The 72,089-nt window shown below is 42.3% G+C and overlaps 1 long non-coding RNA gene across 2 annotated transcripts; it reads right to left on the bottom strand.

The window, feature by feature from the left end:
* Window positions 1–24,289: 24,289 nt before the first annotated feature.
* On the bottom strand, window positions 24,290–51,608 carry LOC105372680 (uncharacterized). Of its 2 annotated transcripts, XR_936893.3 has the most exons (4): window positions 50,972–51,608; window positions 48,995–49,124; window positions 44,465–44,679; window positions 24,290–24,413 (listed from the first exon to the last, which is right to left on the bottom strand). It is a non-coding gene; the product is annotated as an uncharacterized LOC105372680 (long non-coding RNA). The 2 variants fall into 2 exon arrangements; XR_001754685.2 differs by lacking the exon at window positions 50,972–51,608 and having other exon boundaries at window positions 48,995–49,852.
* Window positions 51,609–72,089: the final 20,481 nt, after the last annotated feature.

The raw sequence follows: 72,089 nt of genomic DNA on the forward strand, positions 1-72,089 counted from the left end.
GGACTAGAGTAGGTGGGGCTAGTGGGGCGGGGACCAGTTAGGAAGCTGTTGCAGTTGCCTAGGCAGAAAAAGATGGTGGCTTGGGCTGTGGTAGTGGAAATAAACTTGGGAAAAAGAACACTATGCCATTATCTAGAAGCGTATGAAGCTAGAAGAGAGGAATGCCTAGGATCAAGAGTTGAGTAACCTAAACATTATAAGGATGCAATAAATGAGATGATTCTGCAAAGAAGACAGAGAAAAAGATCCTGGTACCCAGATTTTGGCATCCAAAAACCATTTTCCAACACAAAGATCCATTTCTCAGAGATTTTCCTTAGAGGTATGTATAAGGCATTGAAAACAGAGCCACACACATAGCATACCCTCCAAAAATTTGATTCCCGGAAGTATTATGGTGAGGGTCATGTAACGTTGCTTATATGAAAGGGAGAAATGACAGATTCTGTATGAGTTTCCTAGGGCTACTGCAAACAGAGTACCACAAACTGGGTGGCTTAGAACAGAAGTTTATTCTCTCATAGTCCTGGAGATTAGAAGTCTGAAGCCAAGGTGTGAGCAGGGCCATGTTCTCCCCAAAGGTGTTAGGGAAGAATCCTTCCTTTTTCTTTGAGTTTCTGGTGGTTGCTGACAATCCTGGGCCTTCCTGGGCTGGTGGCCACATGACCCCAATCTCTGCCCCTGTCATCACATTGCCTCTCCCCTGATGTCTCTTCTGTCCCTTCACGTGCTATTCTCCTCTCTGTGTATGTGTCCCAACCGTCCTCATCTTATAAGGACGCTAGTCTTTCACTAAGGACCACTCCAATCCAGGACAACTTCATTGTAACTTGATTATGTCTGCATGATTTTATTTCCAAATAAGATCACATGCACAGGGGCCAGGGATTAGAACTTGGATATATTGTTTTGGGGAACACAATTCAGTCCACAACAGATTCCATGGCTCGGGCAGGGAAAGATGAACCTGGAACATCTTTTGGTGGTAGAGAGTTAACAACATATTCAAAAAGCAATGCAAGTATGTCAGAAGGACGAAGGAGCCATTTGAAGGAGCCATTTGGCCAATGATCAATTCCAGAACAACTTGAGCCAAAAGATAAATAATTATAGTAATGGATTATAACCCTTTATAATTGGGTTGTAATGATAGTAATGGATTAAAACCCAGAATAAATATCCATAAATCCATACTGATATAAAGAATTGAAGAAACAAATAAATGACTGAAAAATGCAGCCTTTTCTTATAGAAGAATTCTAGTTAACAATTGTAGAAGGAATGATGGAAATAGAAAATCACTTGGCATCTCCTCTTAGATCCTCTGGCATATACCAAATACCAAATTAATGATTGGCAAATACCAAAGTAATGATTGTTATAGGCATGAATCCTCGGAAGATGCTAAAATTAGTGGGAAAATTAGTATGATGAGAAAGGATACTAGAAAAATCTCAGCCAGGCACAGTAGTGTACACTTGTAATCCCAGCACTTTGGGAGGCCAAGACAGGTGGATCACTTGAGCTCAAAAGTTCAAGACCAGCCTGGGCAACATGACGAAACCCCATCTCTACAAGAAATACAAAAAATTAGCCAGGCATGGTGTCACATGCCTGTAGTCCCAGCTACTCAGGAGGCTGAGGTGGGAGGGTCGCTTGAACCCGGGAGACAGAGGTTGCAGTGAGCCAAGATAGCGCCACTGCACTCCAGCCTGGGCGACAGAGAGAAACCCTGTCTCAAAGAAAATAAAAGTCTGAAAATATCTCCCCACAAGATACCTATTAACTACAAAGAGAAAAAATAGTAACTTTATAGTAGAGACACTTGTCAGACACCAGCTTCACCAAGTGACCAAAGCTAACATCACCAGTAATGAGCCATATTTGCTTCATGTAACTCTTGATGTCAAGCACTGGCAATGGGGCCCAACAGCACTTCTGTGGCATTCTTATTAATGCATAGCCTAAATCTAACCATAAAGAAAAAAAATCAAAGAAACCCAAATAGGGGGACCTTCTATAAAGTAACTGACCAGTACTCTTGACACTTTTGAAAATATTCAACATCATGAACAACAAAGACTGAGGAACCGTTCCAGATTGGAGTAGACTGAGGAGATGTGACAACAAAACACAAAGCAGGCTTCTGAATTGAATCCTAGAACACAATAAAGAGCATTGGTAGGCTGGGTGTGGTGGCTCACACCTGTAATCCCAGCACTTTGGGAGGCCGAGGCGGGTGGATCACCTGAGGTCAGGAGTTCGAGACCAGCCTGGCCAACATGGTGAAACCCCAACTCTACTAAAAATACAAAAATTAGCCAGGCATGGTGGTGTGTGTCCATAATCCCAGCTATTCAGGAGGCTGAGGCAGGAGAATTGCTTAAACTCGGGAGGCGGAGGTTGCAGTGAGCCAAGATTGCGCCATTGCATTCCAGCCTGGGCGACAAGAGTGAAACTTTGAAAAAAAAGAAAAAAGAAAAAAAAAAAGGCATTAGTGAGACAGAGCAAATGGGCAATTGTTGAAAATGATCTATAGATTAGATAATAGTATTGTATCAATGTTAATTTCCCGGTTTCCCTAATGACCTTCTGGTTATTTACTATGGAAAAGCTGGGTGAGGGCACCGCTTTTGCAACTCTTTTATAAATCTAAGATTATTTCAAAAATAAAAAATTAAGAATGAACAAAAAGAGTACAGCTTTGAAAGTTATTTTAGAAGGGAAATCAACAGGACCCGGTAATAGATGAGCATCAGTGAGGGACAGAGACGTCATGGAAGATTTCTCTCCAGATTTCTCCCTTACATAACAAAACGAAAGTAAAATTATTCCCTGAGAATAAAAGCACTGAGAGGGACCATTTTGGGGATGAATATCAGGGGTGAATTGGGGACAAGCTGAAATTGAAGTGTCTTTGAAAGATCTAAGAGGAAATATCAAGTAGGGAGTTGGACATGAGAGTGATGCTTAGGGACTAGGGATCTGTGGGTGAAAAATTGCAAATTGTGCATATTGAAGCCATTCACACATATACAACTGCCTAGAGAAAAGGGTATAGGGCCAAGAGTTTGGTTTCTCCACATATAATGACACAGTAAAGGAGATAAGAAGTGTTCAAGAGTCCCAAGCTATGCAGAGAAACCAAATAAGCTTAGGTTAAAAATATGCCCCCTTGATTTTGTAACACAGAGGTCACTGGTAACTACTGAGAATTGTTTGTTTGCAAAGCACTTTCATATAAACAATGTTTCATGACCTTCACCATAATACTTCTGGGAATTGAATTTTCAAAAGGTATCCTATGTGTGTGTTTCTGTTTTCAATGGCTCATACAGACCTCTAAGGAAAATCTGTTGGGTTATGTTACACTATACGATTGTCTTCATTTTCAGATGAGGTCACTGTCGTAGGCAGCATCTAAGGTGCCCCCATCACCCCAACAAAAGCATCCATGCCTTTGTATAAGCCCATTCCTTCACTTCTAACCAACAGAATATGGCAAAGGCTGTCACTTTCATGATTAGGATACAAAAGGTTATGACTTCAGTCTTGCTAGAAGATCCTATCTATTGCCTTCTTGGCTTACATGCTTTGATGAGGCAAGATGTGTGTCAGAGAGGCTCACATGGCAAGGAACTGAGGGCTGCCTCTGAACAACAGTATGCAACAAACTGAGTCCTATGAACAAGCATGTGAACTTGGAGACACACCCTTCCCCAGTTGAGTCTAGAGATGACTGCATCCTAGCCAACACCTTAACTGCAGCCTCTAAGAGACTCTGCAGCAAAGGACTTGGCTGTGCTATGCCTGGATTCATGACCCAAAGAAACTGTGAGATTATAAATAACACTGTTTCAAGCCTCTGAGTGTTGTGCTAATGTGCTGCACTGCCTATGGATGACAAATGCAAGTCGTTAAGGCTCAGAAAGGTTAAGGCTTCTGTGCTGTATATTCTCCCTTGAGCCCTCCAGATTCAATCTCCACTATCTCTATTTGCCCTGGAAGTGAATTCTATGAGCTACTCAACCAGCCTCCTTGTGCTCCAGCTTCTGGTTTGGCCAATGGGTGGCACCAGGAGAAAGTCAGAGCACAGAAAGAAACAGGGGTCAGCATATCTCAGCTCTCCCTGCTAGGATGCAGTTTGACACTGACTGCATTTCTCTACCCAAGGCCACAGCTCCTAGAAATTGATCCCTTTCTTATAGCTTCAGGTCTCTCTGGGTTCCAGGATTCTCTCTCATTCTCATTCTTTCTCTCTCTCTCTCTCCCCAACCCCCCGACCCCCACCCCCAGCGCCCTGGGGTGCTTCCCCAGTCCCAGCTTGTATTAAAAGTAATGACAAAACCCACAATTACTTTTGCACCAACTTAATATTCCTTAATTCTGCCCACACCTTTATAAACAATTCTTTCCTTTGACTCTTTTTATTCATCCACTTTGAGTGTTCCATCTCATTCCAGCCAGTGTGCTAACAGACACAATTCTGGGACATTAAGTTTCAGGACCTTGAAATTACTTATTTTAATGAATCAATTACTCCTCCTCTCAGGTAGTATAAGCACAGAGACTAGAGATGTGCCCTCACATGGTCACAGTGAACAGTTCAGGTCAAAATGGAGCCAGAGGTCAGCTCTGCTGCTTACAAACCCTATGGAAAGTGACTGAATCTCTGTGAGTCTCAATTTCTTCATCTGCAAAGTGGGGAAAATACCACACACAACATAAAATTGCAATGATAGGGCTGGGTACAGTAGCTCATGCCTGTAATCCCAACACTTTGGGAGGCCGAGGCGGGTGGGTCATTTGAGGTCAGGAGTTCGAGACCAGCCTGGCCAACAAGGAAAATCCCTTTCTCTATTAAAAATAAAAAAATTAGCCAGGTTGGTGGCACCTGCTTATAATTCCAGCTACTCGAGAATCTGAGACATGAGAATCACTTGAACCCAGAAGGCAGAAGTTGTAGTGAGTCAAGATCATTCCACTGCACTCCAGCCTGGACAACGCAGTGAGACTCCATATCAAAAAAAATTTTTTTTAATGCAATGATAATAAACTTATGAAAGCTTACTTATATAAGACACATGGTACATAGTAAGGGCCCACTAAATCATCACTAGTAGAACTCCATCAGCAAAATATCTCATTTTGCTAAACCAACTAGAATCATAATGCCATTTGTATTGTCAGCAGCCCTGGGTGTTACGGGTAATCACTAGTTCAATAGGCAGACACACAGAGGATGCCAGAAGCGTCCACAGAGATACCACCTAACCCATTTTTCGTGCAACAAAGCCCTGTGGAGCTGCTGTAGTGAGCATTCCTCACCAATACTGTGTTCAACTTTTTAGTTCAAAAGAATCACTTGGCTCCTTCAACTGCTGCAGTTGTCCAGGCCCTCAGTGGCATTCAGAGAATGGAACTGGTCATGGAGTCTTGTCACATCACGTTTTCTCCTCCTGAGGTCACACTTTGCCCAGACAAGTCTTTGAATGTGCAAAAGCATGAGGGAGGGCAAGAAGAAAATGGGAATCTGCACATGGTGACATTACCAGAAACGTGCTTTGACTTCAGGTTGTGGTTCTTAGAAAGGGCAACGTTGTATGCCACATTTATGACTGCTCCGACTATGTTTTAATGAGTCCCTGCATGCTGACAAGAGGGCCACTTAAACAGGAGTAATTGGGTCACCATGGTTTCCAGAGGACAGGGGACAGGCTGCAAGGTCTGAATCGCTGGCAGAAAAGCAGCTGATGGACCCAATTCAAAGTCACTGGGAGGTGATAATGGGCTCGAAACAGGACCAGTAGCCACAGCCTACCCAGACGGATGGCACAACTCAACCCAGAGTCCAGCTCGGCCTGGCAGTCGCCACCTCTACTGCAATGAGGCAGGCTGGAGCAAGACTTCCCCAGCAGCGGTCCTTTGTGCTCTAACTTCATGATTTTTTTTTTATCACTCACATCCTGCTCTTCTATGATTTACTTAATTTTCTTTATTTATGTTCACTCAATATCTTAATGTATTTTGATTGCAATTTTATATAAAAACCACCAATGGAAAACCAGCATCATTTGCCATGAATAGAAAGCAGCAATTAAAATAAATACAATGAAAACAAGCACTGTTGCTAGATCCTGGCTAGACATTACTGCCTGTGGAATGGTCTAAGCCTGAACTTACTGTCTTGATAAAAATGGTTAGCAAGTGTTTAAGCACTAAGCTCGATGCTTTCTCCTGTAATCAGAAAAACTAAAAGAGAATGGATAACAGAGTAACTTTCTGACTGTGTTATTCAGTCTCATTTTATGGTAAAATCACCTTGTAATGCATCTTTAGGCCTCTTGTCACATAAGCCAGGACTACCCATTTGGAATACAGCATGGTCTTCCCCACTGCTGAAGCCAGGATCTAAGAAGTAACAGCCATAAGACATGGTTTGTGGAGCTGATGCACATTAAAAGGAATAACTATTGCAATTGATCTTTTCCAAGTAACACCTCCCACCATCTCATTTGCTCCCCAGATGCCGTCCTTTGGGAAATGGCAGGATAGACTAGATGTCAAGCCCCACTGTGAAGAGCACATGGAATTTCTTATCTTGTTGGGTAGAACAAGCATGTCCTGGTGAAAGAATTCCATCCTTTCTGTTGCTGACTGGGGGTGCCAAGGAAACTCTTCATAACCAGAACAATGTTGGAGACACGTCTGCCCTCCAAGGATGCTAGAGGTTCATTAAGTCTCTACTGTGTGCCAGGTACAGTTCTATGTGCTGAAGACACAGAGAATAAAATGGGCAAATTCTCTACTCTCACAGTTTATACTGTGGTTGAAGGAGATAGATAGGCAGTAAGCAAAGACATGCCATAGCAAGTGGTCACGGATGCCATGAGAAAGAGGACAGAGAATGATGGTATGAAATGGCCACATACACAGGAAGCCCAGGAGGGTCTGTAAATAGAGTGGATGCTTGGGAAAGGCCTGCATAAAATGAAGGAGCAACCCAATTTGTCTATCCGGGGAGAAAAATATGCCAAACAGCAGAATCAATGATGGATGGCAAAGGCCATCTTTATCATCCATCTAACTTGCCCAAGGTCGCCCAGCTTGTAGGTGAAAAGACTGAGACTTGAACTTGGGTCCCAGACAATCCAAAGTCCATCGAGCCTGACAAGCACATTTGAGGAGCAGCAGGGAAGCCAATTTGGCCAGAGGAGAGTGAAAGGCCAGGTGGTAGGAGGTGTGATCAGCAGGCAGCCAGGAGACCAGGGGTGAGGATGTTGGCAATGACTCTGAAGTAGAGGATTAGCCCTGGACAGGCTTGAACAGAGGAGCCGACCTTGTCTACGCAGTAGAAACACCACCCTGGCTGATGGGCAGATAATGGAAGGTAGAGAGCCAGGACAGAGGCTGGAAGACCAGTTAGGATTCCACCACAAGAGAGTTCAGACAGGACAGGATGGTGTCTTGATGCAGGGAGGTAGCAGTGGAGGTGATCAGAAGTGGTCTCATTCTGAAGATATCATTGACAGGATTTATGGAGGGATTAGAAATGGAATTTAAAAGAGGCATGGAATCACAGGTGACTTCAGAGTTGCTGGTATAACCAATGCAAAAATGGAGTTTCATGTAGGGTGATGGAGTGACTTGAGTGAGGGGAACTAAAAATTGAGTAATGGGCATGTTAAATAGAGATGCCTAAAAGACACACAGTGGAGATATCCACTGAGCAGCTGGATATTAATAGCAACAATAATATATTCTTGAAAGCCCCCCCCCCGAATCTTGGGGTGCATTACTAGTCTGTCTTCAGGTCTCTCCCACCCATCACTCCCTCACCTTGAAGTTGGGTTAGGGACTCCTCTCTGTTTACACAGCCTGCAATATTTCCCCCATAATAGCCTTTAGCACATCTTATTATAGTTGTCTTTTTTGGTTCATCTTTCCCCAACATTATAAGTTCTATGACAACAATAAACTTTTGTATAGCCAGTACACAACGTAAGCCAAATCAGAATTTTAGTGGCTTCTCAACAATATCTCTGTCTTCACAACAACCTTGTGAGATAGATAAAGATCTTTCTGTGAAAGAGAAAACTGAGTCTCAGAGAGGTTAAGTAACTTGCCCAAGACCACCCAGCTTGTAGGTGAAAAGGCTGAGACTTGAACTTGGGTCCCAGATGATCCAAAGTCCATATCCTTCTATACCCCCATGACCTACTGTCTTTCCTGTCTACTACATGGAGACAGAGTTTACATGTTAATAGAGAATTTCCTTACAGTGACACCCACTACTATGGTCTGATTGTTTGTGTGCACCCAAAATTTATGTGTTGAAATCTGAATCCCCAAGATAATGGTATGAAGAGATGGAGCCTTTGGGAGATGATTAGGTCATGAAGGTGAAGCCATCATAAATGGGATTGGTGCCCTTAGAGGCCCTAGAGAGCTGCCTTGCTCTTCCTTCCACCATATGAAGACACAGAGAGCGGGTACCATCTATGAACCCCAAGACTGAACCCTCACCAGACACTGAATGTGCAGGCACCTTGCTCTTGGGTTTCCAAGCCTCCAGAACTGTGAGCAATAAATTTCTGTTGTCTATAAGCCACCCACCCAGTTTATGGTATACTTGTTATAGCAGCCTGAACAGACTAAGACATCCATGAAAGAGTATTTCTTTCTACCCCCTTTACTCTCCCAGACTCCTTTGGAATGTTTCTTTGGTCCAAACTGCACTGCATTACCCCAAAGCCATAAACATGCAGGAAATTTAAGGGACAAATACTCAGGACATAATACAATGAGCCAGCTTTCCCTCTGGAACCCAAGGTATTTTTCCCTCAACCCAGAATTTGAGAGATCGTGGATGGAGGAATCAGATAATCCAGGTTTGAGCAGTAAGAGGTTCCATCTCTTACTGTGTGACTTTGGACAAGTGGTTTACCCTCTCTGAGCCTCAGTTTCCCCTGCCTGAAATAAGAATATTAATAATGTTAACCTCACAAGTGATGAAAGTTTCATGAATATATATAAAGGAATTTACAGGGCCTGGCCCAGAGCAGACACTCCAAAACAGCAGCTACTTTTATTGTTAGGTTCTTTGATGGGTGGTGGCAAGATTTCCATGCCGTATTCAGAATGGCAAAAGAAAACTGCTCCCCAGAGCAGCTTGGAATCCCAACAGATATACCTCCCCTGCAGGATGACAGTCTACGCAAGGTCTGATTAACTTTGCCAAAGATATTTCTAATTTAAACTGAGTTCTGTTGGACAGCTCAGCTTGTCAGAGGAGAAGAGCGCAACTACCATTGACCTTTTCAAACAAAGTTAATTGCTAGGGTTTTAAGGTTACAGAGCTGAAATTTTGCCATATATTGATCCAGAGGTGCAAATTTCCCTCCTAATTTTTAATTTCCTCTTGAGGAGAAAGTAGGAATTTGCCTTGATACCTTCCATCTTCTCTGAGAGGAACATAAATATTCAGAAAGTTTCCGTGACCAAATCAACAGAGCCAATTATGCAGTGCAATTTCTCAAGGGAAGAATTCAACCAAACTACTTAGTTTTTCATTTATTTAATATTCATTAAGCACCGCCAGTGGGGCAGGCAATGTGGTAGGCTCAGCAGACACAATGGTGAGCTAAATTTTACAGTGGGAGAGATAAATATGAATCAAATGATTAGACAAACAAAGTAAACGTACTGTATTTATATTGAATAAGAGGCATGGTGGGTGGAGCAGGGCAGTGGGAGTGGTCTTCTCTGAGGTGCAGGCAGTAAGTGGTGCCTTGTCTGTAGGGGATTTAGAAGTCAGTCAGTCTTCTTATTGTCAGAAACTCAAACATTATTGCTAATGAAATTCTTCTTCCTCCTGGGGTAGAGCACTTTCACCAACCTTTCTCTTAGATTCACCATGGGATGAGAGAGAACAAGAGGGAAATCAAGATTGCAAAAGTAATCAGGTCACTCAGCAAGACTTCCAGGAATATGTTCAGCTGGAGCCCGAATGGGAAGGAGAGCAGTAGTTAACCAGGCAAACGAGGGAGGGCAGGGTGTCCCAAAGAGAGAGCATGTGTGAGCAATGGTTCTGTGCCCATGGAGAGCACAAGGTACCAGAGCAGGGACCAGACAGGTGACATGCATGAAAGGAGTGGGACAGGTGGGGACTAGGAAACAAGAAAGTACATCCCAGAAAAAAAAAAAAAAGGCAATAACTACTCAGCTGCAGCTGATCCCCTTTCAAGAAAAGCCGGAATTCCTTATTTTTATGCAAAATATGCCTGATTTTTTTCATATTATTGACATCCAATTTAAAAATTAGAACATTAAAAAAAAAACAGCAAAGCACATCACTTGGCTAAGTTGAGCTTGCAACTTGAGCTACTGAAGAGGTGGGTAACAAGGAAGAAGGGGTAAGACGAGAATTAACCATCTCCATGGTGAGAATTACATATGGCTCCTTCCTCAGCATCCTTGGAACATGCATCCAGTCCTCTTCTGAGCCTATTTTTATTGTTTGGTTGTTTGGATTAGGCTTGAATTCATCTCCCTCCCCAAAGACACTATAAACTATTCCAGAGCCGAGATGGCTACCATCACTTTCCCATTCACTCTATTGCTGGATATAGCATTGGGCACTCGCTGGGTGTTCAGCAAGCAGTTCTTTGGTAGAATTTATCAGCCAGATGTCCCATATCATTGCATATTATTTTCCAGCCTCTTTAGTGCACCCAGATGGTTCAAAGCTCACTCTGAGAATACTTTCCATTTACTGAGCACCTGCCATCAACAGGCACCATGCTGACCACTTCACGTGCATCATCTCAATCTATCCTCCCACTCCTCTATGAGGTCTGAACTATTCTACTGCCTATTTAACAATTAAAGAGGTAAAGTTTGGAGAGATTAAGTAACTTTCTGAAAGTCACACAGAAAGTCAGTAGTAAAGCTAGGAACTGACCTCAAGTCATACATACTCCAAAGAGCAAAATGTTAACCATTATACTCCACTAAGGTACAGCCAGAGGAATAACATCAGAAGTTTTTTGGTGTTAAAGATACCAGATCTTGAGAGATCATTAAAAGCTCTACTTAAAAATGCCTGCCATCTTTTTGGACAAACTGCTGTGGGTACAATTTGTTTCGCAGCTTTCAATGGACAGCTATTGTCCACACGCACAGACCTGCTTCCCCTTACCTTCATGGATGCTAGCAGGAGAGAAACTTGGTTCTGTTTCCTGTCATCTCACCGATAACTAAGACAAACACAGACAAACATACCACAAAGCCAGAAGGAAACAGAATCATCCAACTCCCTTATTCTAGCTTTTTCATTTGTAAAACGTATCATGTATTCTAAAGCCTAGGAAGATGTCCATGATACAGGGTTAGGGGAAGAAAGCAGGTTGCAGAAACACATGTAACACAATCCCACTTAAGAATAACAAAAATCATAATCAATAATGTAAGTTTTACTTACATATATGTAATTTAAATGATTCTGTGTGCATGGGGAAGGGTCTATGAGGAAATTCAACAAATTACTAACAGTTCGAGTGGCAGCCTGAGAAAATGTGTGCTTTTCAGTTCTACATTGTTGAAAACTTTACTAAAATCTTATGTTACTGTGTATTTGGAGATAATAAGTCTGAAAGGGAAGTCTACCCTGCTTTGAAGTTTCTTCAAAGTACCTCCCCTTTTGGGCGAGCCTGTCTGCCCCCAGCCGTTTGCCCTGTGCAGCTAAGCATCCCACCCTTGCTCCATCACAAGCAAGGAATGCTTCTTCTCTCACTGCAGACACCGGAGCTGAACTGCCATCAAGCCTTCAGTCTTCTAACATGGATAGAAGATGGACATGCTCACACGTTACATTTTGTCAATAATAATCACAACGGCAGCAACTACTGCCACCATTTACTGAGCACTTTCTCTGGGACACTCAGCTAAGACTTTTACATATTAAACCATTTAGTTCTCTCACACACACACAAAACTGTGAAGAAGCTTCTATTATCCTCTTCTATTTGGAGAAAGGAACTGAGGCTCACAGAGACTGAGCAATGTGTGTAACATCACACTACTAGATGGCATATCCAGGATTCAAGTCCAAGCCTATGCCTATCCATCCAGCTACCAACCCTAGATATTTATAAGAATATATCTGGAAGAATGGGTGCTGCTATATATCATCATTATCATCATCATCATCATCATCATCATCACCAGGCTCAACCTCATCCTCGGGTAAACATGCACTGGGTGCCAGGTATGTGCTAAATGCATTACATTAGACCATTCAGTCAATAATTTGCTCAACTCCATCCTTCTGTAAGACAGGCAACATTACATTACTTACTAATAAAGAAATTGGAATTAAGAGAGATCAAGTCAGAAAGCCACACATCTACAGCCATCTAATCCTTGACAAAGTCAATAAAAGTTAGCAATGGGGAAAGGACTCCCTATTTAATAAATGACGCTGGGATAGCTGGCTAGCCATATGCAGAACAATAAAACTGGACTCTTACCTTTCACCACACACAAAAATTAACTCAAGGTGAACTAAAGATTTAAATGTAAGACCTCAAACTATAATAATTCTAGAAGAAAACCTAGGAAATTCTGGACCTGGGCCTTGGGAAAGACTTTATGACTAAGTCCTCAAACACAACTGCAACAAAAACAATTTCACAAGTGAGACCTAATTAAACTAAAGAACTTCTGCACAGGAAAAGAAACTATCAACAGAGTAAACAGACAACCTACAGAATAGGAGAAAAATGTTCACAAACTATGCATTCAACAAAGGTCTAATATCCAGAATCTATAAGGAACTTAAACAATTGAACAAGCAAAAAACAAATAACCCCATTTAAAAATGGACAAAAGACATAAACAGACACTTCTCCAAAGAAGACATGCAAGTGGCCAAAAAACATTTTTAAATGCTCATCATCACTAATCATCAGCTAAATGCAAATCAAAACCACAGTGAGATACCATCTCACACCAGTCAGAATGGCTACTATTAAAAAATCAAAAAAACAACAGATATTGGCAAGGCTGCACAGAAAAGGGAATGCTTATACACGGTTGGTGGGAATGTAAATGAGTTCAGCCACTGTGGAAAGTAGTTTGGATATTTCCCAAGAACTTAAAACAGAAATACCATTTGACCCAGCAGTCCCATTACCAGGTGTACATCCAAAGGAAACAAATTGTTCTACCAAAAAGACACATGCACTCCCACATTCATCACAGCACTATACATGAGAGCAAAAACATAGAATCAACCTAGGTGCCCATCATTGGTGGATTGGATAAAGTAAATGCAGTATATATATATACACCATGGAATACTATACAACCATGAAAATGAACAAAATCATGTCCTTTACAGCAACATGAGTGAAGCTGAAGGCCATTATCTTGAGGAAATTTTAACACAGGAAGAAAACCAAATACCACGTGTTCTTACTTATAAGTGGGAGCTAAACATCAGGTCCTCAACAATAGACAATGGGGATGACTGGAGGGGGCAGGGAGTGGGGATAAGCACTGAAAAGCTAACTGTTGGGTACTATGCTCAGTACCTGGGTGATGGGATTATTTGTTTATCAAACCTCAGCATCACACAGTATATCCAGGTAACAAACATGCACATGTCCTCCCAAATCTAAAATAAAAGTTGAAAAAGGAAAAAAAAATAAAAATATTAAAAAGTTTAAAAGAATAGAAACAAAAAGAGAAGTCAAGTCAATGGCATATCAAAGATTATCCACAAACTACAAAATAATCAACACCCACACTAAATGTACAAACTTAGTGTTATCAGAACAAAGCTAATTTACCATTTGATTTTTCTTTAAGTTAGTCTCAAGATTACTCCAGCGTACCTTAACAATTTACTAGTTTCTGCTCTGTAGTTTAAACTGCCATAGTGATCCAGTTCTCTCTTCTATTATTATTATACTTCAGATTGAGTCAAGAGAAGGTTAGAACATTTGTACAGCAGAGAAATGTCCTTACCTTTCACAATGGTGAGGGAAGAAATTTAAAACTTCCCTTAACATCTGCCATCCTTATTACATGAATAAAATGTCAGTGGAAACACAAATCATTATGAGATCTATAAATACAAAAGCAGGTTCTACAATAGTGTCAAATGTATCAAATACGTCCAATGTCAAAATCTGAGCTGGCACATAGAGCTAATATGCTAAACAACCTACTGTTTCCCCGCTTCCTCAATTAATCTCAGGGAATCACTTCATCTGTAAATAAAGAATTTGTATATCTTATAAAGCCATGACGTTTTTAAGTTGAAAAAGATATAGTCTAATCCAGACCCAGAGATGTCAATGGCTTTCCCATCATTGAATGAACTCCACAGACAGCAGCAGCAACTAGATTCTAAAAGGGGTGCTAATGTCTGCACACAGCAGCTCACACCTGTAATCCCAGCACATTGGCTGAGGTGGAAGAACCATGATATAGTTTGGCTATGTCCCCACCCAAATCTCACCTTGAATTGAAGCTCCCATAATTCCCATGTGTTGTGGGAGGAACCCGGTGGGAGATAATCGAATCATGGGGGCGGTTTCCCCCATACTGTTCTCCTAGTACTGAATAAGTCTCACAAGATCTGATGATTTTATAAAGGGGTGTCCCCTTTCGCTTGGCTCTCATGCTGTCTTGTCTGCTGCCATGTAAGACATGCCTTTCACCTTCCACCATCATTGTGAGGCCTCCCCAGCCATGTAGAACTGTTGAGTCCATTAAAGCTCTTTTTCTTTATAAATTACTCAGTTTCAGGTATGTCTTTATCAGCAGCGTGAAAATGGACTAATACAGACCACTTGAGGTCAGGAGTTTGAGACCAGCCTGGGCAACATAGGAAGACCCCTGTCTCTAAAAAAAATAATAATTTTTAAAAAATTAGCCAGGTATGGTGGCATATGCCTGTAGTCCCAGCTACTCAGGAGGATGAAGTGGGAGGATCACTTGAAGCCAGGAGTTCAAGGCTGCAGTGAACTATGATCACACCACTGCACTCCAGCCTGGATGACACAGCAAGACTCTGTCTCTAAGAAAAAATAAATTTTTTAAAAGGTGCCAGGAAGGAGGCTTACAGGGGAAAATAGCAGTCATGCTTGGCTCTCTGAACAGCATCTTAGTCCAGTTCCAGCAAGTCTTCACATGCTATTCCATGACTGGGAGATGGAACAGAAGGGATTTAGCCAGGTTACTCCTCCTCCCTCTCATTCAGAAGATAAATTAGCTGTAGGACAGGACAGTGCTGGGTTGGGAGTGCTATAAGGTTTGACTATCACCTGAGGTCACATAATCAATGATCCTATAAAAATGACTTAAGTAAGAATCCAGGACATATTAGTACGCTACATAAAAGAGGCAGAAAACAGCTAAGTAAACCAAAAGGAGAGATGAATATGTGGCTATAACCTTATTCCTTATATAAGCATATGTGGTCTCGTTGGACATTCTGTGTTTCTATATATTAACAATCACAGTAATTACCGTACAACAAAACATATAATCAATAAGAATTCAAGTCTCTATCCATTCTCATGGGTCTTGATAAAACATAGGATATTACTCACATACATCAAAACACCTTTAAGAACTACTCTGTACCCAGTTCTTACACTCATTGTTCTCCAAACGGAAATTAGCTGTTCCCAGATTCTCACTACTTCTGAAATCTTTCCTGGAAACCCAGCCTATATGGCTTTCTTCTGACCTTCTCCCCTCTACACTTGGCCCCATTTTTTGCTTATTTGTTTATTTTCTCATTTGTTTCATTAGGAAAAGCCCTTGAGCCTCTCTGACAGCTCCACTTTTGTTTTCCTTTGCCCATTACTCAGATTCTGCTCAATAAAGGCAAGTTGAGGGCTGATACCCTATGCAAAATTCATTTTTAGAAGGCAAGGGAAAGAGAAAGACTGAAAAATATATAAATTAATCTTGTTCATCCCATTTAAATACAAACGTACATGGATTTGCAAGATTTATTTCTGTATGTAGACTGAAAAACTTGTTATTGTCTTTTGATCATAGCAGCTTGTGGTAAAAGCTCTCTGTTTATACCCAACATAATGCCAAGAGCCTGCACAGACATCACAGCATCTAAGAACTCGATCATTGAGGAGGACGTAATGGCAATCAGGTAGGAAAGCTCAGATCAGCCTCTTAGAGTTCAGACAGGAATTTTTAAAATCTGTAGCATTATTAGTAGACACTCTGAAAGCCCTTCCTGAATTCAATCGTGCTGAGGAAGGGATAAAGCTGGATACTTCCAAGGCCCCAAGAGTGCTCTTGTTTTTTAAAAACAATTGTTAGGTTGTTTGGTGTTTGATTTAATTAATGGCAAAAGGCTTTGCTCTCATTTTTCATTATTAAACCCAATTTTTATTCCTTTAATTGAAATGTGCATAAAATGTCCTTTACTCCAGCTCTGTTAATGAGACTAAACAGACACATACGACTTCATCTAAGCACACCCAACCATCTACTCTTCTGTGCTAATTTCTATGGATGGAATTTTAGGGATTGCCTCTATTTGCTTCACATTTTGGTCCTGAGAACATGAGATGGGGAGGCCTGTTTGGAGGAAGTGGAGAAAGAAAAAGACAACAAATTATTATTATTCAGTGCGTTCATTTGATACCTTGATAAATCAAACAGGAAATCAATAGTCACCATAAGCCTCTCAAATCTACTTTTCTTTTGTCAATTGGGGACGTTACTTCTGTTTCCCAATCCTAGTAACTACAAAGCCCAATATTTCATTATGCCCCATCTCCGCTATTACAAGATTTAATTTGGGGAAAATGCAAACTGCTTTTTAACCATCTCTCTCTCAATGTTAAAAAATGGCTTTTATATTCAAATCGATCTGATAGAAAATATTTTAAAAGCTTGTCATTGCCCATTGCAAATGCTTGCTAGGACACTCTGGTGTGTTTCACCATTATTAAAACAGCAACAAAAAATAAATAAATAAAGTAAAACAAAAAGAAAGCCCATCTGGGGCCTGGGTAATGCAATGATTGGGAAATCATATCTGTTTGGGTAGAAGATTAGAATCAAAGAATGCAACCATTTTCATCATCAGTATAACTCTTTGTAACTGATTTCAGAGACGGCCCCAAATGGACGGAACTGCTCTTTTATTACCCACATTGATAAATGTGCATCAATTTTTCATTTTGAAGCGTTATTTCCTTTTGCAATTTGCCAAGTGCCTTTTCATGCCCTGCGTGAAGACTGTCCCACGAACGAAGCTCCTTCGGGGTAGACAAGTTAATTATCTGACTGCCACTCTGATTGTTGGCTGCTGGAAATAAAAGTCTTTACCAGCCCTGATGGTGAAGCGCCAACACTGCTGGTTGACAATGATGTCAAATTCCTATAGAAGCAGTTCAGGGACAGGTAGGAGATCCACCGCTGAAAACCCAGACTTGGAATGGGGCAGGTCTGGATGCAAATTCCGTACTTCCTGGTATAACTTTAGGCAAGTTATTCAATTTCCATGAGCCTCAGCTTCTCCATCAGTAAAATGGAGATAAAATGTGTTCCGAACTTCTAAGATTGTTACAAAGATTAAATAGCATGATGTATACTGAGCTCTTGACACACAGTAAGCATTGAATAAATACTTCTGTTTTGATCATCCGCAACAAGTGCACAATTTCCTTCTATTCACCAGACAATAATGACAGTTATTTCATGGTGCTTCCCTAGACATTACTTCAGAAACATTTCCAACAGACATATTTCTTCCACTTTATGAATGTTTAGTGATGCATATTAGTGGCCTCGGAGGGGATGTTGAAAAGTGTTTCTCCTCAGTCTGGCTCCTCAAGACTCTTGGTGAACATGTATAACACATAGCTGCTGGTTGGGAACAATTTTCAAGAGGCAAATTAATATTCCTAGGGACTTCCTCCTTTTCCGTAAGCATACATATGTGACTGCTACTTCCACAAGTATATTCTTTTTAGTCATCTAATTACAAAGGTGCAAAACTGAAGGGCCTAGAACAATGCCATTCCCTAGTTAAAATAATTAGTTTGCTATAAAAAAAAAAAAGGGAAAGAAGAGGGCAGGAGAGTCCCTTTGGTTTAGTATTTAAATATTCAAGCTGTGGGGTGTGTTTTCTAATCGGAATTTCAGAAGAGGAAAATAAACAGTACAAGAGCCAAATATGTATTAATTATGGTTTATTTATTTAATGCCACCGATGTGTATCAAGCTATGCAAAAGGTAAATTGAAGGCGGAATTGAAGGGCAAAAATAAGGCGTCAGTTCAAGAGAGCTGACTGAATATTTTACATAGAAATCGGTGACTGATGATGATAAGAACCTGTAGTAAAATCCACAGTGGAGATGGAGTAGGGACAAGGTTGAGGGGATGAGAAGAGAGGACTGAAAGAGAGAACAATGTAAACACTGTTTAAGATACTGGCCATGCTATGACATGGCCAGGGAAAAGTCCCTCTCCCCCCTCCTGGCTTCTCAGAAACCTTCGTGGATCACATTAGATAAGATTCCAAATCAGACGCAGTAGTGTAGACCTCCTGACCACATAGTTTACCACTGATTTCTTTTTTTATATTAATTTTTATTCCCTATTACACATACTATTTTTGTATCATACTTTAAGTTCTGGGGTACATGTGCAGAATGTGCAGGTTTGTTACATAGGTATACATGTACTATGGCGGTTTGCTGCACCCATCAACCCATCACCTACATTGGGTATTTCTCCTAATGCTATCCCTCCCCCAGCCCTCCATCCCCCGGACAAGCCCCGGTGTGTGGTGTTCCCCTCCCTGTGTCCATGTGTTCTCATTGTTCAACTCCCACTTATAAGTGAGAACATGCAGTGTTTGGTTTTCTGTTCTTGTGACAGTTTACTGAGAATGTTTATCACTAATTTCTAGTCATGCAGAAAGCAGGCTCAGGATGCTTCTGGTAAGATAATCCCTCTTTGATGAGTTAACATAAAGAAAATCACCAGTCCTGACAGCAATGTGTAACTGTGGATACTTATGGATGCAATGACTGAAGTGTTGCTGCTTAAGAAATGCCTGCTGGATGATTCCAGAACTTAGGCTCATCCAGAACCCTGCTGGATGATCCAGAACCCACACTGGTTCTGGATGATTTCAGAACCCCTGGTTCATCCAGAACACCTGTTAGATGATTCCAGAACCCACACGACAGGCTTGTGTGAGTCATTTTACAACAGCGGGAACCGCAGACCATCCCCTTGATTTGATTTCCTAAAAAGACCTTATTATTTTTGATCACCTTTACTGAGGCTTAAGTTACATACAATTCACTCATTTTAAATGTGCACATCAATGAGTTTTGATCAATGTGTACAGTCACATAACCACTATAGAAGCCTGATATAGAAGATTGCCATTATCCCAAAAATGTTTGGCATGTCCTTTTGCAGTCAGTCTTTACCCTCACTCCAGGCCCTCGCAACCACTGATCAACTTTCTATCAATAAACTTTTACCTCTTCTAGAATTTCACATGAATGGAATGATACAGTATGAGGTCTCTTGAGTCTGGCTTATTTCCCTGCAATAATGCCTTTGAAGTTCATACATGTTTTAGTACGCATTCACCGTTCAGCCCTTTTTGTTGCTAATAGTACTCTGTTGTATGGATAAACCACAGTTGGCTTATCCAAGGACATTTGGGTTGCTTCCAGCTTGGTGCTATTATGAAAAAAAGCTGCTATGAACATTCAAGTACAAGTCTTTGTGTGAATCGATATTTTTATTTTTTTCTGAGAAAATACCTAGGAATGAGTTGCCTGATCATATAGTGACTGTTATTTCTGTTAACAAGAACTGTCACGATGTTTTCTGCAGAGGCTACAACATCTTGCATTCCCATCCTTGTTAACACTTGATGCTATTAATATCAGTCATTAATTTTAACCATTCTAGTGGATGTGGAATGGAATCTCATTGTGGTTTTAATTTGCATTTCTCTAATGAGCAATAATGTTAAGCATATTTTCAAGTACTTATTTGTCATTCATATCTATTTTTGGTAAAATGACTATTCAAATCTCTTGACAATATTTTTGGTGGGTTATCTTTTTATTGAGTTGTAAGGGCTCTTTATGTACTCAGGACAGAGGTTCTTGATCAGATACTTATTTTGCAAATATTGTCTTTCTTAATATTTTGACAGTGTCTTTTGGAGAGGAAAAGATTTTAATCTGGACAAAGTTCAATGTATCAATTATTTCTTTCATAATTGTTTTTGGGTCCTATCTAAAAATTTTTGTCTAACCCAAGGTCAAAAAAGATTTTCTCCTACTTTATGTGGAAATTTTATACTATTAGATCTTACAGTTAGGGCTATGATCTATTTCACTTTAATTTTTATGTATGAAATGAGGCAGGGATTGAGGTTCATTTTTGCATGTGAATATCCAGTTGTTTCAGCACCATTTCTGAGAAGATGACTGAATTGTTTCTGCACAAAGCTGGTCAATGCCTCTTTGTAGCTAGCCATAACGGCAATATCTGGAGTGAAAGGTGAGGATAAGACGATTTTGAAATAATGATGGAGCTGTCAATACACATATTATGAAATATCACTCTCCAGCCATTTAAAATGATGATAAAGTTCTATATTTATTGATGCTATAAAGATTAAGTGATGAATACAATACCCCAAAACAGAACACATGGGGTGATTTAATGTTTCTAAATAGAGTATGAGACAAAATAAGATACACAGAAACAGACTGACTGACTAAAAGACCTACTCTGAAAAGCTAATCATGATCATCTCTAGGTGTTGAATTAAGAGTGGTTTCTATTTTTTGTAAATGTTTAAAGGTTTTCAATATGTCTGGGAGATATATTTATGCTAAAAAAAAAAGCTATTTCTCTTTTTAAAACATTGTTGTGGGTGGAAAAAAACAGAAATAAGGGTGAGCTATTGTTGAAGTTTTATAGGGCGAATTCATTCCATTTACTACTATAAAGTCTTAATGAGTCTCAATGCCACATGAATAGCGTTGAAAAAAATGCCAATACAGTTCCAAACAAGGTACAATTAACTGTAAAATACATTCTGACATCTGCAACTCCTGTATCCAAGGATGCTGAAGTTGAATGTATGACAGGATGAAAGTTCTGGGAAACATAAATAATGGCAGAAATTAGCAGCCAAGTTATCTCAGGTCTATTTTAATTCATATTCAATTGTTTATGGCCATAAGGCAATATCAAGCTACTTTCTAAAGAATCTTGGTGTGTCTCCTAATAACCTATAATTGGATGGTCTACCTTGCAAATTATCTGCAGTGGCTCCAGAATTACTATCCCCATTCACCCCAGGAGCTCTTCAGCTGAGTGGGATCATGTAACCCAACACCTATCAAGAGCAGAGCTTAAAACCGATTCAAAGAAAAGAACAAGATAAAGGAATTGGGGATGGATTAGCATAGAGAAGAGATGCCTGAGGGACTTCTAAATTACTGCTTTCAAATTTTTGATAGTGAAATTATTAACCAGTTGGACAAAAAACAGAAGGGAATTAAAATTAAAATTAGAAAGATTTCACTTTGGCCAAAGGGTATATTTTTTTAAATAACATTCTTCTGTTCATTCACCAAACATTTTTGGAGCCTCCATTTTAGTCTGGGCTATTCCAAGGAGCTGAAGTTTTTCAGTGATGACCAGTCAGGGTCTCAGATTCTAAGGGGCTTAAAACTGGATGGAGCTGGATGTCAAAGTTATAAAATGCCAGGAAAAGGCCATTGAAACTGATTAAAAGTCTCCTTGCATTGTCGAGCTTGATAACATTACTTGCCCCAGAATTATTAGACATCTTTCTGCTGAAAACAGGCACTGAGCCATGCATTCTTTCAGGTCACTCCCAGCTTTGGGAAGCCATTCCTTTTGGAATCTTTAGTCCACTACTTTAGACTCATGTTAACTTCTGAATTTTAGTTTTAAGACTACTTTTTAAGATACTGTTTTTGAGCACATATTCTGTGCCAGTTATTTCAGTAAGCACTTTACACATATTATATATTCTACTTAATTCTCCCTATTACCAGGCAATATTAGTGTCCTCATTTAACAGATGAGATAAGTGAGGCTCCAGTGGCTTAAGTAAATTACAAAGTGAGACAGCAACAGATGTGAGATTTCAATCAGTCTGTTTGACTCCAAAGCTCTTAACCATCTTTCTCTACTGTGTGTCTTTTATCCTTGAAATCATCCCATAAATGAAGGGTTTTGTAGATGGCTGATTAAGACAGCAACTCCTTCCCTAAATATAGGCAGGAACCTAGCCTGGGTATAGGGTATTTCTAGCATAAATAGCAATATCCTGTCCTTTGGGGCCATAAGCCAAAGGACTCCAAGGTTCTGGCACAGGAGGCAGTCCAGTGTACGCAAACACCTGCAGTAACACTCACCAAGTTCAACACCAAATCATAACACAGAAGTTTGCTCTTTTGTAGTTCTGCCCCTGTTCTGACTCCTGGATTCAGAAACAAGCCTCACATCATGAAGTGGGAGTGTTCAGTAAGGATTTGAGCCATAAATGAGGAAAGCATTTAAGTATACAATGGATTGATGCTTCCCTCCCCCACCTTTCACCATCCCTTGTGAATACTGTTCCCTGCTTATCAAGGACATGATGAGTAATTCTGGCTAATTAATTAGCTCCAACTCTTCCTGGCTTTGGGACAGAAACAGTCATTTAACTTTCCTAATCTTCAATTTCCTCATAGATTTATCATGACGACTGCACACCATAATATGGCCATTATGATAAAAGTATACCTTTTAGCATTTATGAAGCACTTCTTGTGTGCTAGGCACTTTATTAAGTGCTTTACCTGCATATGTCACTCAATACTCAAAACAACCCTATGAGGTATGTGCTTCTATCATCCCCACTTTTCATATGAAGAAACCTACAGAGTGGTAGAGCCAAGAGTCAGAACCAGAGTATGTGACTTTTGAGCCCATGTTCTTTTTTTCCCTAAATCAGGGGTCAGACAATTATGGCCCATGGACTAAATACAGCCTGTCACCTGGTTTTGTAAACAAACTTTTATTGAAAACAGCTACATCCATTTATTTACATATGATCTGTGGCTACTTTCACATTATAATGGCAGAGTTGAATAGCTGCAACAGAGACCATGTGGTCCACAAAGCCAAAAATATTTACTATCTGGTCCTTTACAGAAAAAGTTGGCCAATTTTTGCTCTAAACACAATCTTCAATAACTGTCTTCAGCTCTAGTTGACAGGCAGGAAGTCATAAAGTTGATCCGTGATCTCGATGACCACATTGTATTGAGTCACTAAGGCAAGACTCTTGAGGCCTTTAGCAAACTGTTTATTATTAATTTCTAGTGTTGCAGCCCAATTAGTTATTCTTGCCCACTGCATATAAATGCCAATATACTGGGACAGCAGTATTGCAGCAGAGAAAGAGCTTATCACAAGGCAGCCAAGTGGAAGGACAGGAGACATTTCTCAAATCCACCTTCCAGAGAACTCAGAGACTAGAGTTTTTAAGAATAATTTGGCAGGCAAGGGGACTAAGGCGTGGGCACTGCTGATTGATTGGAAATGAAGTCATAGGGGTGTTGAAACTATCTTCATGCACTAAATAAGTTTCTGGGTAGGGGTCACAGGACCATTTGAGTCAGCTCCTTGGTATGAGTCACAGGTCTAGGTGGAGTCAGTCTGTTGCCAGAATGCAAAAGTCTGAAAAATATCTCAAAGACCAATCTTAGGTTTTACAATAGTGATGTTATCGATGGGAGCAATTGGGAAAATTAAAAATATTGTGACCTGCAGCTACAGGACTCCTAGCAGAAAGCAGTTATGAAAAGGCAAGTTATAAAATGCCTATGTTAGATTTTAACTGTGCCTCCATCCTAACAGAATGCAGGCACTTACCATAATTCTAACCTTGTGGCCAATTTGTTGGTTTTACAAAGGCAATTTCAGTCCCCAAGTGAGGAGGGGGTTAGTTTTGGGAAGAGACTGTTACCATCCTTGCTTTAAACTATAAACCAAATTCCTTCCACAGTTAGCTTGGCCTATACCAAGGAATGAGCAAGAACAGTTAGTGTGTGAGTGTGTGAGATTAGAAGTAAGATGGAGTCAGTTATGTGAGATTTCTCTCACTGTCATAATCTTTGCAAAGGCAATTTCACTAGGAAAGGGCAGAGTAAGCAACACTCCTAAATCTTGCTTGGCCAAGAGTCCTTTATTTGGTAGAGCATCTGGTAGGACTAATGCTCCCAGAATACACTTCTGGGAATGTGGTTCTAGACAGTCCTGGAGCAAATCAGTCTTTGCGAATGTTCAAAATCTGTAAAAGAAAGTAATACTGGGTAGAGATCCTCCCAAAGCCTAAACCTGTGGTTCAGGGGTCTACCGCCCACTAATCACTAGACTTTCCTTTTGAAAGACAAGAAAAGGCATGAGTCATAGGCAAGCGCCTTTTCAAGCATAACTGTGAGCTATGTGGGGACTTTGGGAATCCAGCCCCCAAATTTTAGCCAAATATCAGTGAAAAAGCCATTATTGATTCCATCAATAAGTAGTTGCTGAAAACCAAAAGTAACCTGGACAGTAACCATTTCCCCCAATATCCTGTATTCTATAGGGTATTTTAGAAAATAAATATGAACGAGCAATTTTCATAACATTCTGTTTAGATTTCTGTGATTTTGAAAAATAACACTCCCAGCTTCCATAGCTCTAATCATCATAGAAACTCCTTTGCCTCTCATCCTCTGGGCACCCCCTCCTTTTCCTGCAGGTATTTATGTGGCTGAGTACCAAAGCAATAGGAAGAGATGAAGGAAAGGGTGTGATATGTTGGTAAGTGGAGGTGGGATGAGACCACGGTTTTCAGGCTTGACTTTGTGAGAGTCATGCTTTTCAAAAACACATTTGCAAGTCTGATTTAAGAAAATAATTTCACAAAAACCCTGCCAGCATTCTCAGGAGGATACTTTCCTCATCTCCCACTGTCGGATATTAGAAGGTTTTGAGGCTTTTTGAATGAAGACTTTGGGATCACAAATCCCTACCTGAAAAGATTATCAGGGAATAATAACAGAGATCTATTAAACCCTATTACTCAACTTACCTAATTAACACCCCAACAAATTTACCTACATAATTTTCTTGTATTGATATACAAAGACGAGATGTAAATAACATTGCCAACCCACCATAATAAAAGCAGCTAATAAATTATTAAACATTCCCTAGGCTGATAATAAGCCAGGCACTTTACATATATCATCTCATCTTATCTTCATCCCAGCCTGTAGCTGATATTAACGCCTCTCTTTCACGGTCAGGGAATTAGAGCTCAGAGAGGTTAAGTAAACTGTCCAAGGTAACAGAGCAATGAAATCAGGATTTAAACTCTTGCCCGAATGCCCTAGCCTAGGCTTTAAGTCACTCACTGTGGATTCCACATCGAAGAGAAGCAGACAGAACTCTGGTAGCAGTTGTCATCTTAATCTCAACATGCTATTTGAGGTTTTGTGTTTTCTTTTTGCTTCCAAGTAAGATTTACCAAAACAGAGCTCCTCATAAAGCCACATTTGATCAGGATTAAGAAGCCGACAGTGAAGCTATTTAGACAAAACCTCACGTAGTCTTACAGCAGGAAAATATCCACCTCCACGCCACACCCCACTCCACCACCACTGCCTTCCTTTATTTGGAAGCTTTTCAGATTTTTATGCTAACACACTGTGGGAGTTTGACATGGCCCACCCTGAGAGCTGAGAATTTTTTTTTTTTTTACATTTTTATCCTGTGTTTCAGGAAAATTGAAGAGAGAATGAAAAAAAAAAACAGGAAGAGGCTGCTTATCTTTTTAGCACTCATTGAAACAATTCAGAGTCACATTTGACGTAGTTTCCTAAATCATCAAGCAATTATTTTCTACCACAAGAAAAAATTGTCAGTTAGACAGGAAGCCAATTCAACAACTCTTCCAAAATCTAGGGATTCAACATTAAAATCTCCACTAACAAACTAGTGCTAGTATTAAAAATCATAACAATAACATTTGTATTGCTCACCATAGTCAAAGCTTTGTGCTGAGTGATATATATGCATAATCATATTTGACTATTATAACCTTATAAAGTAAGAGCTCTTATTATTCCCACTTTACACGTAAGGAAAATGAGGCTCAGAAGGATTAAGGGATTCCACCACTTTACCAATAACATAGCTGGGATTCGAACCCAAAGCCCGAGTCCACAGTCCAGACTACTAACTATTCCTCTGTACTCAAGGTCAGCACAAGTTTGCTGTAAAAGGCCAGTTAATATTTTCAGCATTTCAGGCTATGAAGTATCTATGGACCTCAACTCCGTTGTTATAGCACAAATGCAGCATAGACAAGAAGTGAACAAACGGGCAGGGCTGTGTGGCAATAAAACTCTTTTATATTAATACATTCTAGCTGTATTTTCACAGTACATGTGATAATCTGATACATTCATATAATTAAATCAGGGCAATGAGGATAGCCATCACCTTAAACATTTACTTCAAGACAGTAGGAACCTTCAAATTATTCTCTTCTAGTTATTGTGAAATGCACAAAGGATTAATGTTATCTATAATCACCCTCATGATCTATTGAACACCAGGTCTTACTTCTTCTATCTAAAGCCAACGTAACTTTGTTCACAAAAGCAGGCAACCAACCAGATTTGGCCCAGGGGTCATAGTTTGTTGACCTCTGTTCTATTCCTTTATGAAAGAGGGAAGATTTGAGCTGAATCTGTTAAGGATGGAGTAGATTTCAACCGGTGAGGAGAGGAAGAAAAGAAAAGAAAAAATACAGAGGTTTGTAAGCAGGTATATATACAAGCCACACCTTATATGGGAGGGTTAGGAACCTTTCTTTGAAGAAGTGATATTTGAGTTAAAGTTGTTGTTTTTTTTTTTTAAGAAAATCATCAAACAATCAAACAAAACAAAAACTATCCATTGGTTCACAGAATTGGAGAGTCTAGAAGCACTTCGAGCTTCACATGTGGCTTGATGCAGGTGCTCAATCAATGTCACTCACAGAAGGCTGAACAAGCATAAAAATGCCTTCATTTGCTCAAGAAACATTTATGGAATTTCTTTTTTTTTTTTTTTTTTTGAGATGTAGTTTCACTCTTGTCTCCCAGGCTGGAGTGCAATGGCATGATCTCGGCTCACAGCAACCTCCACCTCCCAGGTTCAAGCGATTCTCCTGCCTCAGCCTCCCGAGTAGCTGGGATTACAGGCACCCGCCACCACGCCTGGCTAATTTATGTATTTTTAGTAGAGACGGGGTTTCACCATGTTGGCCAGGCTGGTCTTACTCCTGACCTCAGGTGATCCACCCACCTTAGCCTCCCAAAGTGCTGGGATTACAGGCATGAGCCACCACGCCCAGCCCTATTTATAGAATTTCTTCTTTCACATGAGCCCTCTCTTAGCGCTAAGAGTACCCCCAATGAATAAGGCTCTGTCTTTGACTTCAAGAAGGTCCCAGTCCAGTGGGTGCCACCATAGGAGAGAGTCTGCCTGAGGGTAAAATTCACACAGAAGAAAACAGGACTGAGAAGTGGAGAGGAAGAGAGACTTGGTGGCATTGATGAAGCATCTGGATCAAGCCATGCCTGAAACTAGACCTACATCTCGACTTTTCAATTCCAGGAGCCACTGATTTCCTTCTACTTTGTTTCTTGTTTCTTCCTGGTTGAAATAACTTCAACTCAAATATTCCTTCTTCAGAGAAACTGAAGCTGACCATCCAATATCAAGCTAGGTCTTCTCATATATCCTTTCATAATGCCTAGTACTTTTTTTTTCAGTGCACTTATCACAATTTCAGTTAAGTTATGTAATTGATATTTTTAGCAGCAATCTCTCTTTGGAGCTCTAAGAGGGCTCCCATATTTTGGTCCATAGTGAGTGCTAAATAAATTCATTGTTTTTAATGTTCTAGAGCATGATATGGTTTGGATTTGTGTCCCCACCCAAATCTGATGTAGAATTGGAGAAGGGGCCTGATGGGAGGAGATCAGATCATGGGGGTGGATTTCCCCCTTGCTGTTCTCATGATAGTGAGTTTTCCCAGGATCCGATGGCTTAAAAGTGTGTGACAGTTCCCCACTTAACTCTCTCTCTCCCTCCTGCCACCACTGAAGAAGGTGCCTGCTTCCCCTTTGCCTTCTGTCATGATTGTAAATTTCCTGAGGCTTCCCAGTCACGCTTCCTGTTAAGCTTCTGGAACCATGAGTCAATTAAACCTCTTTTCCTCATAAATTACCCAGTCTCAGGTAGTTCTTCATAGCAGTATGAGAATGGACTAATACAGAATCATTTTAGGTTCACAGAAAAATTAAGCAGAAAGCACAGTTTCCATATACCTCTTGCCTCCACCCCCACCCCTCCCCCCATCCCCCCCCACACACACATACATACAACTTTCCCAACTATCAACATCTTACACTAGGGTGATACATTTATTACCATTAATGAACCTACAATAACACATCATTATCACCCAAAGTCCACAGTTTACATTAAGGTTCACTCTTGGTATTGTACATGCTAAGGGATTTTGACAAATGTACAATGCCATGTATTCAACATTGTAGCACATTTTCACTGCTCTAAAAATCCTGTTCTCTGCTTATTCATTTCTCCCTTCACCCTAAATGTACTACCCTGGTAAAAAAAAAAAAATTTACAAAACAAACAAAAGCCATATTTTTATGTCTTTGCTAAATGGGATTCTGGCATCTCTTCTGGTCTTTTCTTCCAGCCTCTAGGATGGTTCCCACGAGTTTATCATTCCACGCCTAGGTTAGGGATGCCTCCTGAGAGCTAGAATCAGTGCTGTTAAGCTCATCAGGGAGGAGCACAGGGCACTCCACAAAGTCTTAGGAAGGCAGCAAGGAAACATCTAGGCTTATGCTCTCCATAGCTTTCATTCTATTTTTTAAACTAGCAGCCCAACTGCTTTTTGTCCTGAGTGCCAAAATGCATCTGGAATGAGGCATAATCCTCCCACTTCCAACAGACTCACTTGGTGTAATGTCACAGGTAAATGTATCAGAACCCAGTAGATGTTCTACTTATGATAATTGCTCTGAAATGTTACTAACACTTCTCAAAATATAGGTGTTGCCTTGGAGCATGTGATGAGAATGCAGTTTGCCTCTTTTCTGTCTCTTCATCTTGGACTCCCTCACATAGCAAAATGCTCCCAACAGTTAACGATTCTGTTTTCTCGGTTTATTTCAAGGGAAAGGTATTCCAAGCCTCATGCTTCAGGACTTCCTATCTGACCTCAGTAATGCAACTTATGTCGTATTTATCATTGCCAATATTAAAGAAAAGAATATGGGTTGCCCCCCAAAGTCACTGAAAACACTCGCTCTTTCAATTCTTGTCTGCCTGCTAGGTTTTATGACAAAGACAGATTGGGAGAGTAGGTGGTGATACGATGTGGAGTACACCTTCCTGTTTGAAGGCAATGAGTATACTTCAGCACCAACTAATTCAGTAATAAGAGACCGCATTGCTGCATTTCCAACATCTGCCTCCTGAGAAAAGTCATAAAGCTCATCCATGGCTTCTCCTGGCCTTTACTTCCTGCCTGATCCTCAAACCGTCCCCCTTCCGTCCCCACTGAGGGGTGCAAAGCATCAGCCACAGGAGAATGAGATTTTCTCTGTTCTGGGATGGGGTGAGGCTCCAACACCTTGAGCTTTACCACCTTAAAGAATAGATCCTGCAAGGAACGGGCAAGAGAACAATTGACAGGATTTGGGACTCTCCTTATACGATGCTTCATTCATTCAACAGATATTTATTGAGCTTGTTCTATCTGCCAAATAGAGCTCTGGGGATGCGACGATGTGAAGGAAAGAAAAAAAAAGATGATGGCTCATGCCTTCATGAAGCTAAAAATCTATTCAGAAGACAAATGTTGATCACACAAATGGCACAAATACATGTAAAAACCCCAACTATGATTAATGAGCTGTGTTGCCTGCAATAAGCTGCATCTCCAGATCCCACCACAAGATGACAGTTTCATTCATATTTTATGTTCTATCGACAAGCTATCCTGTAAATTTCATCCACATTTGGAACCCACCAAGAGCTCGCACGATATCAAATATACAGGGCTTTTGTGCAATTTCAAAATAAAGGGTGGCTCTGGTTGGAAGTAAAATTTCCAGGAAAAAAAAAAAAAGCCTTTTTAGTTACCTAGCCTAGCATGAGGGGAGAATATCAAGCAATAGTGTATGTGTGTGTGTGTATGGCACTGCAGAAGGAGAGAAAAAAACACCAGAAAAGTGGGGACACACCTGCTCTACACACACACACACACACACACACAAGTGCATACTCTCGAATTCAAAATGGAGGAAGCTTGAATGCTTCCTGGGTTGCCATTGCTGTTTGTTGCCGTGTGTTAATGACAGAGCATTGCACTTCTCTCCGATGTACACAAACAAAGCTGAGAGCTGTTAATAGGTTTGAAATGACATTACGGATTGCTCAAAACAAAACTGTTACTGTTTCAGAGGCAGACCACAAGGGAAAGAAAACTCAGAGTAGATAAACCCGCCCAGAATCCCCCTGATGTGGGAATAAAACCACAGTCTCAAATTTTTTATTCCACACCAAGGCCAGAGACTGGAGGAGACACCAGTGGAAAATCTGCTCAACTTCAAGAGTTAGCTGTCACATCACTGTGGCTAGACACCAGCTCCCTCCATGCCAGTCTCTGCTGGAGTCAAAGACTGAAAAGAAAATTCCAAATCCAGTTCTGGTCACCAATCTAAATGATTAACCGAGCCCCATTCTGCATACAGGTAGCTGTGCTTCCAATAACCGCAAGTAATTAGCTACTTCGTGATTCTAAGAGAGCCTCTTCAAGAACTGTTTCAGCCATCCATGCACCAACTGGTTAAATCATGTTGCTGTATCTCTGATTTCAGACTGGGTCCAATTTTCAGCTCTGCCAGTTGCTGTGTGATATCAGGCAAGTTATCTAACCTCTCTGAGACCCAGTGTTTTATTCTGCAAAAATAGGAATAAAAGGTAGTTACTATTCACTCCAGTTCTGAAATTGTCTGCATGGATTGAATGTGAAAAAATGTGTGAAGTAGTAAGCAGAGTAGGAAGCTCACATTTTGTTTATCTCCCACCAATTTAGTGCAATATTAAGCTAGATATTTTTCTAAGCTCTTGAAAATTATTAATCCATTTAATCTTCATACCATTATTTTCTCTTTTCCAAAGAAGGAAACTGAGGTATAGAGGAATAAAGGATATCTCCATGGTCACAGCTTGGAGAGCTATGACTCACATTCACAGCTGGCTCCAGAATCCATGCACCTCACCACTGCACTTAGTTGGGAATTGAGAAATGTTTATCAGTCTATTTCATCCCTCATTTCAAGCAGTCTCCAAATCCAGCTGATTTATCTTGCCTTTGATGGATTTCACTCAACTCAACCAACCTTTCCATTCCACTGCCACCCTTTACAAAATTCTGGTCTTCTACTGTCTAATCCACACTACACGTGATTTAAAAAAATCAAGTCTGAAATATTACTTTCCTGCCTGCCCATCCTGCTGAAACCCATTCCATAGCTCCCCTTTTCTTGCAAGATGAAGCCCAAACACTGGTGGGTCCTTTTCCAACCAGACCAACCTGCACTGCCTGTTGTCATCTTGTAAACCCTGTGCCCCCATCACTCTGCACCATCCAGACCTCCACATGAGTCGTCATCACTCTGCCCACCCCACGTGCACTCACACTGGCACTTTCCCCAGAAATGCCTTCTCCGCTCCTTTCGAGCCTTTGCACACCTTTACAACTCTTTAAGATCCACAGTTCGAGTCTATGAGTGAAGTTTAAACTGAAAAGGTCAATGACAAGTGGTGAACTAGAGCAAAGAATGCAATGGAAGAGGTGTTCTAGGAAAGATCAATCTGGTCACAGATCCTACTTAGGATCTGTGAGATCTTTAGAGAGAGACACAGAGAGACAGGCAAAGAGAGAGAGATTGAGAGAGAGAAAAAGAAGGGAAGGAGGGAGAAACAGGGAGAAAGATTGAAAGAGAGTGAGAGAGAGGAAGAAGGGAAAGAAAGAGGCAGGTGAGAGACAGGACAGAGAGAGATTAAAAGAGAGTGAAAGAAAGAGAAGGAGGGAGACAGGGGAGACAGTGACACAGAAGTAGAGGAAGAGAGAGAGTCGGCATTGGCGGAGGAAACAGGGAAACCAGTGAGCCCAACATTGCAGTTATTCAACATCTCTTTCTTTGATTAAAGACAGAGATCTCAAGCAGGTGTCCAATAAATCAACTATAACCCACAGATATGTATCTCTGCTTCATAATTGTTTAATAAGGAGAATTCACATGAAACTTCACATTTCTAGATTCTCTTTAAAAATCAGAAGATTTAGCCTGGGTGTGGTGGCTCATGCCTATAATCCCAGCACTTTAGGAGGCCAAGGTGGGAGGATCACTTGAGGCCAGCGTTTGAGACAAGCCTAGGCAGCATAGCAAGAACCTGTCTCTACAAAACAAAAAATTAAAAAATTAGGCAGGTGTGGTGGCATGCATCTGTAGTCCCAGCTACTTGGGAGGCTGAGGTTTCTGTTTCAACAACAACAACAAAAATCAGAAAATTTAGTCACCCTGGACCCCACGTTCCCCTTGGCAACATTTGTCTAATCTGAACATCAGCTATTTCCTTTGGATGGCACATTCGCTCTCCACTTTGCCACACTCCCCACTACTCCCTATTACTCCTAAACACTGAAGTCAAGTTATGGCTTATCATTACTCTTGCAATATTTCTTTTCTTGAGTAGAAGTCTACTTCTCACAACTAAACCTCTATCATAAGAGGCAAAATCATACACAGACCAAGAGGAACACATATTTCAAGGCAAATGGAGGCAAATATCTTTTGGGTAGAAGTGAAGACTATCCCATGTCTTCAATATGCCAACATCTGGCCTGATTCACTGTGTACCTACCATAGGTTGGGCCCCCAGGCTTATATCCGTCCTAGGACTTGGACCTTCCTGCCAAGCCTTGCTCTGGTTGCCCTTCCTCTCATTCCATCTTCCAAACCAGGACTAACTAGGTCTGCCCCCAAGGTTGGGTCCAATGCCCTGAATCTTTTCTAACTTGCTCTGACTCCAGTACTTATCCTCCTCTTTGGACACTGCTCACTAATTAGGCAGTCACATAAACTCATTCTAAATAGGGTATGAAGGGCTGAGGATGGCTTCATATACTCTACCTCTCAGGTTACAACTTAACAGGAGCCTTCTGTGCTTTAACCTAATAGCTATAAATAGGTTTCCTGAAGCCTCAAATTCCTAATGAGTTCCTCTCAGGTGCTGCTGTGGGAAGTCAGTCCTGGGGAATGAGGTGGAGGGGGAGCAAGATAACCAGGACAGCAGCTGCAGTTTTCCCTGCCCCGTATAATGAAGTTCTGTGTAAGATCCTACTTGGAGGTGAGGGTGGGGTAGAATGGTTCCACTACCTAAACAAATAATAATAATAAACAGTTTAAGTTTGAAAAGCAATGGTGTAGCAGTTATGGTTTTGTTGCAAGTAAAAGAAACCAGTTCCAGCTAATGGAGTTTATTGGAAGGATAATGTCTGGAGGAGAGAGGTACTCACAGACTCTATGGGGAGCCCAGGTGGCCAGGCTTGACAGCAGGCAGGCAGGCACTGAGAAGCAGGCAGCAGGAAGTCAAGTAGGATGTAAAGGAACCACCCTGTAGCCAAACAGTTCGGACGCCATCCTGTAGCCACTGCTCTTGTCACAGCTGGAAGGAATGGCTTCCCATGGTGACCCTCTCCTCACGTGATTCACTCAGAAATCAAAGCCCTAGGGAAACACCTTCCATTAACCCAGGACTTCTCCACTGTGACACTTGCTGACATTTAGGGCTGGATCTTTCTTTTTTGTGGGTCCCTTCCTGTGCATTGCAGAACGTTTAGTAGCATCCCTGGCCTCCACCTGCCAGATGCCAGCAGCACCCCCCACCAATTCTAACAACCAAAAGCTGTCTCCAGACATCGCCAAATATCTCCTGAGGACACAACTGCCCCCAGTTGAGAACCACTGAGTGAGCCCAGCTTCAGTCACACGCTGGCTATTTTGGAGCACCAGGGCAGGCTCTGTGAGCTCTGCTTTCCTATCAGAAGGCAGATGCCTAGAATTGTCCTCCACACTCCATACAATAAAGACAATTATCCACCGAATTAAATCAAGAGCCATCAAAATAACAACAATGAAAAGGTAAAAATCCACAAATGAGAAGCACCACCACTTTGGGCTGTAAGCAGAGAGGGCTTTCTTTCCTCCCCTGCAGACCAGCCAACAGACATCACAGATGGAGGACAGGGCTTTCCCGGAGGCCTACACATCAGTGATCACCTGCCCCCACATTGGCCCTTCCTAAGCCACCCATCAGCTGAGCACGCCAAGTCAAGTTGAAAGGGAAACAGCTGGTTTGAGAGACTTCCCATCTGAATTCCCCGCTCAGGACTTCTCTGGGTTACCAGATGGGATTTAGAGACCCTTTTAATCTGGGTGGTGTGGGGGCACAGGTTAGCTCTTCATTGAAGAAGAGAGCAGATTTGTTCCTCCTGCACCCGAACTTCAGTCACGCTGAACCTGCACTGTGTGACTGTCATGGTTTCGGGATTACATGAATTTGCTGCAGCAAACCTGCCTCTGCCATTGTGTGTGTATTAGTCCATTTTTCACACTGCTGTAACAAACTCCCTGAGACTGAGTAACTTATAAACAAAAGATGTTTAAATGACTCACAGTTCCACGTGGCTGGGGAAGCCTTAGGAAACTTGCAGTCATGGTGGAAGGTGAAGGAGAAGCAAGTACCTTCTGCACAAGGCAGCAGGGAAGAGAGTGCGAGTGAAGGAGGAACTCCCAAGCACCTATAAACTCATCAGATCCTGTGAATACTCACTCACTATCATGAGAACACCATGGGGGAAACCACCCCCGTGATCCAATCACCTCCCACCAGGTGCCTCCCTCTGCACAGGGAGATTACAATTTCAGATGAGGTTTGGGTGGGGACACAGCGAAAAGAATGAAGTACAAACCTCATATCTTTGAAGCTCTTAAAACTTTCAAACTCAGCCCTACCAGAACAAATGGCTTAAGATTATTCAAACAATGAGGGAAGAAAGAAGGTGGAAAATGAATATAAAGACAAAAAACTAAATAAATAAATAAATGTCTAAAGAACTTGATTGACCTCTAAATGTGATGTCTGAATTTTAAGTTTGCTTTCCACTTGCAATTCATTCTTAGTACACAATTACATCTTAAATAGATAATCCTCTGTAGAACAGTTCTTATGTAAACAGCCAGTAATTTTGATATATTAGAATTAAAAGAAATTTCCTAAGGCCAAATTCTGCCATGTTTTAAGAAATATGCCTTGGTTATTCCAGGAATAATTTTGCTTCAGGGACCCAATTAAAGTTATCAAAACTGTAGGTTCTTCTGGATGCTAAAAATGCAATATATTTTGTACATACCTCTACAGGTTATTATTTTTAGGGATTTTATTTTACAGACAAAAAAACATCCAACCAAGGGGAAGGGTTTTTAGAAGATCACATAATTCTAAACCGCAAACAAAAAGCACAAAGCTCTATAATCATGAAGGCTTGTAAAGAACAAGCAGGTTTGCTCACGGACAGTTGAAATAGGTTTGCCTGTGATATGAGGCAATTTTCAATGCTTTGAAGTTTAAGATGCAGTAAGCACAGTTCACATGAGGCATAATCGAGAGGCAGTTGTTTGTTTCTGCTGCTGCAAAATTATGGGGTATCCCATATGGGCTAGCATCTTGTGCGTTTGTATATACGGTAATTTCCCTGCAAGAAGCCTGACATTCCATGCTTTCTTCAGGAAGAAATGGAAACAGTGCTGGGGACAGCTGATGACAGGTTTTCAAGTGTCTCCATCCTCATGCCTGCAATTGTTAAAAGTATGGGCCAACCAGACCAGCCAAAGAGGGGAGAGACAAATGGAAAAGGTGTTATGTGGGAAATAGAACAGGTAAATAAAAACAGTTCTGTTTCTGAGACCCGTCAAAATATTTGTCATCCTGATAACAGGGTGAAGTCTCTGACAGATTTCACTTAGCCAGGTATTTTACTTGCAAGCAAGATTGGAGCAACTTGACCTTTATCATTTCATAACGAGCAAAGAATTTGCCTGTCATGCTGCAATTTCTGTTATGTGGCTTCAAGAAGCAAAAGAGAGAAAGAGAAGAGAGAAAAAGCTCATTTGTCGATTTTCCTGTTGAAATATCACCAACTCAACCCATGTGATGTGGTCCAACTGATGGGACCCCAGTGTGGCCACCAGAAGTAATAGTCTGGGAGAATGAGGGTCCCAGGGGAATCCTCCTGGAGCTATGGTTACAAATGCTGAAATTCTCAGATTTTTTTTTCAAAAATAAGTGAATTTTTTTCTATAGTCTAACGCAGGGGGCAGCAAATGTTTCCTGTGGAGAACTAGACAGTAAATGTTTTAGGCTGTGTAAATTCTATGGTCTCTGTCATGACTACTCAACTCTGCTGCTGCAGCATAGAAACCTACTGTAAATGAACGAGCATGGCTATGTTCCAAGAACTCTTGGTTTTACAGAAACAGGCATTGAGCTGGCTTTGGCCCGTGGGCCTTGGTTTGTGGACTATACTTTAAAGGTTGACCAGGCTTTGTAGGCCTTCATAGCCTCAGAGATGCCACCCAATATCCAAGGTTTGGGGGAATCTCTCAATGTGACAACTAGGAAATTTTGCTTCAACCATTCTGTAGTGAATTCCTGTAATTTTACATTGCCTTGAAATCCATTTTAAAGATAAGTTTAAACTTCTCATACCAGAGTAGGGCTTAGTCACCTTTGACACAGTTTCCAGTCCTCTGCCTACTCCTAGTTTCTTGACATGGTGGATCCAGATATCAGCGGTATACAACCGCCTCCTGGCCTCCTGGTTGGGAGGTGGCCACTTCCTTATGGGACAGCTGGGTACCACCTATCTGACTCACTCCCCTGGCCCCCACACCCCCCATGGACTGCAAAGACATGCCACAGTTTGACCACCTGTTAGTCACCCCACTCAGAACTCGCACCCACCTGTGTGCTCTAAACCCACCAATTAGAGCTCCATAGGAAACCTCCATGGGCAACACCCTGGCCTTAATAAGGTCTCCAACCCTCAGGTTCCTCTCCCTCTACCCTGCCTTCTGTCTCTCTCCTTCTCTCTGTCTCTCTTTCTGTCTCTCCTTCTCTCCCTCTCTTGCTGTCTCTCTCTGTCTCTCTCTTGCTGTCTCTCTTTGTTCTCTTTGTCTCACTGTCTCTCTTGCTGTCTCGCTGTCTCTGTCTCTCTGTCTTGCTGTCTCTCTGCCTCTCTTGCTGTCTTGCTGTCTCTCTCTTGCTCGCTGTCTCTGTCTCCTCACTGTCTTTCTGTCTCTCTGTCTCTTTCTCACTCTCTATCTCTCTCTCGCCCTCTGCCTCTCTCTCTCTGTCTCTGTCTCTTGCTGTCTCTCTCTCTCACTGTCTCTGTCTCTGTCTCTCGCTTTCTCTCTCTCACTATCTCTGTCTCTTTCGCTCTGTGTCTCTCTCTGTCTCTATCTCTCTCTGTCTCTCTCTCACTGTCTCTCTGTGTGTGTGTCTCTCCCCATCCCCTGGCTGATCTTCCTGCCCCCTCAGAGTTTCTGACAGTCTCCCAGAGGCATCTCTAACCTCCCAATCTGTAAGTAATGCATTTCTTCCATTTCATGCCATTTGGTTTTGCCTTTTCTTATGCCTCACCTGACTGACACACCCAAACCTAACTTCCCCCAGAGAGGGCACTCCTAGAAAGCGTCTATCTTGGTTTATGGCCACTCAATACCAAATCAGAAACCATAACAATAAAAATTACAACAAAGAAAAAAAACTCTATAATAACAGCAGAGCTTTTTTCAAAAAAAACCTACAGATTATATCTTTATTCCTCACACATCCTCAAATCCACTCTGAAAACAGTAACAGGTACTTTCAGGCCAGTATGGCAAAGTTGCCGGAAGTGACCCAAAATGAGAGGATGGCAGCCCTCAGCATCTATCACCGCTTAGGCAGGTCTCACGACAGACTGAGTGAAGGTGGGACTGCTCCTCTCCCACTTGTTCACTTTTCAATCCCATGAAATACCCTGGCTTTTACCTCCAGCCAGAGTGCCCCAAAACAGCATCAGCTCTCACAGCCCTGGATTCAACATCCCCCCCAAGATCAGTGGAGTAGGAATACTCCAACAGCCCAGTGTCCAGGCTGTTAATGCATTCTTCATGCACTTGAAGTGTTGGGCTTTGTTTAAAGCATCACTTTTTTCTAAAACTAAATCTCTCTAAACATTCAATGATGGCAAGGCATGGTTCACACCTGTAATCCCAGCGCTTTGGGAGGCAGAGGCAGGTGCATCATTTGAGATCATGAGTTCAAGACCAGCCTGGCCAACATGGCAAAACCCCGTCCCTACTAAAAACACACAAAAAAAGCCAGGTGTGGTGGCACGCACCTGTAATCCCAGAGACTCAGGAGGCTGAGGCAGGAAGATCACTTGAACCTGGGAGATGGAGGTTGCAGTGAGCCAAGATCGCGCCACTGCACTCCAGCCTGGGTGACAGAGCTACACTTCGTCTCAAAAAAAAAAAAAAAAATTCAATGCTTTCTAGAAAATCTGGCACTTTCTGTCTGCTACAAAAAGCCACTTTTCCCCCACCCATGTTGATTAAAACATAATTGTTGCACATTTAATATTTGTTTTTCAAAGGTCCAGAGTAAAGCAAATTCTCAGCGTGATTCTTCCCAACACTGCTTTAAAACAACGTGTGTGAATGTAACCTCTAAAAATCCCAATTATGAAGTTGTCTCACAGGTGGCCCCCGACCTCAGCATTCCTGACCTTTATCCATCCTGGCCCTTAAGTGGATAGCCACATACTTGGACGCCTGACTTCAGCTCTTTTGGGCTCCTTCATCTCCCTTCTGTGACCCTTGGTGGAAAAGCCCAGAGCCTCTAACTTTATAGGTGGATGAGCTGTGGCCTGACCTTACTTAGGACCCTAGGCTTGTCATTCAGCCTCTGAAAGCTCCCCACTCCGTCCCCACAGCTAGCAGGGCCACGTTCCAAGGAGGAGCAATGAACAGAAAGGGCTTTGCTCCTGGAACCAGGTGAGCGAGCGTTTTTAAGAGGCTTTTCTAGCCATGGCAGAGCAATTTAAATAACAAGGGTCAGGATTAGCCCTTTATGGTATCGAGGTGGGGAAAAAATCCGCAGAGGCAGTGAAATGAGAAAGGTAGACTAGCATTCATTCTCTTACAATAGTTCCGTTTCCCATCTTGCTAAGCACACACAGCCGTAATTATATTGCTTTCCACCGACTTGTATACACACTTCCTTCCCGCCATAAAAACACAAGCGCCTCCATAGATGAAAACTGATTTTAATATAGAAACCCCAGTATCTATAATTCATGCTCTTTAGCCTTTACATATTTATCCTGCATTTTAATTAAGGCCAAAATCTGAATACTTTAGATGGATAGTTTCTTTTCTCTTCTATGCATAGCTTATAGGTAAATTACCTGGCAGAAGCCCAAATGTTAAGCAAACACAATAGAACCTGGGACTGGAGTAAGCTATTATCGGACGGTCAGCCCAGGAGAGCTTGGAAAGCTCTCTCCTTTCAAAGGTAACCATCTGAAGACTGGCAGGACTTGTCTCCTGCAGTTGCAAAAGAATGAGAAGATAAAATCCCCAAGTTTGGGCATGACAGTACAGCCCACCTCTCCACAGCAAAGGCGTCACCTCCAGTGACATCTGAGAAGAGAGGACGGGAGGGGCTGGGAGAATGGAAAGGGGTTTGAAAGACCCCTGAAGTACCAGGAATCTATCCTCTGGGCCTAGGACAGTAGTTCCCAAAACTGACCCTGGAATGGTCCAGCTGACACAGAGAACACATCTAAGATTAGAAAAGCCAAAAGTTCACGGTTGGCCTTTGGTAGGAATGACCAGATTTTTCGATGAAATGTTTGATGCTTTGAAACCCTAGGAAGTGCCTCCATGAATAATATATCAAGAACGGTGATCTTTAAAATGCAAAACTCCACCTAAGCCTGGCCCAAGTAGGTACCAATGTGGTCTTTTTTAATTGCTAAAGCAGTTTAGCAAACTAGAGCCTGCAGGCCAAATCTGGACCAATGCATGTTTTTGTAAATAAAGGTTTACTGGAACACAGCTGTATTCACTTAATGTATTATCTGTGGCTGTTTTCATGTTAGGATGACAAAGTTCAGTAGTTGGAATGCAGATCATTTGGCCTGAAAAGCCTAATTTCTTCTCTGACCCTTTACAGAAAAGCTTGCCAGCCCCTGCGCTCAAGAATTGCTTCTTCACATTCTGCCTTCCAGTTTCTTCTTTCAGGAAAAGAAGTGGAAATAAATCTGAGACATTTGGAATTGCCAAATTCTCTCCATTGTACTGTTTCTTCTAGTCTTTACAAAAGCAAGGAAAAGAACTGTAGACATTTCTTGCCAATCATCTTCTCTGGAGGTAAAACAGCCCATATTAATTTTCTAGGAGTCATAACATTGTACTGGGTAACACTTCCAGTGTGTGCCTGCTAGGAGGACCAGGGACCCAGGTACTGGACTGGTACTTTGTCTCCATTATCTTGTTTGAATATTCAGGCCACCTCAATGTGGACTTTGCTAGAATATCAATAATTTGCTGTTGATAAGAGACAGAGGCAATTTTAAAACCAAATCTATCTGATTTTAAATCTGATCTTCTTAACTACAGCACCTTTGCTACTGACACTTAGACACTCTGCCAAGCACTGTCCTCTTAACCCTTAAAACAGACCCATCATGAGATAGATGATACTGACAAACCCATCTCACAGATCAGGAAACTGAGACTTGGAAAGTAAAATGACTTCCTCAAGATCACCCAGCTCATGTGAGGCAGTGCCGGGGAGTAGGCTCCAGAGCCATCGGGTATACTTGGCTGCTGGTTCCCGTGACTAAGACACTTTGTGTCTCTGGGGCTCAGCTTTCTGTCAGTAAAACAAAATGTCTAACATTCCTGGGCCCAACAAGCTAAGATGAATAGAGTACCTTTGAAAATATGACCAAAAAAATAAAATAAAATAAAAAACATGATTTGCTAAATAAATAAACTTTATGAGCAATGGGATAGATTTCCCCTACTCCCCACACCTCGGAAGCAGCTGCCCAGTGGACACTATGGATCTCAAAATTCCGCCTCCTGGCTCCATCATGATGCTCATTCCATTCAAGGCAGATGAGATATCCAAGGTGGACTCTGCAGGATTACATGCTTCTCTCCGTCCTCTTACATGAACTTTCTTTCATAGCATTGAGGGTTCCCAGACCTCCCTTTGAAAGGCACACTAAATGCATACACACCTAAATGAATAAATGAATATTGAGACAGCACAAAGACCCTGGAGATGACACTGCTGTATCAAAACTGTTAATTGATGCTTGTAAAGGACTATTTTGGGGTAAAGGGAGCTACCCAGCATCCATTCTGCTGTCTTGGGGGAGAGTACCCTGATTTCCTTTGCGGTAATCGCTGTGCCCATGTGGAATCAGTTCTTCAAGACTGAATTTCAAATATGCCCTCCCTCTTTTGGGCAACAGCAGAACACACCTCCAGCCAGGCTTCTCAGAGCTGGCCTGGAAAACTCCAAAAAGAGGGTCTTTCCAGTCAGGACTCTTCATAGACCCTGATAGCAAGACTCTCTGCAGCAACTGAGTTTTGGTACCAGCTAAGCCTGGCTTCCAAATCTCCCTCTGTCCTGTGAATTGCCTGGTAGCCTCTCAATAAATCATGGCCTTTCATAAACTAACAAACTGGTTTCTGTTGCTTGTAACCAACCAACACAAATTTTTACAATGCCAGAAGGGCCGTTCTTGAAAAAAAAAATTGCCTTCATTCTGTATCTTTCTGTCTCATTTGGGGTCCTCTTTCTAAGCATACTTTTAAATCAATTTTGCTTCCAATTTTACCTTTTAAAATAAATCTAGATAGCCATAGCCATTTTTTAAGTGCCAGGTAGGGTGGAAGTTGACCAAATATGAACAGAACTACAAAGTTAAATTGAAGAGCTATGCTTTATAAATACCTGTCTTAAAGGGTAATACGTCTTGAGTGCCCTTACTTTTATTTTATCATTCAGCTCCTATCATCACTTGTGTTAGCTTCCCTCCCCAGCACTGGTGAGCTAGAACTCTGTGAAGCTGAGATTCTCTGAACTCAACAGGGTCTTGACCTCAATCTGTTGTCCAAACAGGTGCAAATTTGCTGCAAAGCATCATTGTCTGCTCCATGTTTTACTGTTCTATTTCACTAAATGCATTTATAAACATGATCCACAATGTCTACAGAATTTCTTAAATCTCTTTCTTTCAAAAACATTACAATAAAGGATATAGAGTTACTTGGTATACCTTGTACCTAGGGAACCCTTGGGAGCCCTTTAAACTGTTACTTTCTTCCCAATGTGCCTATAAACTCGTCATATAAATATCTGTCCCACAATTTACACCCTGCAATGGTGACCTATAATATTTGGAATAAAATCTAAACTTCTGACCATGGCAAACGAAGCCATCTAGTAAATGACCACTTCCTAGAGCTCCACTGCATCGCAGACACCTCCCGACACACTCCTCCTCCCTGCTGCCAGCTCCTGCCCACCCCTCACACAGGCTGCACTCCTGTCACCTCGGGACCTTGCACTTGCTCTTTCCTCTGCCTGGATTGCTCCTCCTATCTCTAGGACTGGCTCCTCTCCCTGTGCCATGCAGGGCTTAGCTGAAATGTCACCACTTTAAAAAGACTTTTACGGGCCACTGGGCGTCAGCATCCCCCACCCCCAGCCTGCTGTCTCACATCCACCCTGCTCTGTTTTATTTTCCAGGACTCACTGCTTTGCAAACTGCATTATTGATGCTTCGCTTCCTTGTCTGTTGCCTCAACCACAATGCAAGTTCCATGAGAGAAGGGATTTCATATTTCTAGCACTAAGTGTCTGGAACAGCATGCTTGTGAAAGAAAGGGAGGAAAGAAGATAATAAGAAAAAAAGAAAGGAAAGCAGAGAGGCAGAGGGGAAAGAAAGAGCTTTATGAAGCACTGCCATCCATTTGACTGGTATTAATTTCTGTAATCTACGTTTTCAAAAACTAGGACCTCATCTGCCTCTCCCTAAATCTTCTAATTATAATAATAACAGTGATTCATCAGGGGCAGGTCTAAGTTTTGTGGGAACATACACAATTTTAAAGACTCTCTGCTGGGCGCAGTGGCTCACGCCTGTAATCCCAGCACTTTGGGAGGCCGAGGCACGTGGATCACCTGAGGTTGGAAGTTCGAGACCAACCTGACCAACATGGAGAAACCCCATCTCTACTAAAAATACAAAAAAAAAAAAAAATTAGCCGGGCATGGTGGCGCATGCCGTTAATCCCAGCTACTCAGGAGGCTAAGCCAGGAGAAACGCTTGAACCCGGGAGGCGGAGGTTGCAGTGAGCCGAGATCGCACCTTTGCACTCCTGCCTGGGAAACAAGAGCAAGACTCCATCTCAAAAATAAATAAATAAAATTTAAAATAAAAAATAAAGACTCTCTTTAAGAATATAAAATTATCAACATAACAGCAGGTATGGAAACGTATGTTTATATAAAACGAGAAAACAAATCACAACACACAATAAGTGTTTTAGAAATTCACATCCCTTTCTTCTTGGATGTCCCTGGGCAATTTGCCAAAAATGCTCAAATAGGAATGCCTCCCAAAAGTGACCTGGCCTCTGCTACACACCTAGAACATTCTATGCCTCCCAGAAAAAAACCCAGAAGTGACAGGGGTCCAGGTATGTAAGGGTCTCAGAGGCTGATACATAATTTGCTTCCTAACACATTGCCTCTGTGCCTTATGATCATAAAACGTCATACACCAACCGGACCCTGTCTTCATTCATATTATCTCATTTCACCCTCACAATTGCCCAGTAAGAAACCCCCACTAATTTAGAAACATCCCCATTTCACAGATGGAAAAACTGCAGCCGTTTGCAATTGTTCTCAACAGTGTTTATCAATCATGTGTGAAAGTGTGTTCAGTGCCAGGTGACAAAACCCACCTTCTCAGGAAAACACGAACTTAACAATGCCCCCATCTCCCCATCCATCTTACACTTTGATTCCATCTTAACAATATTCCTCATTAATCACCTATTTTCCAAGCTGTAGCTCTTTTTTTTTTAATTTCCTGACCACACTTCTAACATCTTTATGTTTGCTTTCATTACTTCTGTGTTTGCAGCAGCTCTAAATTCAGTTTCCTCCCAAGTTTCATTAACGTGCTCTTTGCTTCCTCTTGCAAATCTCAAAGGCAGGCACACTCGATGATTTTAAAGCATGTCTTCACTACAAAAGTGAGCGCTGAGCTGGGAGAGAAGGGAAGACAGCACATGAGGTACCATTCCTCACTGAACACCGCAGCCCAAGTCAAAACCCTGGCAACTCCCTGTCCCGATGAGGCTGCGGGGTGGAGAGGGGTCATAGGTACCATTTCTTGCTCATCAGGTGCAAATTGGTACAACTTTTCTGTGACACATTTGGCAACTGCTATAAAACTTACCAATGCATTTACCTTTTGGCTCAGAGTAAACTCCGTCGGAAACACCGCTCCTAGAAACATATTTCTATACGTAAATGTTTACATATACACTGGCACATGTGTAAAGAAAGGAATACCCACGTTTATTCAGTGTTGTTTCTAATTCAATGCAGTGCTGTTTCTAATAATAGCACATTATAAACAATCTATGGGGTCAATCAACAGAGGAATGGTCCAGTAAATCATGGTATAGCTATATAACAGAAAATTAGAAAGCTGAAAAAAAGAAGAAATAAGCCCTTTATATTCAAATATAAAAGGAACTATAAGAGAACATATTCCAAGTAGAAAAAGCAGGTACAGAATAATATGTATACATGGATGACTTTTTGTTTAAAAAAGCAAAAGATCCATTTTTAAACTTAGATGAAGAAAAATATCACATGAAGGGTAAACAAGAAACCACTAACAATGGCTACAAGTTTTGGTTTTGGAGGCTTTGGGAATTAGGACAGGAAAAATATTTCCTGCTACTTATCTTTTTATCTTTTTTATATTTTTGGTATACATGACTGGATGACCTTGTCAAAAATTAAAATTAAAAATTCGATGGGGAAAATAGAGATTGAATTATTCAACATCCTAATTCCCAAAGAACAACATCACTGGCCATTACTCATCACTGGAGGATTGATGTAGTATCAGAACATCTTAAAATTCTTTTCATCATGCCAAAATTTATTAAAACTAAGAAGGTGGATCCTTTCAGCCACAATTTGGTGAATCGGATGTTCTTAACAAAGAATTTTTTGAAGGAGAGGGTGGTGCTGTTTTCAGCTGATGACTGGTTTTGTCTGCCTTGAATCTTTGCCCCCTTCCTCTTGTTACAATATCCTTCCTTTGTTTTCAAAAACTGTCCCTCCACCATCTGGTGACACAGATTTACCTCCATCACGTGACAAGGTGGTCATGTGACTCAGGCTGGTATGCAACAGGAATCCTCTGACCTCATGCACAGTGATTGGCCCAGGATAGGACACATGACCCAAGCAGAGCCAGTCAGGACCCTTCTTCCAGGAAAGGGAAAGGCAGGCCCTTACCCCCACGGAGACAATGGGCATTAAAGACACACAGCCTAGAAGCTTGCAGTGAGCCGAGATAGCGCCACCGCACTCCATCCTGGGCAACAGAGTGAGACTCCGGCTCAAAAAAAAAAAAAAAAAAAAAAAAAAGACACACAGCCTAGAGCTGCCAATGGCCTTCTCTCTTGCCACACAGGATCAGGAGGGTAGAGACAATTAAGAATAAACACAATAAAGAGAAATGCAGAGCCCAAAAAGGGAGAGAAGTGGAGTCCGAATGACAGTTTGAATTCCTGCATCCAGCTATACCTGAAGTAGCACCAATCCATAAATTCTCTACATCGCTGGGGCCAAGTTAAATGAGTTTATATCACTTGGAACCAAAAGAATCCTGACTAATATGCTCTTAGCCAATGATTAGCAGCATTGAGGTATGTGTTCAGTTTTAAGGTTGGTTCACCCTGATCACCTTACCAGCTTCTTCTGGATTCTTCTTACAACTAAAGACTATATCAATTGTTGCTACAATCCTGCTCTCATTCGTTTCACACCCTTACCTACAAAGTTAACACGACAAATCAATCACTACTTTAAAGGGATTGCTCTGACAAATAAGTGCTGTCAAAAAGAACAAATCTCCTTTGACAGTGACAGTTCTTCGGGGTGAAGATAAAGCACAGAGTAGACAACAAAGTCACCATCGTCGCAGGCTGTGATGTTATTTATTCCTATCTAATTCGTCTGAGGCCCACCTACTTCAGTACTTGAGGTTCCACAAACAGTTTAAGAGAATGAATGACTGAAAACACACCATCCAGAATCCCTTCCAACTAAGGAAGGTAGCATGATTGGGGGGTTTTGGCATCAAACAGAACCCAAATTCAAGACTCTGCCATGTAGCAGCTGTGTGTCTTTGATCCAGCCACCTAAGCCTTCTGCACCTCAGCTCTGAGCTGTAGAATGAGGATGAAAAATGTTCCTAACTCACAGGATTGCTGTAAAGACCTGAAGAAACGTTGCAGATGAGGAGCTAAGCACGATGCCATTGGTGGGGTTCAGAATACGCTACCCCAAAATGTGGCACCTTGGCATACAGAGTAAGCTAAAGGAAGTTGAGGAAGGGCATGTATGGGAAAGGCTCTTCGACCTTCCCCTGAAGACTTCATAGAACCTAGGAAGGATTTTCTGACCTACCCCTAAAGCAGATCATGAGACCCTCATGAGAGAGGCACCCTCCCTATCCCTGGAGGAGAGGAACATTCTATCTCTAAGACACAGGGACACAAAGACGAATCTGAACAAATAGGCCTTACTGAGTTTACCCCATGCTCCTTACATTTAGCTCATCTGCCCTTGGTCCTATCATGTTTCTTCACCACTGTCCGCTCTTCCTCAAACCCAGCATAACAAACACTCAAGTGTAACTATTTCTTCAGGTCTCCTTTTAAAGTTTCCCACGTCATGTAAAACTGATATTAAATAAATGTGAATGGCTTGCTCTTGTTAATCTCTTTTATTAGAGGCCCCAGCCAATGAACCTAAGATGAATAGAGGGAAAAGATAACTTTCCTCCACTGCAAAGTAAGTGCTCAATATAGAGTAACAATCAACACCATGTATTTGTTCAGTAACATCAACTGATCTCATATGAGTAAAGCTCAGTGGTAGATGATGTGAAGAATGTAAAGTCCATCAGACATGGATCCTCCCTTCCAAGAGCTTACCATCTACTAATAAGAGAGCTAGGACTAGTATATAAATCATTACAAATAAAATAATAATAATAATAACCCATCTTAACCAGGCACTGGAGATTCAACAACAAATAAGGTAATAATCTTTGCCTTAATGGAGGGTATGTTTCATTGGAGGGGACCAGCAATAAATAATGAAGTGTGTAATTTAAAGTTCTGATAAGAAGTACACCATGTTAGGAGAGCAACAATAGGGAGTTTTAGGTGGAAGATCTACGCACGAAAGTGACGTATGGAGAAAGTGCCCCTCAGGGGAGATATCAGGAAGAAGATGGAAGACAGAAACAGGATAAGGAAGGGGAGGAGGCCAGGCAAGGGGTGACCCCCTTAAAGTCACACGAAGAGCAGCTTCAGCTAACCCCACAGGCAACTCTGCAATGCAAATTATGCCTCAGGGTTGTCCCAATCTGTGGCCAACAAGCCAGAAATGTATCATTCCACAACTGCAGACCTTGGCGAAGGCCCACCCTGGGAGACATAAACCCAGGCACTTCTGGCACTTTTGGGTTGTGGACCAGTTGTCTCCAGCAGCCCAGGGAAATCCTCTGAGCAAAGGAGCAGGTGTGGGTGGTGGGAAGCAGAAGCCCACAAAGCCAGGGAGGGGCACTCAGAGCACTAGTGGGACCCCAGGACAGGGACCCCAACCCAGGCCACACAGCAGCACGTGAGTGGCAGATGTGCAAGCGAAGCTTCATCTGTATTTACAGAAGCTCCCCATAGCTCGCATTACTGCCTAAGCTCCGACTCCTGTCAGATCAGCGGCCACATTAGATTCTCATAGGAGCACAAACCCTATTGTGAACTGTATATGCACGGGATGTAGGTCGTGTGCTCCTTATGAGAATCTAATGCCTGATGATCTGTCACAGTCTCCCATCACTTCCAGATGTGGGTTGCAGGAAAACGAGATCAGGGCTCCCACTGATTCTATATTATGATGAGTTGTATAAATTATTTCATTGTGTATTACAATGTAATAATATTAGAAAGTACACAATAAATGTAATGCACTTGAATCATCCCAAAACCATCCCCCCACCTCCTCCAGTCCATGGAAAAATTGTCTTCCATGAAACCAGTCCCTTGGAACTCCGCCAGTCCCCCTGGGGGATGTGGCGGAGTTCCAACAGTGTCCATGACACATGGGCTCTTAGCCTCCTGTTAGTGATGGGTTATCAGGAGCGGCTTCCCTGAGGAGGTGACGTTTCAGCTGCATAGGAGTAGCTAGGCAAACAGCAGGGGAAATTGACTGTGAGATTAATTACAGGGTTATTTAGATGTAAAATGTTTGTGAAAGGCAGTGAACCTGGGGATCTTGTAGGATGCCACTCCCATCTGTGCTCCGTCTGCAGCCCTGACACCGCTCTCTGCCGAAGCCAAAGCCATTAGCGGTGGTGCCAGGTGGTGGGGCTCATTGCTGCCTCTGGTGACGTGCGCTGTAATGGGAGATCAAGGGCTCTTATCAGGAAGCACTTGACAGCCTCACCGCTAAACAACTCAACCTTCGGTGGCCAATTTCATTGCTTATCACAAATGCTCCCAAACACAGAGCTCTTGCGCTCTGGGCTGCTGCGGCAGATCGATGAGGAAGCTCCCCAACTCTCCAAGCCCATCACCATGGATCATGTCTGCCAGCACAAAAGTTCTAAAAGACCTCCACTTTCACTTCCACACGTGTTCCTAACTCCGGCTGAGAAAATGAGATCCAAGAAGCAAGCTTGAAGAGAAACTCCACGTGGATCTATCTAGATCAGTGCTTCTCAACCTAGAGGTGGTTTTGGCCTGCAGGAAACATTGGCAGTGTCTGGGGACATTTGTGCTTTTCAGGACTGTGGGGGGCAGGGGTGCTCCTGGCATCTAGTGGGCAGTGGCCAGGGACACTGCTAGACATCCTGTAAGGCCCAGGACAGCCCCCACAACAAAGAATTATTTGGCCCAAAATGGCAATAATGCCAAGGTTCAGAAACCAAGGTCTGGAACAATAGTGTGTGGCAAAGGTCAGCTCTCTAATCTACAAACTCTCTTTTTCTTGCCAAGATCAGAAACATGATATATGTAGGTCATGATGTTTTTCCGTTTTTCAAGTGGCAAAAAAAACCCTATGCAAGCCATCTTAAGTATAAAATGGGACTTATTGTACAAATAATTGATTAGGCAGGGCAAAACCCAGAGGTTCTAATGATGCCATCAGAAATAATCTCAGTATCTCTTTCTGTCTCCCTCCCCTCTTTCTTCCTTCCCTCCCTTCCTCCTTCCCTCTCTCTGTTCTTTTTTCCTCCTTCCTTTTTGTCTTATTCTGAAGTAGCCTCGCTCCTTGTGGAGGCTATAAAGAGCAACAGCTTATGTTCTGCTAAATTGATAACCTCAGGGCAAGAGCACTCCTTCCTGATACTTCATGTCATGATCTAGCAATTGGCTGGATTTTCCAACCTAGGTGACTTGACCACCCCTGAACCAATCACCATAGCCAGGAATGTAGCACTGTCATTGGTCACACCTGAGTCAGGCGTCCACCTGTAGAGTCAGGGTGAGTAAACCTACCCAGAACCATGGACTGAGATTGGGCTCCAAGGGAAATAGGGATGCTCTACGTGTAATTGTTTATTCAATCCTCACATCAGCCCTGGAACAAAGATAATACATTGTATCCATGGACAGGGAAGTCCCATTGAGAAGACAGCATGGCAGCATGACTGGGATGTGGTGTCAGGAGCCAGGCAGCCCAGGGTCAGTTCCCAGCTCTACAACTGACGCTAGGCAATGGTGTTTGGTTTCCTTGTCTGCATAGTGGGAAATGGCTTGTTTTGAGAATCAAATGAGTTAATACATATAAAGGGTTTTAAATCATGCCTGGGACAGACAGAAAGCCCTTGATAAGTGCTGGTGGTTGTTTCTGAGAATTAACCCAAGCAATCCAAGGGGTGCTTTTCACGTAACTTATGTAAGTTTTCTGTTAACTTGGATCGGATTTTATAATCCCATCCAAGTTTACAGAAGAAACTGAAATCCAGAAAAAAAATCTGACTTCTTTCAGATCATGCAGGTCTGTGGCAAATACAGGACAAAAGGGCCCACTTGTCCTGACCCCTGTCCAGGGCTCTTTTCACTGCCCCACGGACCCTTTGGAAGATTCAGTGCACTCTAAATTCCATCAGCCCCAACAGGTGGCCATCCACCCTGGAAGCCAGCCCATGTTGATTTTATAAACTTTCCATCCACCATGACATGCTGGCCTCCCCAAATATAAAGCATCCCCAGCCGTGATAGGGGTTGAGAGCCTCACCTTTCTCAGTCAACTGGGGGTCATCCTACTCCCGTGGCTGCACAAGGGGGAGGCGGTCACAGTTTTAAGGTTCATTCACACACTGCTCTGGCTTTCCGGCAGCCTCCTTCACTCTTTCTCAGGCTCCCTGGAAACCCATCAGCCCCATGATATTTATTACCTGCTCCTTCCATTTATGAGTTAGTGATGGAAAAAGAGAAGCTGTGTACTTCTTTCAGGCAGCATGAGAGGCAGAGAGAAGAAAAGGTTATGGCTGTGTTTACTTTACTTAGTGCTGTTTTCCAGGCTGCCTCCCAATTGACGCTCAACAGCAATCCAATAGCATATTATTAACCAAAGAGCTTTCTCAGATAAACACCAAACAGCTGCTATAATGACACACGACCTAGGTGGAGAGGCAAAGATAAATGCTAATTTTAAAATTAAATTGCTATTTCCCTGCATGTCTAAGAGAATGGGAAAAGAATGATGGGAATAAGTGATAGGAAGTAATGATGTAAATGGAACTGGGTCGTCTCTACCCATCCACAACGAGGTCAAAGAGAAAGGGCTGAGACTGTCTTAAGAATTAACATTATTGAACGTTTAACACATGCCAGATATGATGCACTGTGATGCACTGTTGCATTGTTTCATTTAATGCAACAACCCTATGTAGATATAGGTGCCTTTTTTTTTTTCTGAGACGGAGTCTTGCTTTGTTGCTCAGGCTGGAGTACAGTGGCGTGGTCTCGGCTCACTGCAACCTCTGCCTCCCGGGTTCAAGCAATTCTCCTGCCTCAGCCTCCCGAGTAGCTGGGATCCCAGGTGCATGCCACCACACCTGGCTAATTTTTGTATTTTTAGTAGAGACGGGGTTCATCATGTTGGCCAGGCTGGTCTCGAACTCCTGACCTTGTGATCCACCCACCTTGGCCTCCCAAAGTGTTGGGATTACAGGCGTGAGCCACTGCACCGGGCAGATATAGGTGTCTTTAGGATGGATCGTGATATGGTTTGGCTGTGTTTCCACTCAAATCTCATCTTGAATTGTAGCTCCCATAACCCCATGTCATGGGAGGGACCTGGTGGGAGGTAACTGAATCATGAGGGCAGGTTTTTTCCATGCTGTTCTTGTGATAGTGAATAAGTCTCATGCCATCTGATGGTTTTATAAAGGGCAGTTCCCCTGCACACACTCTCTTGCCTGCCACCACGTAAGACGTGCCTTCGCTTCTCCTTTGCCTTCCACCATGATTGTGAGGCCTCCCCAACCATGTGGAACTGTGAGTCCATTAAACCTCTTTCCTTTATAAATTACTCTGTCTTGGATATGTCTTTATTAGCAGCATTAGAAGGAACTATACAGCTCTCCATTCTACAGTTGAGAAAACTGGGGCTAAAAGAGATGAAGTAATTGGGACAAAGTCATAAGTGGAATAAGTGGAGAGGCCAGGATTTGAATCCTGCCAGACTGGCTCCAAATCCCATGAGATTAAGCATTATGCTAAATTACCTCCTGGGCCTGTGCAGAGGGCTGTAGCATTTGTCAGATTTGAAGGTATATTTTGAGTTAATCTGTCACTTACCTAACAAAATATTTACCAAGTCCCAGTTGTTAGCCAATGAGATGGGAATCACAAAACGACCTAGAACACTCTCTTGCTTTTTTCTAAGAACAGCTTACACATAACCTTCCAGAGGGAAATCAGGACTCTTCTGAAAGAAAGACTAATACAGCACATCAGTTGGAGGTCCAGCATTTTCTTTTTGGGTTACCAAGGTCCATTCAAACCTGGAGACCATGTAGCTCGGTGGTTAGGCCGTTGAGAGACCCAAGTTTAAACTCCAGGTTCTCCTCTCATATGCTGGATGCCATCTCAGCAAAGTGACACAACCTCTTTAAGCATTTTTCCTTTTAGCGTAAAATAGAGAAAATAATCATATCTACCACTTGCGGTTCTTGTAAGGATTAAACAAAGATCTTTATCATTCTGCTGAAGTTCGAGTTTGCCTGCAGGAATTAGGCTACTGACTTCTACCCTGCTGTTCTTAACTGTCAAACATAGTTTTGCCATCACCCAAGTGTCCCTGGCCTAAGCATCCCTGTAGCCAGTCATGGAAATCTTTTTGTTGCAGCCTGTGCCCTCTGGTGGAACCTAAAACCATCTGCACCCATTGCTCCAAGGAGATGGCTCAGCTCAAGCCTGGTGAAGTTCCACGCACAGTGCAGCTGCACAGTGGCATCAGTGGATGCTATCATCATCATGAAATCCAAACTGATTTCCCTACTAGGAATTGGAATAAGGATATTGATAGGGCTGTCTTTCTCCTTCCTCAAAACTCCTCACACTGGTGGGCTGAGATCTCCTATAGTCAAGTTACCTCTGACTGTCCTAAGTCTCCATTCAATACAGTAGTTAGTACAAACCCTGCCCGCAGCAATAATAGCCAACATTTTTAGCACATAACTAATCCCAAGCACTGAGCTAAGCACTCCATAAACATAAGCCCAGGGAAGCCTCAGCACATCATCACAAAGTAGAGATGGTTATCATTTGCACTTTACATGTGGAGATACTGAGGCTCAGAAAGGGCCTTTCTCTTGCCCCCAGATCACACTCGCTGGAGGTAACAGAACTGGACTTCAAGCCAAAGTCTGCTGGCTGCAGAGCCTGAGATCACAGCCATTCTGCTAGGGGTCAGAGTCTGTCTGCAGCAGTGAAGGTCCATGGCAGCGTGTTCCTGGCTGCTGCCTTCAAGTGCCCTTCAGAAAAAGTGAAACTCACTCTAAGAATCTCAGAGGCTGAATCAAAAGCCCCCTAGTAATATTCTGTGCCCTCTAGGTTTCTAAATCCTGTTATCCTCCAGCCAAGAGGCGTGGCTCAAGCATGTCTCCACCTGTGATGATTAGCATAGCCTGTCCTCTGTCGAGACCCAAAGTCAACACTTGACTACATAATTGCTCTATTAGTCTCTTTGAGTCAAAAAAGACCAGCCGGTGCGGTGGCTCATGCCTGTAATACCAGCACTTTGGGAGGCCAAGGCGGGCGGATCACGAGGTCAGGAGATTGAGACCATCCTGGCGAACACGGTGAAACCCCGTCTCTACTAAAAACACAAAAAAATTAGCCAGGTGTGGTGGCGGGCCCCTGTAGTCCCAGCTACTCGGGAGGCTGAGGCAGGAGAATGGCGTGAACCCGGGAGGAGGAGCTTGCAGTGAGCCAAGATCGAGCCACTGCACTCCAGCCTGGGCGACAGAGCAAGACTCTGTCTCAAAAAAAAAAAAAAAAGAAAGAAAAAAGAAAAAAGAAAAAGACCTCAATCCAGTGGATTAAGAGGGGGAAAATGCCAGTAATAGGCACATACAATTGGAAAGTTCAGGAGTAGAGACTGTTAAAGCAAACTAAATATGGCCTGAGAAGGACTCTGTACTTCTATATTCGAGTCCTTGTGGACGAACTGCAATCTAGCTTAGTAAGTAGACAAGACTGAAAACCTAACTTAGGAGTAGGCGCCTGTAACAATAGCTGAGTCTTGGCCAATCCCAGCGGTCATACTTCAACTATTCATACACTGCTGAGTGTTCAGACTGTGTTCAAATAAAGCAAACGCCAAGCTGTAACCAATCCAGCCGTTCTGTACCTCATTTCCGATTTCTGTACGTCATTTCCGATTTCTGTACGTCATTTCCCTTTTTTTCTCTATAAATCTTCTTCCACCATGTGGCTGCGCTGGAGTCTCTGTGAATCTGCTGTGATTCTGGGGGCAGCCCAATTCGTGAATCATTCATTGCTCAATTAAACTCCTTTAAATTTAATTTGGCTGAAGTTTTTCTTTTATTAAGGCTAACTCAGAGAAGGACCCAAGCCCTCAAAGGGCTCCTGTGACGTCTACCCCATGCTAGGTGTTGGCTTTATTCACAGGTATGCTTTCCCTTCCCAATAGCAAAATGGCTGCCAATAGGCCGAGGCAGACACCCTAGCAGCTCAGCAATCCCTGTGGAAACTGAGTTTCTCTGCTCTGTAATTTCAGCAGCCATCTCAGTTTGCACTCCATTGGTCCACTTGGAGAATCACATGCTAATCCCTGAACCAATCACTTCCTGCAACCAGGAAGTATAGTCATCTGAGTGCACAGAGCTGGATCATGTGAGCAGCCCTGGGACCTGAGGATGGGAAGCTGGGAAAGCACCATCCGAGAGGGCCCAGACAGAGACAACTGGAGGTGTGGCCCCTCACATAGAAATTGAGGGAAATTTCCTCAATTCTTCCCAGATGGAAATCTTCTGCTGGCACCAGAAGCAGCAGCATTAGATGCCAGACAGACAAGAGCCACACTGTCTCTTTTCTTCACTCTCCCAATCAAAGGCACATCATGCCAGATCCTCTTTCCCCTGACTCATTTCTCCTGACTTTATCCTATGATTTGCGAAGCAGCACAATGTAGTGGACGTTGTATAACTCCGGGGATACTTTAAGAGAGGGAGGAGGGGAAGAGAGAGAAATGACTTCATTCTTTTCCCAAAGTTTTGCGGCAGCTCAGAGGTCTCTGGTTTATGGACACACATTAAAGAATCTTTTCATGAGGACTGTTTTATGTGAGAAAGCCATTTGAGCAAGGAGGCACTTGGCTGCTCCTTCTAAATGAAAGTTTTCAATTAGTCTGAAGAAGTTAATTACATCGTTCTTTAATAACTGCACTTGTGATTCTACAAATCCTCTATTAATTGATTCAACCATATGCCCCCAAACTAAGAACCAGCAAACAGGTAGAAAAAGACCAGGGAAGAAGAAAGGGGGGTGAGAGAGTCAAAGATAAAGAAGGGCTGTATTATCTGCTGGGTAGACAAGTTATAAAGGCAAGCGTGGGAGAATTCTTGAAAATTGTGGGTGGTGAGAGATTTGGGAAATTCATCCTATAGATCAAATAACCTTTGCAAGCTGCTTGCAACATACACAATACTAGCAGGATGCACTGTGCAGCAGAATCTCAAAAAGAAAGCAATTCTATAGAGCTTGATCTAGACAATTAAAAGGAGCTACTGAATCCAAGGTAGTTTTGGAAGAGGCTACAAATAGCGACTTTTCTGTTTTGTAGAGAAGATCATTAAAGGGGAAGTCAGAAGCCAGGAAATTCCAGTCCCAGCTTTGAAAAAAAGCCGCTGCTCCATTCACCTGAAGCTCACAGTTGTAGGGATATTTAACATAAGCATCAAACTGGCCTGGGTTCAGATCCTGGCTCTGCTACTGCCTAGCCAGGTGACTCTCGGCATGGCATTTCACCTCTTTGAGTCTCAATTTCCTTATCTAGTAAATGATAGAAATAAGCTTATCTATATCACAGGGGTCTTGCAATAGTTAAATGATTAAATAATGCATACAAACTGTTGAGCATTGTTCTAGAACATGATAAGGATTCAGTAAATACTCAGGATTGTGTTCGTCGGTTGTTATCCTAATAATATTGTGTAACAAAGCACTCCAAAGCTCAAGGACATCCAACAACAAGCACCAGTCTCTTACACACACATCTGCAGGTTCGCTGGAATTGAGCTGGGCCTGGTTTCAAGATGCAGGTTGGGTCCAAGTCCACTCCATGTGTCTCTGATCCTCCTTGGACTTGTGGCTACTGAGGCTTGTTCTACTCATAGAGAACAGCAATAGCTGAGTAGGGAAACTCCAACCACAGGAGCAAATTTCAAGACTCTGCTTACATCTGCTAACTGGCCATTGGCCAAAGCAAGCCACATAGCCAAAACGAAAATCAAGAAACAGGGAAATATACTCCAGCCATGGAGCTAGGAGGGAGGGGTTTATATTTGCCAAATAATTAACTAATCTAGCACAACCATTTTAGTTCTATTTGATGGGCACACAAATTATTGCCCAGCAAGCCAGGATATGATGAGTATCAAATGAGAGGTTGTTATAGACTGACTTGAGTACCTCCCAGAATTTATATGTTCAAGCTCTAGCCCTCAATATGACTGTGTTTAGAGATGGGGGTCTTTAAAAGGTAACTGAAGTTAAATGAGATCATGGTGGGATCCTAAATGGTTTGGCCATTTCCTCACCCAAATCTCATCTTGAATTTACTATAATTCCCACTTGTTGTGGGAGGGACCCGGTGGGAGATAATTAAATCATGGGGGCAGTTTTCTCCATACTGTTCTCATGGTAATGAGTAAGTCTCATGAGAGCTGATGATTTTATAAGGGGTTTCCCCTTTTGCTTGGCTCTCATTTCTCTCTTGCCTGCCACCATGTAAGATGTGCCTTTCGCCTTCCACCATGATTGTGATGCCTCCCCAGCCACGTGGAACTATGAATCCATTAAACCTCTTTTTCCTTATAAATTACCCAGTCTTGGGTATGTCTTTATGGACAGCGTAAAAACGGACTAATGCGGGTCTCTAATTCAATAGGACTATGTTCTTTTAAGAAGAGGAAGAGACACCAGGGATGCAGGTGCACAGAGAAAGGACTGTGGGAAGACACGGCAGAAAGGCAGTCACCTGCAAGCCAAGGAGAGGCCTCAGCAGAAACAAGACCTGCCAGCACCTTGATCTTGGATGTCTTGCCTTGTTCTTGGACTCTGAGAAATAAATTTCTGTTGTTTAAGCTACCCAGTCTGTGGTATTTATGGCAGTCTAATCAAACTAATACAATAGTAGAGAAAATCAATGCTAAAAGAGCAAGAAATTGCTTAGAGAGAGAAGAAAACAAACTTCACACAGAAGATGCTCTCTGCTTAGAGGATATGTGGTAATTCAACAGTGAAGATGGAAGTGAGGGGTAGATGACATCCTAGGTGCAAGAGATGGCCTTCACCATTAGTTCTGAAGAGGGACAGAAAGACAATAGCTAACATTTTGTTGTTTGCACTTGGTTGCAGACACTGCATTAGGCTCTTTACATACTTGATCTTATTTAACCGTCAAAACAACCCTAAAAAGTTGACGTCATCAGTATCCTACATTTTAAGGAGAAAGAAACAGGTTTGAGAGATGAAGATTAACCCCTAAGGATGTCACACGACACAATGGGAATATGTCAGCAACTTCTGCTCAGCAGCTGCTGTTTGATGAAATCTAGAAAACAAAGTTCATGGCCTGAGAATAAGCACAACAAAGTACTCCTAGGAAATATTAGACAGATAGTAAAAGAAAATAAGATGTCTCCTCCAAGGCAGGGAGAATTGTGGAGAAGAAAAGAAAAAAAAGGGAGAGAGAGGCAGGCTGTATCTTCCCTTTGCCCATTTGATGCAATAACAATGGCAGCTAATAATTACCAGTAGCGTAGCATGTGTAAAGCACTGTTCAAAACACTGTATATAATGTTTGTCATTTCTAATCTATTGGCTTAACATGCACAGTAACTCTGAGGTAGGTATTAAAGTGTCCCCATCCTGCAGATGAGAAAACAGCCACACCGCACTCACGGTAAGCGACACTACAAGCAGTCTGGATGCAGAGTACATGCTCCCAACTCCTGTGTGTTCTTCTACCTCTCATACTGCCGTAATGTATTTCAGGAAGAAATTTTTTTTCTTGCTAAAGAATTGCTGTGATCCTACCTCTTCTCTATTTATAAAATAGTGGCGGTCCCCATTGCCCTTAGGATGAAGTCCCCAGTCGTTACCTTGGCATTAAAGGTCATATTCCATCTCTCTCCGTTTGACCTTTCTGACTTGCATTTCACTCAAACTTGTCTGCCCTCTGTATTTGGGTGAGCATAATCCAACTTCACCCTCTATGTCTAAACTGGGTTGGCCCCTCTTTCTCTTTCTCCAGTCCCACACATCCACAGTGGTGAGCTCCATTCAATAGCCACATCCTGTGTTCATCCTTCCCTGATGGCCCAAGTGGAAGAAATTATCTGCAGCACGCAGCTTCCAACTCATTTGGGGGCCTCTACTCTCCTTGCTCCTCATCCTATTCAATTAGTCATCAATTACTTGAGAGTGGCTTAGAGAGAGCTCTGTGCTAACAAGAAGATAGCAAGAAAAGCCTGTGCCTGTTCTCATAGACTTCACCATCCAGCAAGGATCTAAGAGACTTGTGCAAATGCTCATAGCAACACCAAAATGAGGTCTGTGGGAACCTCTAAGCCCCCAGCCCACTCTCCCAGTAGCACACAGATGGGCCTCACAGGGTCAGTGGACCCCAGAATTGCACCCCACTTCATCTGTTCATGAACTGGGTGAGGTGCCCATATATAGCTCTCATCGAATCATATTCTCATTAGATTCTTATCCAGAAGAATTTAACCAACTTCTTGCTCCTTTTTTCCTCCCTTTTCCTTAAGAGACAATGCCTACGACCCTTCAGGGGATCAGGGGAGCATCCGGGGTGATAGGAGATGATGAGAATTTATCACAGGGAACTTCAGAAGGAAATCTGTAAAACGAGCCTTTTACATAAACCTTATAAATCTTGGGGCACATATGGTTCAGTGTCAGTGCAAGATCAAGTTCAGGAAGCATCATTTAGCTTCAAAATGTGATTAATACCAGTTTCATTATTTATTTGCATCTCTCCAATAATACTGAAAGAGATCCAAATGCAGTTTATATTTTATTTATTCTCCTACCCACCCCAAAGAAAGGAAATAAAGACTAGATTGGGGCCAGGTGTAGTAGCTCGTGCCTGTAATCACAGCACTTTGGGAGGCCAAGGCAGGTGGATCACTTGAAGTCAAGAGTTCGAGGCCAGCCTGGCAACATGTGGAAGCCCTGTCTCTACTGAAAATACAAAAATTAGCCAGGCGTGGTGGCGGGCACCTGTGAATCCAGCTACTTAGGAGGCTGAGGTATGAGAATAGCTTGAACCCGGGAGGCGGAGGTTGCAGTGAGCCGAGATCATGCCACTGCACTCCAGCATGGGTGACAAAGCAAGACTCCATCTCAAAAAAAAAAAAAAAAAAAAGACTGGATTGGGAACCAAACTGAGAACATCTTAGGGAAAGAGAAGAGCAGAACCAAGACTGGCTCATCCTGGAGAAAGTGTCGGGAGAGTCATGCGGGAGGACAGGAGTGAGGAGTGGACGAAAGAATCTGCAAGAAGTCTTTCTGGGAGCTATAAATTAAAACACTTACTCTGTCCTAGAAAAGAGAAACGCATAGTAGAGTCTCTTTTTAATTTGGTCTCTACTGTGTTTCTGTAATTCCATCTCTACGCTTAAACTGAGCCACAGAGGGACTTGAAATTTGTTTGAATTGCATTTTTAACCCCTGGAGCCTGTCGGGGACTGTGGCAAGCAGCAGGAATGCAGTTTGACTGCCCTTAAATAACCTAGCAGGGAGTGAAGGAAGCTGCAGGTTTCAGTGTGATTTAGTAGGTGGTAAAAGCCTCAGTTAGCCAAACCCAAGGAGTTTGTGGGCCCAGCTCTGCGTGGCCACTATGGTCCAATGGTGCATGCACCAAACTGTATCTAAGACATCGGATTTCATAGCCGTGAAGGTCCACTTCCTCCAAGAAGCCTTCCTAGACTAACCCAGCCCTTACAACCAAATATCCCCTGATGTTCTCAGCACTGATACGACGAAGCTGAGTCTGATTCACATTTTTACATCCTCTGTCCCCAGTGACACTGCCAGCTCCTGGAGGCAGAATCCACTTCACACCACACATTCTGCCTCCCTCACTGACACACTCAGCCCTCATCCTATCAGAGAAAGTACTCATCAGTCCATCTCAGTTGTCAGCAACTTCCCACCCCCCATGCCACTCCCCACTTCCCTGCATAAAGAGCCAAACTCTGCCACGTCAGGTGAGCACTCAGGCTCAGAGAGACTCCTGGAAGAGTGCTTACCTGAAGGCTCACGGTGGTTTTGTGTGGGTGAAGTGGGGGCTGTGGTTTCAGATCACACTTTCTGATGAATGTATTAAAACCCAACCATCATGTGCTAAGCGGGTCCCTAAATCTAAGCACATTGAATGTGGGCTGAAGTTCCCACACAGTCAATGAGACCCAGGGAGCATCGGCACCTGCCCATGGGAGTCCACAGACACTCCAGGTGCCACTGTTTCGAGTTCCTGCTGCCCCAGGTACTACCTGGCAGCAGGAACCTCCTCTGGGGAAATAACTCTGTGGATGACTCTGGGCTTTGGAGAAGACTCGTCTTACCAGGAATTTGGAACTCTCCCTGCCAGCTGGCTCACACTTCAGGAAAACAGAGCCAGGAGCATTCTGGTAGCACTGGGCCCCTCCCTCTGCCTCCCTGTTTCTCAGGATGGGGAAGCTTTGGCGGGGGTCACCCACCTTTTTTTGCAAAGTGGCCACATTTCCCTCCTCTCCTGAAAAGGTCAAACTGTTGAGCCTAACTATATTTAAGAACAGCGTAGAGGAAAAGAGACTCAATCAGCAATTGGGTCATATTACCATCCATGATGTTTCAGGAGATGTTTTCTCGCGTTCTATTGTATTATATTATTTGACTTTTTTTTTTTTTTTTTTTTTGAGACGGAGTCTCGCTCTGTCACCCAGGCTGGAGTGCAGCAGCATGATCTCAGCTCACTGCAAGCTCTGACTCCCAGGTTCACGCCATTCTGCCTCAGCCTCCCAAGTAGCTGGGACTACAGGCGCCTGCCACCACGCCCAGCTAATTTTTTGTATTTTTTTTTTTTTAGTACAGATGGAGTTTCACCGTGGTCTCAATCTCCTGACCTCGTGATCCACCCGCCTTGGCCTCCCAAAGTTATTTGACATTTTATAATAGGCATGGGTTTTTAATAATCAGAATAAAACAGCAGTTAGCATTTTGAAAATTAAGAAAAAAGCAAAGGACACTTTCTTTTTTATTTTCCCACTAATGTGGATGAGGGGGAGGGGTCTTTAAAAAATGTCTTCCAACAGAGTAAAATTTCACTTACACTTTTTCCTCACTAGAAGTGTGAAAGCTAATAAATGTTTTAAGTTCTAGGCATTGCTTCTTTCACGTCTGCTTTCTTTTTTCAAATGCTGCATTTCTTTGATGTCTCAGGTAGGCCAGGGTCATGTTTTGAAACCTCAACACCCCCATACTAAATAACTGACCTTAGTAAACAGACCTCACACGTTATTCCCACCAGAATGATTACGATGGAAAAGACAGAAAATGCCAAGTGCCACTGAGAACTTGGAGCACCTGGAACTTTCAAATGCTGATGTTGCGGGTATCAATTCATACTGCTTTGGAAAGCTGTCTTTGGTAGCATGTGCTACCTTAGGACCCAGGAACTATGCAACTTTCCCCAAAGACATGGAGTAGGATATTCTTTGCAGTACTACAATAACCAAAAACTAGAAACTTCTCGACTGTGCCTCAGTGATAAAATACATCATTGCATATCCACACAATGGAATAGTATACCACAATGAAAAGAAATTACAACTATACTCAACAATACAGATGAATCTCACAAACAATATTGAGAGAAAGAAGCCGACTCAAAGAGCCCGTGCTGTTTGTATTCATTAACATAATGTACAAAGACAGGCTAAACTAATCACCTTCAGAGACAAAAGTGAGGAACGTGGTGACCTTTGGTGGGACTAGGGGAGGAGTGACTGCAAAGAGATCTTTGGGTTGATGGAACAGAGGCAATGGTGTCAAGTTCTGTTTCTTGACATTAATGCTTGTTACTTGGGTGTTTCAGCATGTAAAAATCTGAGCTGTGCGCTTTTGCTTTAGGCACTGTGATATGCATATTATAGTCAAAAAGTTTTTTAAAGTAGATATCTGTTCCTATGAAGGATTAGGTTTTAATAAATATAACTCACTTAGTGACCTTTTCACCAAAAAATAGCGGATTAGGTTTTAATAAATATAACTCACTTAGTGACTTTTTCACCAAAAAATAGCAAAGGAGAAAAAAGTGAACCTGCAGGTTGAAAACAGAAAGTTTACAGATGAAAAGAGAAAAATCTGATTGTATGCCCCTCCCACAATCTTACCCAAAACCAAATGCATATTTTAGAATCAACAGATTTCTTATCAAGAGGAAATATTTCGTTGTCCAAGGCGAAAGAGTCTTTGTTTTCTTAAGACAGGGTCTCGCTCTGTTACCCAGGCTGGATTCAGTGGCGCGATTTCGGCTCACTGCAGCCTCAACCTCCTGGGCTCAAGCGATCCTCCTGCCTCACCCTCCCAAGTAGCTGGGACTACAGGCACATGATATCACACCTGGCTAATCTTTGTATTTTTCATAGAGAGGGGGTTTTGCTATGTTGCCCAGACTAGTCTTGAACTCCTGAGCTCAAGTGATCCTCCTGCCTCAGCCTCCCAAAATGCTGGGATTACAGGTGTGAGCCACCACACCCAGCCCAAAAGAGTCTATGTGCAGATCTTATTCTATGTGCAGATCAGTTTGAAGATCTTTAAACATAGCTGGTTTTCAATCCTCTGCCTGCATTGTTTAAAATAAAAGGTGTGTTTTCTGGCATCTTTTTTAAAAAGGCCAAGAGGGGCATGCTGTCATTTGACCTAATTTTGATCTGTTTCATTTAAGAAATATATTTATGCACAGGGGATTGGATTGCCTATAGAATGAGGTCATTTCTTGTGTGTCATATGCTGAAGCAAGTGAAAGGAGAGGCAGGTGACATCTATAAATTTTAGTCACACACTTCCTTCCATTTCACCCAGGATGGTTCTCTAGTCACTAAGCAGGTGAACACTGACACCCAGTGCGAGCAATGGGAACAAAGCTTTCTTGGTACCTGCTTCTAATAAAAATTCTGTGCTTGGATTTACTGGAAATAACTTAGAAGGTACATTTTTGAAAAAATTGATGGGGAAATTGATTTAAAAATTGGTACAGGATATAAGAACACAAACAAAAATAAAAGTTTCAAATGCCAAGTAAATATATATATAAATATGTTCAGCATCACCAGTGAAAAGGAAATGAAACCAGAAATTAAATACCATGTCACCTATCAAATTGGAAACATTACTGAAGTTTAATACCATCTCACCCACCTGATTAGAAACATGGCTAATGTGTAATCATCTCAGGAGCCAGTTTAAGCAGAGGGAGATCTGGTGGTACTCCTAGAACTCACATGGCACAGGTGGGTGGGTAAATTGTTTCTGTATTTTGGATGACAATTTGATATTATCTTTTAAAATACTGAACACACATAATCCAACAATTCTCATTTCAGAATTAACCCTAGACAATTGTTTTAATGTGCACACAAGAAGACAAGTTCAATTTAGGTGATACTGTATTGCTGGAAAGCAAAAAACAACATTCAGTGAGTAATGGGTTCATGCCCAAAGGACATGAGCCAATTCGAAGGGGTCTGCAATGACCAAAGTTGAGCCAAGTGAAACATCAAAGATAATAATAGCCATAACTGATTGAAACACAGCAAGTATATACAAATAAATTAGTCCATATTGATACACAAGAAGAAGGCCAGCCAAACGAAAATTAAACTCCTCTGCCACTATTGGAGACAACTATGGTTTTACTCTTTACTCCAAAAATTGATAATTAATGAGAAAGGACTAAGCATTTATCCTACATTTCTAGCAGGAGCTGCACTTTAGGGTAAGCCTATAAGCTCAGCAGTTGAAAGAAAGCTCCCCTTTACAGGAGAATGTCAGCTAATCAATGTAGAGTATAGGACAGAATGTGAAAATCAAAATCTTGCAAACTCCAAAAGAAATAGTTGATTGAGATAAGAATCAGCAATTAGGGGAAGTGATGGAAAACTAGACACGTGCATGGTGTCGACAGATCCTGCCACAGATTATTTTCTATGTGCTAGAAGGAATATGTAACTTTGTAATGCAGAAATGTGACTGTCCTAGTCTTAAGCCAGTAATCAATATTGGCATCACCATTGGTGGGATAACCAGACATTATGTGTTTTCTGTTGTAATTGCAATGTGGAGTATACCTACCAAATATTCTTGCCAAAATTTTACCCTAAATTTATTCAAGCATCTAGATACAACATTCAGAAAACAACAGAACAATAAGGTAATACAGGAACAAATGAAGCACCATCAAGAGGAACCAATTCCAAAATCCAAAAGCTAGGATATTCTACAGGACATGGGTATTTTATTGCTGTTTTCTACTTTTACATCTACTTAATTTTAAAATTTGTTTACGTTTTATTTTACATTCTTAGATTTTGGCATCTCATTAGATGAACATAATTACTATGCCTCTAGCAGATAAGGCCCTACAGGATAGTGGTCTAAAATTTGTATCTCATGAACTGGTAACATTTCCAAACCTCACCCCCAAATAATGGCAAGGATAGTTGCAAATAGCACAAATTCCTATCTTATTAAGTAAAAAAAAAATTATCACTTATTGGTGTTATCTTTTCATACAAGATAGGATCTTTTATTACCAAAATGTACAGATGAATGAATATAATCCCAAAATGGAGAAGAGTCCTTTACACAGAATAAGATTTATGAAGATGCCCTAGATCATCTGAATACATTTGAGGAAACAACTAAACTCAGGCAGCTGGGGCTTGGTTAACTTGCCTTGCTTCTGGCATGAAGTATTAGAATGGGATGCATTGCTGGGTGGAATTCAGACTTCAGGTCTTCTCATCTTATGGGTACAAAAAGAGCACCATTGCCAAGTATGTTAACAGATGATTATATTTGACAACCAAAATTCCAAGCCCCCATTGAACTTGAATGACATGTGCATGCTGTCGACAGATCCTTCCACAGATTACTTTCTATGTGCTAGAAGGAATATGTAACTTTGTAATGCAGAAATGTGACTGCCCTAGTCTTAAGCCAGTAATCAATATTGGCATCTCCAATAGTGGGACAACCAGCTTCCTAAGGTTATAGGATTTTGAGGTACAACTTCCTAAGACTGGGTAATTGATAAACAATTACCCAGTCTTAGGAGTCTATACCCCAGAATCCTATAGCCCAGAGGCTAAGAAATGGCTGAAGTTTATTCACAGAGTTCTAAGTCTTCCTGATGCAGAGATGGGACCAATCAATTAGGAAGAGAGTGTCATGTGGTGGGTAAGACCATGGGCCTTGGGTCAGTCAGATCTGAATGTGAATTCAGCTCTACCAGTTTGGCACTTAAATAGTCTCTAAATGTCAATGTCATAACCTGTACAATAGGTAACATAACTGTCTATGTCAGAGATATGGGGATCAAATGGGATAATGCAGATACACTACTCAGCACAGAACCACTAAACTTGTTCATGGGTTAAACAATAAATAATAGCTAATGTTACTATACTTTTATCCTGATACCAAATTTTCAAAGCCAGTGGTACTTTTTCAGCTGGAAGATGAAGGCCTAATCAAGATGGAGCCAAGGGCAGGGCCAAGCTGATGTTAGCATCCCAAGCACTTGGAGGTTTCTTCTCACCCAAGACACCAGATACGGATGCCCAGGTAAGAAAGCACTTACTTTGGGGTAACTGTGGGCTGGAGTTACAGAGGGGAGAAAAGCACAGAGTCTGCCAAAGCCAGGGAAGAAAGACCGGGGTGGGGCATGTGGCTTGATGCACTGCACAGAATACCGTACAGGGCACAGACCGATCCCACTTTGAGGCTTGTGCCTTCTCAACACAGAGATCCCCTTCCTTTGTGAGTCCCACCTGGCCACCAATGCATGGAATCTTTCTGAGACTATCAATCAAGTTTCCTTGCCTTTCTCTCACCAAGAGGTGGGTGAGTGACACCGACTACAGCCAAGGAGTCTCTGTTTCTCTCAGCTCTTGAGTCAAATGACCCAACGGCAGAAAACAGAGCCCATAGATCCTGATAAGGCAGAATCCTGAAGCATTGGTCCCTGCTAACTGTACACCCATAGCTGCCTGGGACCCATTCTGTCCAAAACAAAGGTCCTATAGAGTTTCCTTTTATTCTAGGAACACCACACATTATGATTTGGATCTGTGTCCCCACCAAATCTGTTGAATTGTAATCCTTAACGTGGGAGGTGGGGCCTGGTGGGAGATGATTGAATCATAGGGGTGGTTTCTCCTGAATGGTCTAACATTATCCCCCTTGGTACTGTCATCATGATGGTGAGTGTGTTCGCATGGGGTCTGGTTGTTTAAAAGTGTGTAGCACCTCCCACTTCTCTCCTTCTTGCTCCTGTTCCCACAATGTGAAATGCCTCACTCCCCATTTGCCTTCCACCATGATTGTAAGTTTCCTGGGGTCTGCCCAGAAGCCAAGAAGATGACAACATCATGCTTCCTTTACAGCGTGCAAAACTGTGAGCCAATTAAACCTCTTTTCTTTATAAATTACCCAGTCTTAGGTATTTCTTTATAGTAGTGCAAGAATGGATTAATCCACTCCATAACCCTCAGATACCTTCCTACCATGCATAAATTACCCCAGATTGGTCCCCATTGCTTGCAACCCAAGAATTCCAAATGAAACAGTTCTCCTCTCCCCACTGACTCTGCTGCAGGTCCAGGCACCATCAACAGCCTCTTTCCTGCTTCTATTCATGATGCTGGTTATCCGTAGATGACACAGTAAATGGTTTTGAGTGAATGTCTACTAGGCACCAAGCTCTGCGCTCAGCTGTCAGGAGCAGCAGGAAACATGATAGCTGCCCCCCAAAGTCACTGGCACAGGCAATGACCAAACAAAGGGACGCATGCTCAGATGATAGGGTGCTGGGGACATACAGGACAGAATCCCTCCCTTTAAACATGACACCTGGGTGTCATGAGGATCCCATTCTCCAGACTTTCCCCAGTGACTGGGAACATACATCAGGATGCAGCATGTGATTTCAGAAGTGCTATTGGAACAAGTTTTCCCAGCAAGGTGTTTTGCTCCTTTTTCTCAGGTTTTTCCATCAAGAGTCTCTTAAGGCCCCAGCGCGGTGGCTCACGCCTGTAAACCCAGCACTTTGGGAGGCCGAGGCAGGTGGATCACCTGAGGTCAGGAGTTCAAGACCAGCCTGGCCAACATGGTGAAACCCTGTCTCTACTAAAAATACAAATATTAGCCGGGTGCAGTGGCACGTGCCTGTAATCCCACCTATTCAGGAGGCTGAGGCAGGAGAATTGCTTGAGCCCAGGAGGCAGAGGTTGCAGTCAGCCAAGATGGCACCATTGCACTTTAGCCTGAGTGATAGAGCAAGACTCTGTCTACAAAAAAAAAAAAAAAAGTGTCTCTTAAACTACATTTTCATAGGCCTTTTCACTGCAGAGGTAACAAACTCAAATGCCAACTGGGGCCAGCTAGGTATCTTAGTCATTTGACACAGACACATTTTGTATATTAAACACATAGGAATATTTTCCCCTTCAATAAAAGATATGCTCCCTAACACTTGTTTTTTTTTTAAACCTATGTCCTCTTCTTCTACCTTTTGTTTTCAAACTTTTTATGAAGACATAGATAAAGAATGATATCACTTTCCTCTTAATTCTATGAAGAAAATAAATGTAAGTAAAATATTAAAGAATGACGTTGGTCCTCCCTGTTCTAGATACTGTAAGGCATGGTGGGGATTTATGGCAAACTGGAGAGCTCCTGTCCTGAATGAAAGGGAAACTTTAATACCAGCTAGAGCTATGAATTGTATGCAGGAAATCAAGTTCCCAAAAAATCTCTTTTCTGACAGAAACCAGAAATCCAGATTTTTATGCAAACGTATCTGATTTTTAAATGTTGGCAAACAATTCAAAGCTTCATTTTTTTAATGCCATGCAGGCCTACGCTCTGTAGTTTAAACAAACAAGTATGGGCCACATTCTGCCCTTGGGACATGAATTTTCAACCCCTTATGGGTACAGTACTGCCCAGGGTGGCCCCTGGCCTAGTTCTGGCATATTTGTGCAAATAAGATAAAAGTGTTCCTTCCCCCACAGATATTTTACTGCCATTCATCAGAAAAATTGTCCTAACAAATATATTATACAAATCCAAGACACTCATTGTAAGCATGGTGCCCTCTGGAGTTGGACAGTGTGAAACCTATACACCTGTACACAGCAGCCCTGTTTTCATCCTCTTTGAGCTTTTCGGGATAAGCCCCTAAAATCCCACCTACCATCTAATTTTTTATTCTCTAATTATGTTTCTGCTAATATTTGACATTATATTTATACCTGAAAGACAAATTGGAGACTGAATTACATTATCCTATCAGGGCAAGTCCAGTAACTGAGATTAAAGAAGATTCAAGTGGGCTTTTTGGCACAAATCTTAGCCCCTGTCTTCACTTTGCGACACGTGACTCTGTGAGCCACATCTGCCTGCGACAGGATAATCTATGCCAAGTCTTCTGAATCCTTTCACTTTCTAGAAATAGATGGATGTTATTGTTTACAGACGGAATTTCCATTGTATAAAACCACCTTATCCCAGCTATCAATTATTGTCATTATCTGTAACTAGGCAAGTTCCTTACAATGTTTGCTGAAACTATCTCAGATCAGTAATTAACTCCCCAGCCACCAGCTCTTGCCTTTCACATTTTAATGAGGAGCGTGACCATGAAGCCATTAGAATGTGAAAAATGAAAGTTATCACCAGTTATCCTTCTTTGATACAACAGACTCATTTCCTCTCCTCTGCTGATAGAGGATCAACAAATACTTTTTCCATTTTTTTTTAAGTAGGAAGCCTTTAGAGGCCAACCTACTTAGTGTAAAAAGACTACCAGCCACCCCCTGAGGCAGAAAGCACATTGCAGAGATTCAGTTGTTTTTTTCCCTCTGGCAAAATGCCTTGTTAATTAAGAAGCACACCTGCATAATTTAAACACATCGAAGCCGGAGTCTAGCCAAGTGTGCAGCTGACTGTCTCCCCTAATTGCCCACGCTCACCAGCACCCACCCTCATTAATAACGAAAAGGCTGTCCTCTCTCAGGGGTGCTCACCAACAATTCCCAAAGAGTCAGAGAAGTGACTGGGCCAGAAGGTGGCACCAAATCCTGTCTCATTTTGATGTCAGCCAAATGAGAAAGCTCATCTCCTTACGGAAAGGAGATTTTGCAGACAGGAAGGAAGTCTGGAGTGGAGGGTTTGCACGCTGGTTAGACATTAAATGACTTTCCAGACAAATCTGGTTTTCCTTCATGCAGAGGAAACTCCATTAGGAATGTTTCTACATTTAAGAGGAATCCCAGAGCTCAAAAGAAAACTTGGTCAAATATTTGGGGCTGCTCTCAGTAAAACGAATTGATGCCCCTCCAAGGAACGTTTCATAAGCTGGAGTTTACCCTTCCAGTCTGGTCGGCACAGCTCAGAAGCAATGGGAAATGGCAATTAGCACAAGGCAAATAGTGGCGGATGAGACCAAGCCACCAAATGGCCCTTCGAATGCCGTATTCCAATGTGACAGGACAGAATGAGGCAATGGAGTGAGCACCAGACAAGGAGCCAGAGACTTGGGTTCGAGAAGTGGCTCTCCCGTAGGTCATTCCAGAACCTCAAATCATTTCCTGCACAGAAGTTTGCAGTGGAGCAGCCCTGATACGCGACAGGTGAGGGATGACGTTGGCGTGAACGTGGTGAAAAGGAAACGCTTTTACACTGCTGTTGGGAATGTAAATTGCTACAAACACTATGGAAAACCGTATGGCGATTCCTTATTCGATTCAGCAATCCCACTACTGGGTATCTACCCAGAAGAAAAGAAGTCCAATATGAAAAAGACACAGGCACATGCATGTTTATAGCACAATTCACAATTGCAAAGATATGGAACCAACCTAAATGCTCATCGACCAACGAGTGGATAAAGAAAATGTGGTATAGGCCAGGGGCGGTGGCTCACGCCTGTAATCCCAGCACTTTGGGAGGCCGAGGCGGGTGGATCACCTGAGGTCGGGAGTTTGGGACCAGCCTGACCAACATGGAGAAACCCTGTCTCTACTAAAAATACAAAAAAATTAGCCGGGCGTAGTGGCGGGCGCCTGTAGTCCCAGCTACTTGGGAGGCTGAGGCGGGAGAATGGCGTGAACCCGGGAGGCGGAGCTTGCAGTGAGCCGAGATCCCGCCACTGCACTCCAGCCTGGGCGACAGAGCGAGACTCCGTCTCAAAAAAAAAAAAAAAAAAAAAAAAAAATTTGCCGGGCATGGTGGTGCATGCCTATAATCCCAGCTACTTGGGAGACTGAGGTAGAAGAATCACTTGAACCCAGAAGGCAGAGTTTGCGGTGAGCTGAGCTCGTGCCATTGTACTCCAGCCTAGGCAACAAGAGCAAAACTCCATCTCAAAAAAAAAAAAAAAACAGAAAGAAAATGTGGTATGTATACACCATGGAATACTACTCAGCCATAAAACGGAATGGAATAATGGCCTCTGCAGCAACTTGGATGGTGCTGGAGGCCATTATTCTAAGTTAAGTAACTCAAGAGTGAAAAAATAAATATACACATTCTCACTTATAAGTGGGAGCTAAGCTATGAGGATGCAAAAACATAGTGATATAGTGAACTCTGGGGACTCGGGGGGAAGGGTGAGAGAGGGGTGAGAGATAAAAGACTACATACTGGGTACAGTGTGCACTGCTTCAGAGACGGGTACTCCAAAATCCCAGAAGTCACCACTAAAGAAATTATCCATGTAACCAAAAACCACCTGTACCCCCAAAAACTATTGAAATTAAATTTGTTTAAAAGATGTAGCAATATATGTTGGGAAAGAAAAAAAAAGGACAGTGTCAGGGGTCTCCAATGCCTGGGATCAAATCCTATCTCTGATGCGTTTGAGGCAGGTGACTTTGGGCACGTTACCTCATCTTTCTGTACCTCAGTCACCTCTTCAGCATCCTCATGGGGTGGTTGTGAATATTAAATGAGATTATGTCCATAGTGCTGTCAATAAATGGTAATGGTTATTCTTAAGAATGAGCTAAAGGAAAACTAATTGGAAATAAACTTACTGGGGACAGACCTTTATCAGTGGCTGGAGGCCCTGTATCAGGACAAGGGCTAAGTTGGAATTGTTGTCATGACCCCATTAGACCCACATGTTGGAGAGGTCTAGGAAAAATCCGGTCAGTTTACCTAGTGTTGACTATTTACAGATTTACGTTACAATTACATTAAATGTTTATATACATCATCTCATTTACTTTAAACAGAACATCTGTGAGTCAGGAATTTAAGCCTCAGAGAGTTTAAGCAACTTCCCCAAGGTCACACAGTCCCTTTGT

This window comes from Homo sapiens, chromosome 20 (assembly GCF_000001405.40).
Source record: "Homo sapiens chromosome 20, GRCh38.p14 Primary Assembly".
NCBI lineage: Eukaryota > Metazoa > Chordata > Mammalia > Primates > Hominidae > Homo > Homo sapiens.